Consider the following 72,089-nt stretch of genomic DNA (forward strand, 5'->3'; position numbering starts at 1 on the left):
CCTTAAACGCCTACCACGAGTTTTCGTTTCCGAAGGGGAGCGGAAGTTAGTCTATATCAGCAGCGAAGTCAGATGCACTACCGATTCACAGCTGCCAGAGGAATATTTCCATCTGAGAATACAGCACCCTAATGAGGAAGGTCAAGTGAAATGTCGTTTCCGTAGCCTGGACGAAAAGTTGTACGTCAGGTACGCAGGGTACCCCACCATTATATGCCAAGTAGATTATCCTAACTGGTAGTATCGTTTTAAGCTACTAGGTATTACCAAATTGTTAAGGCTTTCGTGGCCACTTGTTGACAAACTGCCTATTGGCTTCTGTCTCGGGTTCTTCGGCCGACGTTCATCTAATGATTTTTCTGACGTTTCGCCAGCACGAGTGGCTGGCATTGTCAAAGCTTCACCCTCCATTGCCGGTGGTGAACTGGAGGCGAGCTCGCGGCCGCAGACTATATGTACCTGGCGCGCCAACGTCCGAGGGCTTCTCCGCGGTCATTTCCGGTGCGGTTCTCCTCTTGCTACCTGCGACGGTCGTTCGCTGCAGTACGGGAAGCCAGGATCCGTTTACCTTAAGGCTTTCCTCTTTCTTGTTGAAACTGTTCGCGTGTTTTTGGATTTCTACAGCTTCTCTGAACAAGCGCGTGTGATAGTGCTTCTCTACAGCCAGAACTTCCGTGTCGGCGAATTTTATTACGTGGTCGGTCTCATTCAGTGCGTGCTCCGCCACGGCCGATTTCTCCACCTGCCCCAACCTGCAATGTCGCTTATGCTCTTTGATCCTGGTGTTAATGGATCGTCCAGTCATTCCGACATAAACTTTTCCGCATGTGCAAGGTATACGGTATATTCCCGACATTGCAAGTGGGTCTCTTTTCTCCTTCGCCGATCCAAGACACTCTTTGATCTTCCTTGTCGGTTTGAAAATCGTCTTTACGCCGTGATTGCGCAATATACGGCCGATTCTGTCCGTCACTCTGGAAATGTATGGCAGAAAGGCCGTACCCGACATTTCTTTTTCTGGTTCCTTACTTCGCCGAGTGTTTGGCTCTGTTATACTTCTAATGTAATTTGTGGAGTACCCATTGCTCCTCAGAACAGTTTCCAGGTGTTGCATTTCTCGTTTGAGGTGTTGAGGCTCACATATTCGTCCTGCTCTCGTTACGAGCGTACTAATCATGCCTCTTTTCTGGCTCGGGTGGTGGTTTGACAGTTTGTGCAGGTATCGGTCCGTGTGTGTCGGTTTTCGATACACGCTGTGTCCCAGGTTTTCGCCGTCCCTTGTGACCAGCACATCTAGAAATGGCAGTTCCTTATCCTTTTCTACTTCCATGGTAAATGTTATGTTGGCATGGAGGCTGTTCAAGTGTCTCAGGAATTCACCGAGCTGTTCTTCACCATGGCTCCACACCACGAAAGTATCATCGACGTACCTGTACCACACCTTAGGTTTGCAAGTCGCCGAGTCCAGTGCCTGTGCTTCGAATTGTTCCATGAAGAAGTTGGCCACCACTGGACTGAGAGGACTACCCATGGCGACGCCTTCCAGCTGTTCGTAGAAATCGCCATTCCACGTGAAATAGCTCGTGGTGAGACATGCATGGAAGAGCTTTTTGATGTCTTGCGGGAACATGGAACCGATGTGTTCCAGAGCGTCGCTGAGTGGCACTTTCGTAAATAACGAAACAACATCAAAACTGACCAGGATGTCGTTTGGCGCAAGTTTCAGTTTCTTCAGCTTCTCAATGAAATGTCCTGAGTCCTTAATGTATGTGTCGGTCTTTCCCACGTGTGGCTGGAGCAGAGAGGCCAAGTGTTTCGCCAGGGGAATGCGACCGTCGTAAGGAAGACCGAAGATTATGAGCAAAAGATCCGAGACCTATTAGATCCGACGACGTACCGAAAACTAAGCGCAGATCCGACGCAGCGTATCACTCGGAATACGAATCGATTAATCAAGGCGTCTTCTCTGCCGGCGGACATACAGAGAAACCTGCGCAACACAGAAGCCCTACCACCTCGGCTGTATGGATTACCCAAGATCCATAAGAACAACGTTCCACTGAGACCGATCGTTAGCGCTCCTGGCTCACCAACGTATAAACTGGCGAAACACTTGGCCTCTCTGCTCCAGCCACACGTGGGAAAGACCGACACATACATTAAGGACTCAGGACATTTCATTGAGAAGCTGAAGAAACTGAAACTTGCGCCAAACGACATCCTGGTCAGTTTTGATGTTGTTTCGTTATTTACGAAACTGCCACTCAACGACGCTCTGGAACACATCGGTTCCATGTTCCCGTAAGACATCAAAAAGCTCTTCCATGCATGTCTCACCACGAGCTATTTCACGTGGAATGGCGATTTCTACGAACAGCTGGAAGGCGTCGCCATGGGTAGTCCTCTCAGTCCAGTGGTGGCCAACTTCTTCATGGAACAATTCGAAGCACAGGCACTGGACTCGGCGACTTGCAAACCTAAGGTGTGGTACAGGTACGTCGATGATACTTTCGTGGTGTGGAGCCATGGTGAAGAACAGCTCGGTGAATTCCTGAGACACTTGAACAGCCTCCATGCCAACATAACATTTACCATGGAAGTAGAAAAGGATAAGAAACTGCCATTTCTAGATGTGCTGGTCACAAGGGACGGCGAAAACCTGGGACACAGCGTGTATCGAAAACCGACACACACGGACCGATACCTGCACAAACTGTCAAACCACCACCCGAGCCAGAAAAGAGGCATGATTAGTACGCTCGTAACGAGAGCAGGACGAATATGTGAGCCTCAACACCTCAAACGAGAAATGCAACACCTGGAAACTGTTCTGAGGAGCAATGGGTACTCCACAAATTACATTAGAAGTGTAACAGAGCCAAACACTCGGCGAAGTAAGGAACCAGAAAAAGAAATGTCGGGTACGGCCTTTCTGCCATACATTTCCAGAGTGACGGACAGAATCGGCCGTATATTGCGCAAACACGGCGTAAAGACGATTTTCAAACCGACAAGGAAGATCAAAGAGTGTCTTGGATCGGCAAAGGAGAAAAGAGACCCACTTGCAATGTCGGGAATATACCGTATACCTTGCACATGCGAAAAAGTTTATGTCGGAATGACTGGACGATCCATTAACACCAGGATCAAAGAGCATAAGCGACATTGCAGGTTGGGGCAGGTGGAGAAATCGGCCGTGGCGGAGCACGCACTGAATGAGACCGACCACGTAATAAAATTCGCCGACACGGAAGTTCTGGCTGTAGAGAAGCACTATCACACGCGCTTGTTCAGAGAAGCTGTAGAAATCCAAAAAAACACGCGAACAGTTTCAACAAGAAAGAGGAAAGCCTTAAGGTAAACGGATCCTGGCTTCCCGTACTGCAGCGAACGACCGTCGCAGGTAGCAAGAGGAGAACCGCACCGGAAATGACCGCGGAGAAGCCCTCGGACGTTGGCGCGCCAGGTACATATAGTCTGCGGCCGCGAGCTCGCCTCCAGTTCACCACCGGCAATGGAGGGTGAAGCTTTGACAATGCCAGCCACTCGTGCTGGCGAAACGTCAGAAAAATCATTAGATGAACGTCGGCCGAAGAACCCGAGACAGGAGCCAATAGGCAGTTTGTCTACTAGGTATTGTTGGTGACTGGCTGGAATGCGCATTCCAGGTGTAATCAGACCTGGAAACAAATGACAAGCACTCAGAGAAACTGCTCCATCATTCCTTGGTCAGCGGTCTCCCTACTCGTGCAGATGGCAGACTTTCAAATGTCGTATGCTCGCGCCATTCGTATGGAACCGGCCAGTTTCAAGTAAGACTGCCGGGAGCACAATTTACGACTGCAGTTTCTCAAACAGTACGAGCCACTCCTGATTATCTGGTAAGTGTAACTCTCTGTGTTTTTGAGTAAGTTTCATTATTTCGCAATTATTGTAAGATGTGTCACATCTGTGGAATACTTCTCATAGCTGTGTGTACTTTAAAAAACTATTTATTGCCCCTGTTACCTTGCATGTCTATTCTCCAGAGGCCAACAACATGCAGCATAAAAAATTTTATCCTCATATAGTAGGTGAATAATAGAAGATACACCAGATGTAAAAAACGTAGAACTAAATACAAGATAAAATCCTACAGCCTACAGTTACGCCAAAATATAACGTCCGTATAACGAACTTATACGCCATTGCTGTGCGACTATGAGATAATTTCAGTAAAACTCTACTCACTTTTTCTCTGTATTTCTTTTTCTACACAGAGTCGTCGAATCAAATGTATTGTTTTATAAAAAATAGTATGAACGAAATAAGTTAAGGAATTAAAAGTTATTGCGCAGCAAGAGAGTCTCTGTATACTAACTACGAACAGAATATTAAATCCCGTTACAGCAATAATACTAAAAATAAAAGGAATTTCAAAACAATGTTAAATACACAGGATGTTCATATAATGTGGTTCTCTCTCCAACTTACAAAATAATAAGTGTAAGGAATATTTAATTATAAAGTTGAACATGAGAAATTTTACTCGTTTTATCGGCGTTACGGGCATTAGTTATTACCTAAACAGCTATAGCAATCAATTTTAATTTTTCAAATAGAGCATTATCTTTTACAGAATGAAATTTTCACTCTGCAGCGGAGTATGCGCTGGTATGAAACTTCCTGGCGGATTAAAACTGTGGGCCGGACCGAGACTCCAACTCAGGACTTTCGCTTTTCGCGGGCAAGTGCTCTACCAAGTGAGCTACCCAAGCACGACTCACGATCTCTCCTCACAACATTACTTCTGCCAGTAACTCGTCTCCTACCTTACAAACTTTACAGAAGCTCTCCTGCAAACCTTGCAGAACTAGCACTTCTAGAAGAAAGGATATTGCGGAGACAGGGCTTTGCCACAGCCTAGGGGATGTTTCCTGACTGAAATTTTCACTCCGCAACGGAGTGCGCGCTGATATGAAACTTCCTGACTGATTAAAACTGTTTACCGGTCCGAGACTGGAACTCGGGGCCTGTGCCTTTTGCGGACAAGTGCTCTACCAGCTGTGCTACCCAATCACGACTCAAGACCCCTCCTCACACCTCTAATTCCTTCAGTACCTTGTCTCCTATCTTCCGCTGCACAGTGAAAATATCATTCTGGAAGCATCCCCCGGCTGTCAAAGCCATGTCTCAGCAACATCTTTTCTTCCAGTAGAGCTAGTTCTGAAGGTCAGTAAAACTTTGAAACACATATCTATGCCAGCCGGAGTGGCCGAGCGGTTCTGGGCGCTACAGTGTGGAACCGCGCGACTGCTACGGTCGCAGATTCGAATCCTGCCTCGGGCATGGATGTGTGTGATGTCCTTAGGTTAGTTAGGTTTAAGTAGTTCTAAGTTCTAGGGAACTGATGACCTAAGAAGTTAAGTCCCATAGTGCTCAAAGCCATTTGAACCACGTATCTATTTTGTACGAGCTGTAAATAAACAGATGCCACTATTAAAGTTCCAACACTCACATTTGCGCCAAGTTGTTTTGAATTCAGTTACCATTTCACCTTGAAGTAGGTTGTAATTATATCAACCCAAATATCGAAAGAAAAAATAATTTCGTCCTAGTTGCACTCCTGAAGGATTATAGAATATTTTATATACCAATAAAACTCCAGGAAATGGTTTGGTTTCCATTTCTCGAGGTGAATTTAGAAATTCAGAAAGAACGTTACCTACTGTGAAGGTCCAGTTCCAGACCGTAAAGTCGTCAAGATATAGCGAGGTGGGATTCAGTAGTGAGGACCTAGCTACGCTCGAGAGGACCAAGAGAAATTCATTGACAAATTTATTGGGCATTAACACAGGACTATTTTCCAAAGCGCCGCGCCACAGTCGGGCCGGCGGAACAGCGCCTCTTCAGCAGAGGAAAGCCGGCGTGCGCTCGGCTCACAGTACGACCAGCACAGCGAAGTAAGTGTAGGGGGGCGGGCGGCCGTCGACCCACGGGATCCGGGCAAAGTGCTTTCGCTGACGAAAATCTACACTCAGCCGCCGCGAGCCAGGTCCACTTGAAATATTCACAAGCTAACAGGGGGCACCTCTCAGCCCCCATATCGGAGACAGATGCTGGTAGCGTCAGTGTCAGCCACAGGGATGGGATGAGCAGTAGCAGTGCCCTCTCTCTAGAAGGGAGATGGCGGACAGCGATCAGATCATGCAGGTGAAGTCCCCAACAGGCCTGCAGGGTGATGGCTGCCTCTGCGTCCCATCAGTGTTGCTTCAGAGACTGGCAGTGCAGCTGGCAGAACAACTGGACCCCTGGTTCCACAGACGATCGAAGACAGCAAGTGTGCTGACGATCGACCTCTATAGCCTCCCATCTCACTGCATAGCTGTAACTGACCAAGTGCTGAGACTATTCACTGGGCAGTCGGCAATCACTACTCAGCTATCAGCAATGAAACTTTTGTTAATAAGAGTGGGATATTTATGTCGGCGATTCCTAGGCACTGAGCGGCCGTGAGGATGGCTATGACATCACGTATCCTGTTTTCTTCCTCGCTATCTGCTCTCCTAGTGACTTCAGACATCGGTAGTTTCACCTTTCAGAGACTCTTTTCTGCTGGCTCGACACCTGAATACTTATTGTTACATTGTACCTAGCTTTCCTTACCAAACTCTTCTTTGTCACTAGTAAGACGGCATCCCTCACTTGCAGACATGGGTGCTCAGTCGTTCCCTTGTGCTGTGATAATGTGATAACTTCGGTGTTTGCCACAACTCGCTCAGCATTTCCCACTATCTGGCAGACTACTTGTCACTGGCACAGGTAGTCCAGCTTCCGCGAGCTGCCAAGGTAGAGCTTGGACAAATTTTTAGTGAACTCTCTCGATTTCTTTCTTTTTTCATCATATTAAATTACCTAAAATGTATTTTGACTTTTCTGTGTAATGAATCTGTTCCTCTGTCGATCACATTCTTCTTGATTTCTTCCCATTTTATCTGCAGCTATTTCACTGTAGCTTGTTTGCACTTCTTGCTGAATACATTTTCGTATTGATTTTTCTTTTGGAACATTTATTTCATTACCTTCTATCGTCAGTCGTATGAAGTAAGGATTTTGCTTTTACACAATGTTTTTGCAATTACCTTTATTATACTCACATATAAGTAGGGTGTCCAGCGAAGGAGTCTCTGATTTCAAGCTTAAATATCTCGAAAATTAAAATCGGTAGACGAATGCAACAAAGGGTGTATATATTGCGAAATTTGTAAGAATTTTATACAGATGTTATACAGAAGTCTCGAAATAGTTCAAAAAATTGCTAACAGGTGGCGCAGTAATCGAAATGCCTAGTGTCCATAATTAGTGTGACACAGCTTAAATCGATCATTTCACCGCCGAAACGTGAAACGGGATTAGCGTACCGAAGGAAGAGGTAGAAATCATGTTATCCATTAAACAATGTGTTTCTGTTGGTGGAATGGTACAGGTCAGAATACAGTCCTACGGCAACCGGCCGCAGTTTGCAAACATGATTTAGTGGAGCAATAGGACCCGATGCGGAAAACGTTTGCAATCTCTTCGCCAAATTCCAATGCAAAGGCAGCGAAACTGGATTACTCTTGAAAATATCGCCATATTTTCTGGATTTATTCAGAAAAACCGAAGGAAATTCGTCGACAGAATTGCATCAGAGACTGGTTTTAAGCGTACCAACACCCTGAAAATATTGGGACAGAGCCTACACACATTTACAATCAAAATCCAAAGCCACCAGGCAGCACCTGTACGACCTGTGCGACAGAGGACTAACTTAGCGAACTAGATTCTCATAGTGATTGATAATGAAGGATTTGATGTTGCCATCATCTGGTTGACAGATGAAAGACGCTTTCACCTGGAGGTGTGAATAAACGTAATAGGAGATTATGAGGTTCCGAAGATATCCATTTGTGTGAAGTGAGACCACTGCATTCTCCCAAAGGGATAAAATATGCAGCAGAGGCTTTATTGTCCATTTTTTCACGTGAGAAACGTTCTCTTGTGAACGTTACATTGCAATTTCAGAAAACGTTTCCGCCATACAGCTGGCGTTGTAAGTTTAAACACACACCGTGTGCTTCGTGCAAGGTGGGTCCAGTCAACATCGCGCCGAACAAATGTTTCGCTTTCTTGTTGATTACTTCGCGAACAGAGTCACTGCGTTGCATTGTTTCAAATTTACTGGAGCGGTGATGGATTGACCTTCATATTCGCCCAATAAGAATCCTTCTGGCTACTTTTTGTATGACACATTGAAAGATATTTTTTTATCGGAACATCGCACTACACTGCACGAGTTGAATCGGCGATCCGTGTGGCTTCCGAATCATTTTCCGCTGAAATACTTCACGGTGTGATGCAAATTCCATTGTTCCTTTGGAGCGACGGCGTACTGCGAGTGGTGGACATTTCAAAAAGGTTGTGATGTAATTGCAAAGATTGCTCCCAGAGGAAGATTTCAATTATGCAAGCTGGTACCATACGAGTTCCACAGCTTACAGCGGCATCTGTTACAAGCTTTTCTGTTTTGATACTTCTGCATAACTTCTGTATAAAATTCTTACAGTTTTCACAATAAACATACGTTTTGTTGCACAAGTCTATCGCTCTTAATTTTATGTAAATATAGCCTTTGACTGCGAGTTTAACAACTAAGAGACGGTTGTCTTTGGTCATGCGGGAAGGAGGTCAATCTTTGGAAGAGGGGGTTGATGGGCTTGTGATCGGAAGCGGGGGTTGGAGGAGGTGGTGATACAGACGTGGTGTAAAACAATGTCTTATTTCATATTATTGTAGAAGTGTTAAATGTGAATAAATGAATTAAACAATGATGTGCAAAACTAATGTAACGTTTGCTCTCTAAAAATCAAAATACCACGTCGCCCTACAAACCAGTTAGTCTCATCCAAACACAAAGAAAACCGCGGGAACATCGCAGTGGAATCACCTCTAGACTTCACGAAGACAACAACGCAGCCATCGATATAAGTACCATCTGTTCGTACTTGTTAACGACCTCGGACCACAAATTTGAATCTCCTGTAGTGCCTGAAGTCATCATGTGGACAAAGGAGTAGGACAACTTATAGACTGTGGAAATCTTAGGAAGAGGTCTGTTAAACTGTATAGTAATTCTCGTCAAGAAAAATTTCACATATGATGTACAACAAAGAATTCTAATTTAAAAATTTTAATAGCTCTGTTTATGATAAATTTCATTATTTATTTATATATGCTTTTTGTATTTTTAAATGACAATTTATACCAAATTTCGATGGAAATTACTTTTCCGTTTCACGATCGCATACATCTGCTAGTTATCAAACCACAATCTTCCTGTTGTAATATTTATCTGTTCAGTGTGGCATAATTGTGTTTAAGTGCTCGAGAAATTTGTCTTGATTTTGATATATGCTCTCATAACTTGGTGGTGGTGTGGAGCTGTGTCATATTTATCTTCATTATAGAATGCTTTAAGTAGTGTTCGAAAATTTTGAAAAATTTGCCAGGCAATGCGGCTATTTCGTTATTAATATGGAATGATTTTGGACTAAATTTTATATGATTTGTGAGCTGCGCCAGAAACCACGTTAGTGAACTACTCTAGCGAGCATACACAGTTGAGCAAAAAATGTTCAAATGTGTGTGAATTCCTAAGGGACCAAACTGTTGAGGTCATCAGTCCCTAGAGTTACGCACTACTTTAACTAACTTAAGCTAATGTATACTAAGAACAACACACATACCCTGGCCTGAGGGAGGACTCGAACCTCTGGCGGGAGGGGCCACAGAGTCTGTGGCATGGCGCTCAAACTGCACATAGCTGAGTACACCATACAGTCGACGAATGTTTCGGCATTACCAACAGGGATGTCCAGTTGTGCTGCAAGGAGTTATCACATCAAATGAAAATGACTGCACGCTTCAACATTCCAAGGGTCACAGTTGTACAGTTGTGTTTTGCCAGCCAGCACGTGGGAGGTCGAACAGCTTTGCGCGACCTTATTGTGATGATGACAGATGCCCCACCCAATGACTCATTGTGCTTTTGTTCAATGCCAGGTCTCCATAGACATTCTGCAAGGGCCTACGAATATCTATGATGCTCTGGTTTACTGCCAAAACAAATTCCGGTATGGACGCCATTTTGAAGGCTACGTATAGCGCCGCCACCCACCGGAACTTCATGAAACTATAGGGGCTGAAGCGGGAATATTCCACGATGTTCCACAATAACCCCGCATTTTGTCAACCGCAATTGTCTGAGAAAAAAAATTATTGCATTCCTTGTTGAATGGCCCATGTATGATTTTATATTTGCACCAAAATGTCGGCAGTGTGCCTCGATAAAACCGAGACAAATAATACAAATAAAAAAATGTGCAAAACTGTTCTGCTGGACACGAATTGTAGATCTTTTTGTATACCTTCTGTCTTCACAAGACATGCTGCTTAGCCAACAATATGAGCCATATTTTAGGCAGCATCGTTAATAACTATTTAAATATGTGAAGTAAGAGCGGAAAGACGATACATATGTGTCAAGAAAAGTCTAGTGAACAACGTAGCTTTCATTTTTCGAATGGAACAGATGTTTTCGCAGAGAAGTAAGTGCTCTTGAAACGGCAAATGTATGCTCCAACCAGAGGCAGAACTTACATTGCCAGTTTAATTTTACAATCTGTACCTACACCCGTACACTGCAAATCACTGTGAACAGCACAGCAGAGTATATGTCCCATTGTAACAGTTATTGGGGGTTTTTCCCGTTTCATTCACATATGGAGTGTGGGAAGAGTGATTGTTTAAGTGGCTCTTTGTGTGCTGTAATTAATCTTGTCAATGTGATCACTATGGGGTTGAAATACATTCCTAGAATCATCAATTAAAGTCAGGTCTTCAAACTTTGTTAAGTTGGCTTTCTCAGAATAGTTTACATCTATCTTCGTCTGACATCAGTTTTTTCAGCACCTCTGTGACACACTCCCATGAGTCAAACAAACCTGTGACTATTTGTGCTGCCCTTCTCTGTACACATTCAATATCCCCTATTAGTCCTATCTGGTGTGGGTTCCACACATTTGAGCAATATTCTAAACTGGGTCGCATGGTTGATTTGTAAGCAATTTCCTGATTGCACTTTCCCAGTAGTATACCAATAAACAGAAGCCTGCCATCTACTTTATCTACGACTGAGTCTAAATGGTCCTCCTATTCCATGTTCCTACAAAGTTTTATGTCCAGGTATTTATACAAGTTAGCTGATTCTTAAAGTGATCCATTGATATTATAGCTACAGAATAGTATATTTTTTCTTCATTTCAAGTGCAAAATTTTACATTTTTGAACATTTAAATCAAGTAGCCAGTCTTTGAACTACCGTGACATCTTATCAAGATGTGTCAGTTTCTTATGCACCTTGTTCCATACAGCACTTTAGTGTAAATAACTACATCATCTGTCAAATGTCTGAGGTTACTATTAACATCATCTGTGAGATCATTTATTTACAAAACAAATAGACTTCACCCATCACACTTTCCTGGCTCACACTCGAAGTTACTTGTGCATCTAATGATGACTCTCCATTTAAGCAAGATGCTGCATCCTCTCTGCTAAAACTTCTCAATCCAGTCACAAATTTGAAACTTCCTGGCAGATTAAAACTGTGTGCCTGACCGAGACTCGAATTCGGGACCTTTGCCTTTTGCGGGCAAGTGCTCTACCATCTGATCTACCAAAGCACGACTCACGCGCGGTCCTCACAGCTTTACTTCTGCCAGTATCTCGTCTCCTACCTTCCAAATTTTACAGAAGCTCTCCTGCGAACCTTGCAGAACTAGCACTACTGAAAGAAAGGATACTGCGGAGACATGGCTTAGCCACAGCCTGGGGGATGTTTCCAGAATGAGATTTTCAATCTGCAGCGGAGTGTGCGCTGATATGAAACTTCCTGGCAGATTAAAACTGTGTGCCCGACCGAGACTCGAAATCGGGACCTTTGCCTTTCGCGGGCAAGTGCTGTAACATCTGAGCTACTAAAGCACGACTCACGCCCAGTCCTCACAGCTTTACTTCTGCCAGTATCTCGTCTCCTACCTTCCAAACTTTACAGAAGCTCTCCTGCAAACCTTGCAGAACTAGCACTCCTGAAAGAAAGAAGCAGTGATAAACCAATATGTAGAAACATGAAGCAGCTTCCCATCCAGTGCGGTATGGGTTCCTCATCTCCAATATCAACAAAATTGGTTTTAAAACTCTTCTTAAAATAAAAGGAAAAAAATCAGGGGAAGTGGATGAAGAAATACGAAATTTAAAAAACTGGACCACTGTAGGGTATATGTAAAACAAAATTTGAACAATATTTTGAAAAATAAAAATCATTAAAAAGAATCATGAACTAAGTGCAACAGGACACTGATATGTGTATAAAACCAAATAATCTTTTAATATTACACTCGACATGTTCTTATCAATATTTTTGGGTAAACTAGTGACACTGCTTTGTAACGCCTGGAGTTTCTCTGACAGAATGCAAGAGGACACAATTCCCGTGTGTCCCACCTTTGACGACCATGCACAAGTGTCGTATGAGGGGAGGGGGTGTAAGCAGTAAATTATACACACAGTGTTGACCCAAGAGTTCATGAAGGTTGGCAGGGCAGTGGCGATTGCTACCTTGGAAATATAGGAGGTCTTCCTGACTGGAGATCACTGTGTGATGGGTGGCCACATATTCAGTTGTTGTGTTATTCTTGGGATTTTCACTGCTGATCTGGAGCATTTACATGTGGAATCCAGGCTCTAATTCCACCACAAACGTACCTCACTGAGATATACCTGCTGCGAGATCATTTAGCAGTTATTACCATCATAAACAGGAGTTAATAGTGAGCTGCTGCGTGTTGTGCTTCTTAGTTGGTTCGAAGGAAGTGAGCACTGGTATAGAACTTTTAAGTGTTACAGGGTTTAGGTTAGCATCTCACTTTTGAAGATCAGGAATGGAGAAAGGAGGAGTTGCCACATTCATTAGGAACTGTCATAAATTTAAGAACATTGACATTCATAAATTTTGCCTAGAATAGCATATGGAAGCATGTGCAACAGAATTAGAATTTCACAAAAAATCCTTCATAATATTAAGTGTATATCGAGCACCTGCAGGTAACTTTAATCTGTTTGTAAACGGCCTTGAAGCTGTACTGCCCCATTTAACAACCAAAAACAAAGAAATAGTGGTTGCTGGTGATTTCAATGTAGATTTCCTTAAATACTCTCCCAATAAGAACTTATTTGAGTTAGTAACACTATCATTCAACTTAATTCCCACTGTAAAGTTCCCCACTAGGGTATCCACTTGCTCACAAACAGCCATTGATAATATCTTTATAGAAAAGTCCAATGAAAAAATTATATTACAAAACCAATAGTCAATGGCCTCTCAGACCATGACATGCAGTTCCTTCTGTTAAATATTAATACTGAACAGGATATAAAATCTGTTAAATCTGAGCTCAAGAGGGTAATCAATAAGCCAAAAATTGATTATTTTAGGACACTCCTCAGAGACATTCACTGGACTGATGTTTACAGTGCTCATGGCATGAATGAAAAATATAACACTTTTGCTAATAAAGTGCTTACCTTATTCGAACACTGTTTTCCCTCAAAACTTACCAAGGTTAGAGCAAAGCCTACAAAAAAGCCATGGATTACTCGAGGAATAGGGATATCTTGTAAAACAAAAAGAAAACTATGTCAATCCGAAACAGTTCTGATGTTGATGCTATAGCACATTACAAGAAATACTGCAAAATATTAAAGACTGTAATACGGATGTCAAAGCAAATATATTACAAGGAAAAGATAGTCATATCAGATAACAAAATAAAGACACTATGGGATATAGTGAAGGAGGAGACCGGTAGAACCAGACATGAAGAGGAACAAATAGCATTAAGAGTAAATGATAAATTGGTGACAGATGTGTATAGTGCTGCAGAACTTTTTAATAAACATTTTATAACTGTTACCGAAAAGATGGTGTTGTCAGGTTCGGTAGATGCAGCTATGGAATACCTCAGACCAGAAATTTCAAGCAACTTCCATAATATGAATTTGACCCTCACTACCCCAACAGAAATAATGTCCATCATAAAATCTTTAAAATCAAAAACATCTAGTGGGTATGATGAAATATCAAAAAAGTTAATTAAAGAATGTGATTCTGAGCTAAGTAACATATTAAGCTATCTGTGTAACCAGTCATTTGTCAGTGGAATATTTCCTGAATGGCTGAAATATGCTGAAGTTAAGCCACTGTTTAAGAAGGGAGATAAAGAAATAGCATCAAATTTCCCGCCAATTTCACTGTTGCCAGCATTCTCAAAAATTTTCAAAAAAGTAATGTACAGTCTGCTTTATAACCATCTTATCTCAAATAACATACTGTCAAAGTCACAGTTTGGATTTCTAAAAGGTTCTGATATTGAGAAGGCTATCTACACTTACAGTGAAAATGTGCTTAATTCATTAGACAAAAAATTGCAGGCAACTGGTATATTTTGTGATCTGTCAAAGGCATTTGACTGTGTAAATCACAATATCCTTTTAAGTAAATTAGAGTATTATAGTGTAACAGGAAATGGTGCAAAATGGTTCAAATCTTATATCTCTGGCAGGAAACAAAGGGTGTTATTAGGAAAGAGACATGTATCAAGCTATCAGGCATCATCCAACTGGGAACTAATTACATTTGGGGTCCCACAAGGTTCCATTTTGGGGCCCTTACTTTTTCATGTGTATATCAATGACCTTTCATCAGTAACATTACCAGATGCCAAGTTCGTTTTGTTTGCCGATGATACAGACATTGCAATAAATAGCAAATCAAGCATATTCTTAGAAAGATCAGCTAATAAAATATTTGTGGACATTCATCACTGGTTCCTAGCCAATTCTTTGTCACTACTCTTTGAAAAAACACACTACATGCAGTTCAGAACTTGTAAGGGGTGTCCCACGAGTATATATCTAACATACGATGACAAGAAGATAGAAGAAGTGGACAGTGTTAAATTCTTGAGATTACACGTTGATAATAAATTCAACTGGGAGGAGCACACCACAGAACTGCTGAAGCGTCTTAACAAATCTCTGTTTGCAATGCGAAATTTGTCAGACATAGGGGATATAAAAATGAAAAAGCTGGCATACTATGCTTACTTTCATTCCATAATGTCATATGGGATTATTTTTTGGGGTAATTCATCAAGCCAAGCTAAAGTTTTCTGGGCACAAAAACGTGCATTAAGTGTTATATGTGGTGTGAATTCAAGAACATCCTGCAGAAGCCTGTTTAGGGAACTAGGGATTCTAACTACTGCTTCCCAATATATTTATTCCTTAATGAAATTTGTCGTTAAAAATATATCACTTTTTCAAACCAACAGCTCAATTCATGGAATCAATACTAGAAATAAGAATAATCTTCACAAGGATTTAAAGCCACTTAGTCTTGGAAAAAGGTGTGCATTATTCAGGAACACACATTTTCAATAACATGCCAGAAGCCATAAAAAGTTTAACAACCAATGAAATTCAGTTTAAGAGAAGCCTAAAGGATTTATTGGTGGCCAACTCCTTCTACTCCATTGATGAATTTCTCAGTAAAACCAACTGATTTGTGTATATATATATAAACAAAGATGATGTGACTTACCAAATGAAAGTGCTGGCAGGTCGACAGACACACAAACAAACACAAACATACACACAAAATTCAAGCTTTCGCAACAAACTGTTGCCTCATCAGGAAAGAGGGAAGGAGAGGGAGAGACGAAAGGATGTGGGTTTTAAGGGAGAGGGTAAGGAGTCATTCCAATCCCGGGAGCGGAAAGACTTACCTTAGGGGGAAAAAAGGACGGGTATACACTCGCACACACACACACATATCCATCCACACATATACAGACACAAGCAGACATATTTAAAGACAAAGAGTTTGGGCAGAGATGTCAGTCGAGGCAGAAGTGCAGAGGCAAAGATGTTGTTGAATGACAAGTGAGGTATGAGTGGCTGCAACTTGAAATTAGCGGAGATTGAGACCTGGTGGATAACGGGAAGAGAGGATATATTGAAGAGCAAGTTCCCATCTCCGGAGTTCAGATAGGTTGGTGTTAGTGGGAAGTATCCAGATAACCCGGATGGTGTAACACTGTACCAAGATGTGCTGGCCGTGCACCAAGGCATGTTTAGCCACAGGGTGATCCTCATTACCAACAAACACTGTCTGCCTGTGTCCATTCATGCAAATGGACAGTTTGTTGCTGGTCATTCCCACATAGAATGTATCACAGTGTAGGCAGGTCAGTTGGTAGATCACGTGGGTGCTTTTACACGTGGCTCTGCCTTTGATCGTGTACACCTTCCGGGTTACAGGACTGGAGTAGGTGGTGGTGGGAGGGTGCATGGGACAGGTTTTACACCGGGGGCGGTTACAAGGGTAGGAGCCAGAGGGTAGGGAAGGTGGTTTGGGGATTTCATAGGGATGAACTAAGAGGTTACGAAGGTTAGGTGGACGGCGGAAAGACACTCTTGGTGGAGTGGGAAGGATTTCATGAAGGATGGATCTCATTTCAGGGCAGGATTTGAGGAAGTCGTATCCCTGCTGGAGACCCACATTCAGAATCTGATCCAGTCCCAGTCTCCAGATTCTGAATGTGGCTCTCCAGCAGGGATACGACTTCCTCAAATCCTGCCCTGAAATGAGATCCATCCTTCATGAAATCCTTCCCACTCCACCAAGAGTGTCTTTCCGCCATCCACCTAACCTTCGTAACCTCTTAGTTCATCCCTATGAAATCCCCAAACCACCTTCCCTACCCTCTGGCTCCTACCCTTGTAACCGCCCCCGGTGTAAAACCTGTCCCATGCACCATCCCACCACCACCTACTCCAGTCCTGTAACCCGGAAGGTGTACACGATCAAAGGCAGAGCCACGTGTGAAAGCACCCACGTGATCTACCAACTGACCTGCCTACACTGTGACGCATTCTATGTGGGAATGACCAGCAACAAACTGTCCATTCGCATGAATGGACACAGGCAGACAGTGTTTGTTGGTAATGAGGATCACCCTGTGGCTAAACATGCCTTGGTGCACGGCCAGCACATCTTGGTACAGTGTTACACCATCCGGGTTATCTGGATACTTCCCACTAACACCAACCTATCTGAACTCCGGAGATGGGAACTTGCTCTTCAATATATCCTCTCTTCCCGTTATCCACCAGGTCTCAATCTCCGCTAATTTCAAGTTGCAGCCACTCATACCTCACTTGTCATTCAACAACATCTTTGCCTCTGCACTTCTACCTCGACTGACATCTCTGCCCAAACTCTTTGTCTTTAAATATGTCTGCTTGTGTCTGTATATGTGTGGATGGATATGTGTTTGTGTGTGCGAGTGTATACCCGTCCTTTTTTCCCCCTAAGGTAAGTCTTTCCGCTCCCGGGATTGGAATGACTCGTTACCCTTTCCCTTAAAACCCACATCCTTTCATCTCTCCCTCTCCTTCCCTCTTTCCTGATGAGGCAACAGTTTGTTGCGAAAGCTTGAATTTTGTGTGTATTTTTGTGTGTCTGTCGACCTGCCAGCACTTTCATTTGGTAAGTCACATCATCTTTGTTTTTAGATATATTTTTCCTACGTGGAATGTTTCCCTCTATTTTATATATACATATATATATATATATATATATATATATATATATATATATATATATATATATATATATATATATGATAGAGGGAAACATTCCACGTGGGAAAAATATATCTAAAAACAAAGATGATGTGACTTACCAAACGAAAGCGCTGGCAGGTCAATAGACACACAAACAAACACAAACATACACACACAATTCAAGCTTTCGCAACCAATGGTTGCTTCATCAGGAAAGAGGGAACGTAAGTCTTTCCGCTCCCAGGATTGGAATGACTCCTTACCCTCTCCCTTAAAACCCACTTCCTTTCGTCTTTCCCTCTCCTTCCCTCTTTCCTGATGAAGCAACCGTTGGTTGCGAAAGCTTGAATTTTGTGTGTATGTTTGTGTTTGTTTGTGCGTCTATCGACCTGCCAGTGCTTTCGTTTGGTAAGTCACATCATCTTTGTTTTTAGATATATATATAAGTACAATATAACTTCTGCGCAATTTCAGTGCAGTAATGTGTTCATTGTAAATAAGTATTATAGTAGTTGTATTACATGTTTATTACCTTATAAATAAATAAAAAACTTTTTTATTTTAAATTCAGTGCATTAGTATTTGTAAAATGACTTTCATATAGTGTTCATTAAAAAATGACGATCATTCCACTTGGGACCTGTGGAATGGTACATTAGCTTATTTGTTTTAGTTGTAAATATTTGTCATGTATTGTTGGTTTTCTGACATGTTCCACATCCTGGAGGACCTCCTCACTATGGATCAATTGGAATGAAAGTAAATCTAATGTAATCTAATAGTCCTCGTCCAGTGCAATAATCTTGATAGTAAATTGATGTAGGTTAATTCTTACAAGGAAGAAGAGAGCAACCAGTCACTATTAATACTGCTATTTATTTAGGTAAATAGCAGTATTAATAGTGGTTGGTTGCTGTCTTCTTCCTTGTAAGAATTAACCTACATTAATTGTACACAGCCACGGTCTCACCATGTCAGTTTTAGACAACAACAAAAAATGGCTCTGAGCACTATGGGACTTAACATCTTAGGTCATCAGTCCCCTAGAACTTAGAACTACTTAAACCTAACTAACCTAAGGACATCACACATCCATGCCCGAGACAGGATTCGAACCTGCGACCGTAGCAGTCCCGCGGTTCCGGACTGTAGCGCCTAGAACCACACGGCCACCGCGGCCGGAAGTTTTAAACAAAACAGAATCTTGATAGTGCTCATGGAAACTCGGCTGCCCCATCATTTTTGTGTATTTCTTTTAATTGTTTGTCTAAATTCCAAAGAGACTACCAGCAGTAAATTGTGTGTGTGGCAGTGATTTAAATTTATCTGTAAGTACTGCACTGTCTGGGCAGTATCTTGCCACAAACAGCTTTTGTGTTGAGCGTCCAGACCTGATAGTTCACTACACAGCCCCTTTGCTTGAGGTGCATTCATTTAAACTAGGTACCAAGGCATTGATTTTGATTAATGCATTTATGTTGTCAAAGTGTCGTAGAGATGCAAAATTCATGTCTAACATTTAAAAATAATCATATAAAATTTAAAAGTATGGTGGTTATGTTATTGTTTTCTGTTTTAGAGATCTAAAACTTAATTATCCTATTGTACCTTTATTTTTGGTGGAACAACCTGTTGGGACCAGTGCCAAATATAAACATATTTTCCTATTGGAGTTTTGAGCTCAGTTTCTGTGCTTGCAGAAAAATAATAATGAATTAAAGATGGGTTCAACTTCTTGCAAATAAACAAATTATTGTTTTATTTTAACACTGAAACATGTTTCAACACAGTTGTGTCATGCTCGGTGGGTTTTTTTCTTTTATTTTCCTGAAATACCTACAGGCAGGTTATGTTTAGGTAAGGGAACATGATACATCAGATTTTGTTGTTATTTAAGTTATGTATGCACTTTGCCTGTTATAGGGTGAGCAAATAAAAGTGGCCTGGATGAGTGGATATGATTGGACGTGAATTTGTGGCAGAATTAACGGAGGAGGAAAAGACCTAAAGTTCCTTACAACAAGATGGAGCAACTGCTCATACAGCTGGCCAAAACTTGGAACACATTTACACAATCTTCAAGTGTGACAGAATTCTTAGTGTAAGTCAGTTTTGCCATGACCCTAGGTGGCCACCCAGGTCACCTGATCTGTCTGTGTGTGATTACTTTGTGTGGGGAGCCCTCAAGTTCAAGGCGTATCGCAGCAACTTTCATAGTCTTCAAGAACTGCAGCAAAACATTTCAGATGAGAGCAATTCTAGTAGTCCAGCTTCGATCTGCCTTCAGCAGCTTGCTGACCATGGCCCAAATGTGCCAAGAGATGAATGTTGGTCACTTTCAACGTCTGCTACAGTCAGGTTAGTAATGTATTTCCTTTCCACTGCTGTGTTTCTTTGTACCCTGGCACTCTGTTCTCTGGGCGATTTTTCTTTGCCCCACCCTGTATTTTACATTTTGTGTGTCCTACGGCTGCCAACCAAAACCAGCCACAGGTCCTATTTAGTACACCATATCATCTGCAAACATAAGGGATCTTTGGATCATAAACAAAAATTCAATGCAAACGATTTTAGATCTTCAAAATGTATGTTCTGCTAAAATTTGTTGAGTATGGCTATTTTTGGCATTACCACTGTAATAACTGGCTAGTCCTCAGCTGTGACAAGTTTGTTTTTATTTACTAAAGGTCTTTTGGTGTAGTTGAGTTGAACATGTGGACACCAGTAAAAGTTTTGTGAGCTATTTCATGTAGTTTGTCAAAATACAAAACATAATACATGAATAACAAAATACATGAAACAGCTCACAAAACTTTTACTAATGTCCATGGGTTCAGCTCAACTACAACAAAAGACCTTTGCCAGATAAAAACAAACTTGTCACAGCTGAGGACTAGCCAGTTATTACAATGGTAAGGCCAAAAATGGCCATATGTCACGAATTTTACAGAAAATACATTTTAAGATTGGATTATAGACAAAAATTCAGTGCAGCCACAAGAAACATACAATTTAAAACAAAAGGTAAAATGCATATATAATTTAAATAACAACAAAATCTGATTAATCATATTCCCTAACCCAAACATAATGTGTATGTATTTCAGGAAAATAAAAGAAAATAACCCACTGAGGATATCTCAACTGCAGTGAAACATGTTTGGCTGTTAAAACAAAACTTATCACACTGGACTTGCATTCAGGAGGATGACGGTTCGAACCTGCGTCCAGCCATCAAGATTTAGATTTTCTGTGATTTCCCTAAATCGCTCCAAGCAAATGTTAGGATGGTTCCTTTGAAAGGGACACCTGATTTCCTTCCCCAGCCTTGACACTATCTGAGCTTGTGCTTTGTCTCTAATGACCTTGATGCTGAAGGGACTTTAAACCCAATCTTCCTTCCTTCTTTCCTTCCTTAAAACTATACAATAATTTGTGTACTTGCAGAAGGGTGGACTCATCCTTAATTCATTGCTAAATATGTTTATGACGAGACCGTGATATCCTTCATCAGACTGGCCAGTGGTTTTGGAATAAATTAAAGCTTGTGATACAGACCATGTGACTGCACTTCTGCCTGTATTTAGTGTTTATTCTGCTTTCTGGCACATTTCAACTAATTTGTTAACAGCAATTTCTGATCTAGTTTGTGGTACATTTAAATATTTGTTTGTGTGTTACACTATCAGATCTTTTTGTGGCGCCCTTTATATATTTTTCATATTTGTAGTATTTTATGCACAGTAGACAGTTTAATAATCATTTTACAGGTACTTAACTGAATAATTAGTTGTGCTCAGATTACCAGCTTGTCCCTTATGTAAACTATCTGTATTCAATATATTGGTGAAATTTTCTTCTAAGATTGGGCTCACTCGATTATCAGTCTTGGATCCCTGCATCCTTAAAGCTTTTCAACACTTAATACTTATGAAAGATTACAATTTGTGCACATAAAATCATACCACTGTCACTCACTTCAAGATCCATCATTAACAACTGTCTAACTGCTGCAAGTTAATTCTTAATATTCCTATTAAACAGATTTTTTTAGCTTGGATATCTAGGAATATTACCTTAACTTTGTGAATGAAGACAGTGCTTAACTTCTACAGACTATCGTATCGGTGCCCTTGTGTTGCAGCACCCACACTTTTAGAACAGGGCCCTAGACCTTGGGGTATGGAGCATTTTTACTATTTCGCAAGATGACTAACAACTTGTAAGCAGCCATTAAAATATTCCACTTCTGATCCTGTTAAAAGTTTGCATAAAACCTACTTTTAACTGATATTCTTGAAAGTAAAACACCTTATTAAACTAGAGTTTTCCCTTTTCCTGAGAGCTAGGGAGAGGTCCAGAGGTGCCCCCCCCCCCCCACAAAAAAAATAAAACCACAATATTTAATATAAGAACAAGTGCTACATCTGGCCCCGTAACTGTGCCACTTTGCTCCTAGTTCTGCTTGATACATATCGGTAGTCTTCATTACTATGATGTCACGTTTTCAACTGCTGCAAGACACAGCATTCAAACAGTTGCATTGTAGCTAAAGTTGGGACATCAGAAGACAAATGTCGATACAATCGAATATCTGTGTACCAATTATTAATATCAACTATTAATTGAATGGATAACATTGATATTTTGATGTATCTGTGCCATAAATGTAGCGTTAAAATTCAGATTACAGGTTGAGACTCCGAGAGTTATTTAAAACTATGAATTAATAACAAGTCAGGGAAAGATAACAAAATTTAATTATATATTACATTAAGTAAAAACACAGAAAACTTACAAAAAAAATATTTAAAAACTGTTATGCTATAGCATATGAAAACACAGAAGAAAGTAAATACACAGAATCACTAAAAATATCTATAATTTAAATGCTTTTGCCGAGATAACGTAGACATTGGTGCCTCGACCGTATTTGGTCAACTTACTGTAACTACAGATATGACCCTAACATGAGGTATTTCAAACTGCTCATAAATATTTTTCAGAATATGAAAAATATAGTCCGACATCTGTCATTCTGTAACTTCTTAATCTGTACATTAGGGGTTAATGTCAGTGTTGTTGCCTTACTTAATTCTTGCTGAGTCTCCAGACGAAAGATTTCATGTCTTTTGTTCATTAATTTTGCAAAAATTTTTGTGGTTGGTATTCTATACAAAGCAGTCACAACTTTTATAAGGTTAGTGAAGCCTCCTTTCTTCACAGCATAAAATGCACACAATCGTAGCAAAAAACAAATGAAGCAGTTTTTCATTTTAGCAGTCATTCTCTTCCTTCTGCAAATGAAGCAACATTTTTCAAAGCAATGCAAGTACAATAAGCAGCTGACAAAGTCAAGGCAACTGCTGGACTAGAAGTGGAACTGAGGGGACCGCTTTTTATATTTACATTATCAGGATTTGATTGTGATGCCAGTTTCGTCGATAAGCCTGTAGCCATCCATTTATGATGAAAAATTTTCAGATTCTGGGACTTTGACATTTTCTGAATGATTTAATTACTTAAACATTCAGATGCCAATGGTGTGCAGCGACACTCAGCTGGAAAATGTACGCTCCTGAAAATTCATTCATTATAGGAACAAGTCACTTCTGCATCATACTGATACATTACTCCAGTAACCATAATGTGGTAGAAAGAAAGGGTCCAGAAACCACTATCAACAATACAGTGGTAAACACATTGACTTTGGGCTGTTCGCTTGACACTGAGTGTTAAATGTGGAGTTTGTAGCTCCCTTACCCAAGTGTAAGGCCCGTTGACTTTCCCATGTATCAGAAATGTAACTTCACACTAAAAGTTACAGGAGGCAGAATCAATTCATCTTCTTTCACGTTTCAGAGCATACACGCACAAAATTCTACACACTTTACTGTACCATTTGCCCGATGACCCTGTACCCATTTTAGATGGTATGATTTGTAAACTATCTGGCATCTCAACACATGGCAGACAGTTGTTTGAGCTAGTCCAAGTTCCAACTTGCTCTGCAGGTTTATTTCATCACTTTAATACATTGCACATACTCTTTCGATACACACAGTCTGCGTGGGATTTTACCTTTACACAAAGCCAGTTTTGTCAAATTGTTAACCCCATCCTCACTGGAGGTTCAACATTAAACTTACACCAAAATGCACACTGAACCACAGTTGTAAGTACATTCACTTTTACTGAACTCACGAATGCACAAAATCTTGTATAGTAGCCATCTCGCCTCAATTGACATAGTATACGCTATGGGCAGTGCTATGCTGCAGTGTTCTAGTGGTAGTATTCAGTTCACAATATCCTCTTTCAAGCATACCTGACAGAATTTAAGACAAATGTAGAGTAGGAAATATAGCCAACCGAAATTGTGTCCCTCTCTTTGAATCATCCTGTATTATGGAATGGAACAGGTGTTGAGTCACCAACAGACACAATGAAAAAGACTAAATAATTTTCTGCTTACGGACATAGTCCATGTCCTGAAATAGAAATTGCACACATGTTCACACAAGCACAACTCACACACTTGGTCCTATCTCCTGGTGCCAGCACCGGACTGCAAATGTGTCTGATCTGAGCTGCAAACTGTTAGGGTGGGTGGCGATGGTGAAGAGGTGACATGGGCAGGGAGGGGGAAGGATAGCAGGGTAGCGGTGGGGGAGGACATTGTGCTACATGTAGAAGTGTGCAAGAACATGGTGAGGACAGGATGGGGCTGCTATGCTAGGTGTAGTGTTAGGAGGGGGGAGTGGAGGAAAGGGGGGGGGGGGTAGGAAAGAAGAAAAGGGCATAGTGGGTGTGTCAGCAGGATATAGGGCATGTGTAGTGCTGAAACTGGAGTGGGAGCAGTGAAGGGGATAGGTAATTTCATTCCAGAATTACTATTTTTCCTCATTGAGCCTGCTCAATTTTATACTCCTAAGTTTTAAGGGAAATCATGTGTCAAACTGCTGAAGAAATGTGTTTAATGTACTCCATGTGCTGTACACATTTTGTGGATGGCTAGCTGGATTTAATTTTGGGCGCTAAGCCCTGTGGTCGTTAGCATCTGGAACGTACTTCCCATGGAAACATTCTGAATAAGTCATTACTTATGATGCTGTTGTTTATCATTATTATTATTATTGCAAACTGAGCTACATGTTTCACTGTTAACAACTGGGTATCATATTCATATAAATAATTTACTTTTGTCTTTACAAATAAATTCTGTACCACAGTTGTATCTTAGAACACACTTTACAATGCTGTTGCACACCTCTCGACCTCGTTTTGACAAATAGATCCTCTCATGCCAAAACCACAAATATCCAAAAACGGATATTTTTGACTTAGGTAAATTGCTGAATTTAATTTATTTGTGCTCTTCTGCAGTGAAATTTGATTCTGTGAGTCTAGGAGAAATTGCACGGCTCATTGTAACAAAAATTTAAAAATATTTCATTCGTAATGCCTCAGTAACAAACATGCCAGATTGATGACTTTTGGTAGGTTGTTGACTTACTAAGTTGAGCCACACAGTAAAAATGTCACATACACACTTTTAGTGCTCCACTGAAGGCTCACCAGTTGTCGTGCAAGGGTGGCCAAGTTACATTCATTATGTATCCCGATTGTTTTGTTAAGATTGTGGTACAGAACTGTTGGCCAATACCTACCCTCTGGAGATGAAAAAATCAGTACTGCCAACATTAACACGTAAAAATACACAAATTATTCTAGCTTTCAGAACTAATAGTTTTTTCTTTGGGGAGGAGAGTGAGTGATATGTTTGGGATGCTTAAAAAGGAAGGGCAGGTACTCTGACTCCATGATGAGAGGAATCCACACGAACGAGGGGAGTGTTTTGAACAGTGAATCATTTGTCGTTACATACATCACTACATACTTCAATTGTTCATCTATGTGCTCAGTTCATTGCAGACTGAATTACTGTTACAGAATAATTATCTTCGAAAGTATATTGAGCAATACAACTGCCTCTGTATGTGGCAAATGGTTGAAGAAATAGTAAATAAAATATTAAAAGGCATTTCACTTTGGTTCCCTAAAGCCGAAGGAGGAAAAAATATGTACTTGCCATGACTTTTTCTCGTCTGCCTCAAACATAATATTTTGAAAGAGCGCTTCTCATGATAGTTCATCATGAGTGAATTTTTGATTAAGATAAAGCGACAAAAACAAGCCACTTTAACAGGCTGTCTGGAAATGGTGAAGATAATTTAAGACAGCAAGTCTTGAGTCATCCTACCATTGAATCACAGTACTGTTGACAGAAGTCATTAATAAAGTGTCTTTGCCTTTCACAGGCACGTGCTCTACCAACAGAGCTACCCAAGCACGACTCACAAACCATCCCCATACAGCACACAGTTTTAATCTGCCAGGAAGTTTCATATCAACGCACACTCCACTGTAGAGTGAAAATCTCATTCTGGAAGGTATCTTGTTTCAATCATAAATATTACACCAATATACAATGACTAGTAAAAAAAGTGAGAAGCTTTAAAATACAGACTAGTATTCTTTTGGTCTGTAAGCAAATGGGTATCACAAATGATGCATTTAATTTGCTGAGAAAGAGAGAGAGAGAGAGAGAGTGCAGAGATGAGATTTGGCTTAAAATAAATGTGATGAGGACAAAATGCAAGTACACAGTGACTGTTTTTGAGTTACAAGCTCAATTGGAACACCCCTAAAGGACACTGTGGCCAAATGTTATAGCTATGATGGATGACAGCATGAAAGTTTTTAAAAAACCTAATCAGAACAGTGAAAACAAGATTTCATTATTAAAGTCACCAGCAATGTCTATGCCTACACGATGGTGCTACCAGACATTACACAAGTAACAATAATGCCAGCACAATAATTCTAAATCAATTTGTGCAACAACCCTGTACAAACTAAGTGTTTTACCATGCATTTTTCAGTCAGACAGCACACCAACTGAAAAATGTCTCTATTCCAAGACAGAGGAAAAGAACGTATGTCCCACTGTACTTCATGAAGGATGCTTACAAATTATTAAAAACTGGAGGAATCCTCATCCTTTTACTATCTGCACAATGATCTATCTTAAGTTTTAAATTGACCAGGATGACATACGCAACATTTAATTCAATGATACACATGTACTCCAGTGTTAAAAAACTACCCAGTTTTTTGCAAGACAATCTGATGGGACCTGTACCTACTGAAGAAGCTGTGAAACAGCCTTTTGGCATGTTTGTTTATTCCCAAGGCACTAAACAAAACCTTCAATTGCAACAGCAAAATTTGAAGAATTGCTCACAATACGAGTTACAGAAAGTTCTTAAGGAACATCTTGAATATTACTGCAGTTTGTTGAGTGGTGGAACTAAGCATAAAACATTGTCTGTATTACACACTGAAGATAGCTTAACACAGAATAAGATTGACTGTTTACAGTTTAATTGATGACAGAATCTTGACTGTCTTTCAATAAAAGTTATTTTCAAGCCACAAAACTGAAACTTATAACCAGTATGTTTGAATTTCTTGTAGTACCATTGTGAAAATCCAATAAATCTTTCTAATGGCAGTACAATGAATGTTAAATGGTTATCAACCCCAAATCCTAACATTCGTATGGTAAGAATAAATGAAATGCAATACAATTTTCTTTAAGTACCATAGTTGACTTGTTACAATAAAACATTAAAATGCCTGTATCTCAAAACAAATGAAATACACATTCATGGTCTGGAATACGTCAGATGGTGTAATCCATGCAGTTGTGATTTGATTCACTGTTGTACATTTACTAACAGGGAGAGGACTGTGAAGACAGCATCAACGCTCTAAGGATAAACCCTAACATTCCTCCCTGTTTAACAACATTAAATCCTAGCAGTCAATTATGCAATACTTGATGTAGGCTATGGGTGACTCATGTTCCTAATAGCAACATAGTTCCACAGACTGGAAGTAGTAATGTGCTCAAGCTTCAGAAATAGGATGCTCCATTTATATGGCAGAGAATCACATCCAAGATAAATGTGATAATTAACATAGCCTAAATATGAGCATCTTTTTAATCACTGTACCACACCACAGCTTCTGTACTGTATGAGACTGGGTCAAACTGCTGCTCTCAAGTCATAATCATATTAAAACAACGAGAAACTTCTTACAAAGTTTTTCCCCTTTTGGTTTCAGGTATAAATCAAGTTCTCGTCACCAGTAGCTGCCTGTGATAACTGATATTGTTGTGGTCTTTTATATTTAATAACTACAAACAAAACACCTTCACAGGATTAGTTAGGACATTCAGTCCCTGACACACACTACATATTAACTTCCTGAAAGCTGAAGTTCTCTCTCTGTTTTGACATGACAAAACAGAAAATTTTATTCTAGGATTTCTTCTATTCTAGAAGACATTTTTCATGCTACGAAGTTCTGTTCCGATATAGGATTGTGTATTTCATAATAGCATGTATGACACACAGTTGTCTCCTACCTGTTACAGACAAAAATATTGCAATTGGTGGTTATAAATCTTGAGGTTGCATCATGACTAACATCACACTAACAAAAACTGCCAGTGTTACCATGTGAGATGTAGGGACCGGCATTAAAACAGCTGTGTATGTCAAATAGCATTTTATTTTATTCCATTCCAAATTATGGTATAGCTACTTGCATCATCATTGGATAACATTGCGAGCACCCATTGGGATGCGTATTTCGAACAGACAGTACAGATGCAAAGTGCGTTTAATAAGTATATACAATCAATGATTTGTTTGTTAGACCTCTAGTAACAAAACAATGTGAACAAGTACAAACAGAGCAATACATAATTATAACAATGAAAACAAAATATTGTAAACCAGGAGATGGTAACTTCAGATAAAGTAACTACAATGAAATTGCAACACTATTGAACAACAACAAATGCTAATATTTTAAAAATAATAAATACATACATCCTATGAAGTCCTTAAAAGTAATGGTTTTGAGAGATGAATTAGGAAAAAGTGTTAGGCAAAGCTTTCTAAAAGTACAAGATAAAATTGTTCAACTACAGGAACAAATACTAAAACCAGGCATTAATAATACATTAGTGTACTTAACATCCAAACCAACAAACAGTTCTATCAAATGGACAATTACCTTATGTAATTTAATTTTATTCATTTACTGTAACATGAAATACGGTTGCAGCAGCAAGTGTGTATGCCAAATATTAACTTCTAAATAAAATATTCTTTTTCATTCAAACTTGACTCAAATGGTACGGATGGCACTACAGATACACTGTATAACAATTAACTTATCTGATGGGGTGAAAAGTTATAAATTTACTATTCTGTGACCAGATGATTATTACTGGTTTATTGCACTTAGCATTATTCACACAATGTAATTACACATTACATAACTGGGTGACAGCACTACAATTTTCCTACAGAAAAAGAGACAAAATAAATAAATATGTAGGACAACTGAGCAAACACACTTAAAAAATACGTAACATTTTGTGGACATCACAGAAAGTATGAACCTTTACATAACACTTTTAAAATGGAATAGCAACTCCTTGTAGAAGACTGTTTCCCTAAAAAGGTGATAGCAACTACAGTTCTTTTAAGATTTGTCGACACTTTGGGGTTGTGGTCAGGACCCATATGTGTGCCAATAATTTCCTCTTGGCAAGGACGCTTAGTCAAATATCCACTGACTTCCACTGAGAAGTATGGTGGTTGGGGTATGACCCAGCAACATCACAATGAAAAGCATCCATGCAAGAATCCAAGTTATCGGGAATAGGCTGTAAACTTAGGAACACAGTGTCACCCTGGAGGCTGCATACTAAACAGAAGAAATGCTGATAGAGGCCACACAGGTGGCTTGCACCTTAGCAATGCTCATCCATGGAAGACTTTTCATCACTGCACCAGCCCCATCATAAAACAAGTTTCACATCCAGCAGCATCATGGAAAACAACAAAAAAATGATACTCTGGGTTTCAATCAGCACAGAACCTTGATGACCCAGGAAGTTGTGAAGTGATGCTGAGGGCTATCATGTATATCCATTCTGTTCCCACTGTAATTAGTGCTCAGCTATCAGAGGCCAGTTCAGTGGTATGTAGCATTTAACAGTGGTCTTGCAGTAATAACAGCACAAAATGTTTTCCACCAGCTCCACCATATCTTTTGCTGCTGATATTCCCACAGAACTGTGGCAGCACAGGTCCTGACAATCACATTATCTCCCTAAAGAGCAAGGCTCTATAGACCCACTTCAGATTTGATGCACACTGTTCCTTATGATACTTCTGTACTGAACTCCAGTGTTACTGCCATGTACACTCATTCATAGACTCTTGGCATAGATAATACTTTCAGTAGCGACTGTAGAAGGGCACATTGAAGGTAGTCAGGACGAAATATTGGTGGTGTACACCATTGTACACATGGGCTGATGTGACTACGCTTGCTGCTACGAAAGATAACTGTAACTGTTCATCTTCCTTTACCATTCCATTGACTTCTCTTCACATAACACTTACTGCATGCATGCAGTCAGAATTGCTTTACTATTTGTGAAGTGAATACAAGCATTTTTCAGCATCTAAAAGTAAGAATCCATTGGTATATAGTAACAGTAAACACAAGCTACACATATGATGTTTTGAATGTTTTTACAATAAAGTAAGATTGTTTCTTAAAAATTAGGACTCTTATGTGGTAAACTAATAACCTTTGCAATACAAATGTTTGTAAAGATTGTACTGCATTTTTGAACGTGTAACTGATAACCGCAATATAAACATGACTATATGAAAAAATGGTTCAAATGGCTCTGAGCACTATGGGACTCAACATCTGAGGTCATCAGTCCCCTAGAACTTAGAACTACTTAAATCTAACTAATCTACGGACATCAAACACATCCATGCCCGAGGCAGAATTCGAAACTGCGACCATAGCAGTCACATAGTTCCAAACTGGAGCGCCTAGAACCGCTCGGCCACACCGGCCAGCACTATATCAAAACTCGTCATATTCATGACTCAATGGAAAAAAAATTAGGTAAGTTTATATCACATGGGAAACAAATATCTACTGCCAATACTCACAAAATATCATTAGCAACTGAGCATAGCTTAATTACAATCTCTATTGTCATGAATGATGCTACGATGAAGATTACCTTCGAATCAACAGAAATGCCACAGGACCATCTGGGGAATGTGAATTTGGCATTATTGAGAGTTATGTAATAAAGTAGAATTACACGTTTCCATTGACAAATAACATTTTACAGTAATGTTCTGATTACAACTTGTAAGCATATCCATGATTGATACTATTGTTGATCTATGTATACAGAGTAGATTACATTTACATAAAAAAGAAATATTATTTTGATTTGTCCAATTATATAGATGCATAAGACAGTACCTAACAAAGATAACAGTCACAGCATCAAGTACCATTAAGGCACTTTTACATTTAAAAGGGCCTATAAAAGAAATATCTATCTGCATTGTCAATACACAGTTAGAAGGGCAGAACATTTTTAAATATTAATTGTATTATTATAAATTTCTTTTGTAATTTTTGATAATTCTTTTTGTAAAAAGTGCAAAAACTACTTAAAATATTGTCAAACAAGTGTCTACATAGCAAAATGTATAAACGGGTTATGATATAAAAATAAGACACTATTTACTTCACCAAATAACTCAACATAAAAAAACAATGGTTTGCCACAAAACAAGCTACTTTATAATAGTTATACTTTTTTATAATTAATGTAACTGTAGATTTGGAAAATGATGGCTACTATATACATATAGAATCTTCACACATAATTTACACTTCACAATAAATTATCAGTTTTCAAGTACATGTAAGAAATTTAAGTTACGCACATCATCTGACAACATTTGAGCAGTGAACCATGTCATTAAATTATACAGTTTGAAAGACATGGTTTTTGACAAAAAGACATGCACTGAACAGTTGTAGTTTATCCACCTATTGTACAGCTGAAATTATCATGAACACAAGTTCACTTACAGTTAAGCAGTCTGAATAGATCTACACATTACATAGACTTTACATCATCTCCTGCAAGACATTCATCTTCAACTACCATTTGGATCACAAGTGTATTTGCATACAGCAGCTCCCTTTTCTAATAATCCTGTCAAGAACCACAGTTTGGGTAGTCATGTGATTTCAGGTTCAATTTCAATGTTTTTGCCATGCATAAAACATTAGCAATTACCTCACAAACAGCAGGATTCATGATAGTGAAATATGAGCAAGACTAAACTTACATTTACTTAGAGAAAACAAAAAACACAGGACAACATTTTCTGTATGGGAATGTATAGTATAATTAACTGCTCAAGAGACAAAGGACAACTAAATTGAAATGTTTAAGAAGTTATTTAAAGCTTACCTACCAAATAATTCATACTACAAATGAAAGCATTATTTACACAAATAGGTAATCATGAAAATTTAACATTACTTCACAACAAACAACTGCCATTTTACAGTAAACCGTCATAGTTTTAGTGAATCTTGGTTGCTCATGATCTGTTACATGGTGGATAATTTCATTCCAATTCATTTTGCTGGAATTCACTCAATCATTCATTCATTGTGGTGAAGTTGTGGCTCAACTCTTTCAGACCCACAAAAAAGACAACACAAATAATTCAAAAGAATGGCAGAAGTATCATGAAAGTGCTGCTGATAGCTGAGAGTGAGCAGACCAGCTACATGATATGAATGAAGATTGTAAAAGTCTTTTTCAAATCAATTATAAACTTGTTTGATATGTATCTTAAAAAAAAAAAAAAAAAACAATAAACAACATATGAAAATCGGCAGCAGCACTTGTTACTCTACACTGCTTGAAATACTATTCCTGTGGTCAATGAAAGTGTCTGATTCCACATGCCTGCTTTGACCCATGACGTAATGCCACTGTGACATGTGATGTCACTACAGTGTGGAGTTTGAGTCATTTGTGTACATAAATGCCATGTTATTGTGTTTGATGGTCCTCTCTGGTGGGGTATGTGTATGTGCTGAGTAACATGTCATATCGGGTTTATTTGATGGTTAGTTGTGATAGTGGTAATGTTGCTTTGGGTTTATGTAGTTGGTGTGGTAATGTGGGGTATGGAAGTGTTTTCAGTGAGTTAGTAAGGGTCTTTTTGTTTGTGTTCGGCTTTTTGTTAGGTCATATTGGCTTGCTGTGCAAAAACAAATTTGTCTGGTGTTTTTTTTTTTTGTTATGTATGGCTATGACAGTTAAGTACACTAGTGTATCACTGTCTGTGGAAATGGATGAAGATATGATGGTCTATCATAAAATTTCTGCAGTTGGTCTCATTCCAGAATATGCCAGGTGCCACATTTGTGGCAATAATATGAGGCTTGCTAGAGTTTTGGTAGCTCGGACCAGTGATGTGTATATGTGGTGATGCCAGCGGGATAATAACTGATGATTGATTAGACGCAGTATCTTGTTTGAGAATTCTAGGTTCATCATGAGTGAGACTGTTTCGCTCACTTATAATTCTTATTATAGGTCCTCTATCAGTTTTTGTGCGCATGAGACTGCACAAAAAAAAGCCAATCTAGCACCGTTCTCTCCCTTACCAGAGGTTGGTTCAGAATACGTCAAGTAAAGTATGGGGGAAGGGGGAGGGGGAGTTGGGTGGGCCAGGGTTGTTTGTTTAGATTGATGAGTCAAGGAAGTATGGGAGGGGTAGTTCTCATGTTGGTTGGTGGGTGTTGGGGGGGGGGGCTGTTATTTCAGGGGGTGGGTATCCCAATTGTGTTTTAGGGTTTTCCAAGATCGTAGTAGGAGGAAATTTGTGTGTTTGATTGAGGAATATGTTGATGAAGGCAGCAATAGTTTAGGATGCACTTTTGTTTTATAGGGGTTTGTGGAAGACAGGTTATAATCATTTAGCAGTTAATCACAGCACTAAGTTTAAGGATTATGAAACTAAGGCTTGTACTAATACAATAGATGGGTTTTGGGAGGCAATTAAATCAGTTATAGGGAGGGGAAGGTGTGCTCTTCCCACCTGCAATCTCATTTAGATGATTCTTGCTGGCAGAAGAGCGTCCATGGGAATTTTTGTACTTTGGCGTTTTTTTGAGGTGTGTTGTGAGGATGTGTAGGCCAAGGGTGGTGAGTTAACTTTATTGGTTTGTGTGCTTGCTGAGGGGGTTGTGGGTAATGGTTGTACAGTTAATGGGCCAGGTTGTGGATGGGGTGTTCAGATTATTTTGGAGAGGACCAGTTTGGTTAGAGTTTGTTCTTCTGTAGGTGCAATTAATTTTGGTTTATTTTTATGTTTTTCTATTTGCTGGTGGTTTTCTTTGGGTGATTCAGGTGGTAGGTTGTGAGTGTTTTAGGAGGTTTGTGTGTGTGTGTGTGTGTGTGTGTGTGTGTGTGTGTGTGTGTGTGTGTGTGTCCAACCTGGATGATGTTTTTGGTAAGTAAATTTTGTTTCGGGTTTATTCTCTAGTAACTGTGGAGTTTTGCATTTTGTGTGTTTATAGCAGGTTGTAGGTGTTGGTTTTCAGGTATCGACAGTTGCATTTGAGCTATATATGTCAAGGGAAATGTCTAATTCTGGCAATTTTATTACAATAGTCCACTACACCAACAAAAACTAATAAAAAGTGTGAACTGTAGTGACAGTTTCCTGATTGGAAATGGAGAAAACAGTTTACGTACATCTGTCCGGAAGCACTGACGAATGACAGGTTCTGTGACGATGCACCATATGTTCCTCATGTGTTGCACGCTGTGCAATTGATGTGGATGTGATGAAACTATGTACTGTGTTCCCAGAAGATTTGTTGCCATTGCATGCACAATGTCCATTTCTAGACACACTGTTCATAGGCCATTCTTTCGTCCAGTGAGGAATCCATCCCTCCAATTTGACAGTTTTATTCATGTTCACCCTGTGTAGAAACTGGTTGACTGCATGAATGGCCACTGCCAAACTGTGGTCAAGAGACAGTTGGACCATTCAGTTGCCAAGCATGCCACCCAACTTCGACTTCACTGACTGCTTCACAGCCCACCACATCCTTGCTCACTCCCACAAGCAGCACTATAACATCTTTCCCCACCCCTATCCTACTACCCCTTGTCATCCCCTCCTCACAATCCTTCACCCCCAATACCCAACAAAGCCGGGATTACCGCCCACTGCAGTCAGTGGTTTGTTTAGAAAGTGTGTTCTGTTACATTAACACTTTTTGCATTCTCTTGAAAAGGCATAAGGATCAGAACAAGATGAAACATCAACCAATAGACTAAAGTAAATGTGTACAGCTCATTCATTTTGTAGGCTATCAAATTAAGGCACACTAGCACAGTTTTGCTATTCACACAATATACAGGGTGATTCAAAAAGAATACCACAACTTTAGGAATTTAAAACTCTGCAACGACAAAAGGCAGAGCTAAGCACTATCTGTCGGCGAATTAAGGGAGCTATAAAGTTTCATTTAGTTGTACATTTGTTCGCTTGAGGCGCTGTTGACTAGGTGTCAGCGTCAGTTGATGCTAAGATGGCGACCGCTCAACAGAAAGCTTTTTGTGTTATTGAGTACGGCAGAAGTGAATCGACGACAGTTGTTCAGCGTGCATTTCGAACGAAGTATGGTGTTAAACCTCCTGATAGGTGGTGTATTAAATGTTGGTATAAACAGTTTACAGAGAATGGGTGTTTGTGCAAAGGGAAAAGTTCTGGACGGCTGAGAATGAGTGATGAAAATGTAGCACGCATCCAGCAAGCATTTGTTCGCAGCCCAGGAAAATCGACTCGCAGAGCTAGCAGAGAGCTGCAAATTCCACAATCAACTGTATGGAGAGTCCTACGAAAAAGGTTAGCTATGAAACCTTATCGTCTGAAATTGGTTCAAGCACTGTCTGCAGCTGATAAGATTAAAAGAATTGATTTCTGTGATTTTATCCTTGCTCAAATGGAAACAGATGAATCTTTCGTTTCAAAGATTGTGTTTAGTGATGAAGCAACTTTCCACACTAATGGGAAAGTCAACCATCACAATGTCTGTATATGGGGCACTGAGAATCCGCGGGAAACAACTCAGTATGAACGTGACTCGCCTAAGGTGAACGTTTTCTGTGCCATTTCAGCCAATAAAGTTTTTGGTCCCTTTTTCTTCGAAGGTGCTACTGTAACTGGACTACAGTATCTGGAGATGTTAGAGAATTGGCTGTTCCCTCAGCTCAAACAAGAAGCACAACAATTCATATTTCAGCAGGATGGAGCGCCACCACATTGGCACTTATCTGTCCGTAACTACCTGAACGTCAACTACCCGAGGCGATGGATCGGCCGCCAGGCAGCCCGTGACAGAACACTTCATCACTGGCCTCCAAGAAGCCCTGATCTTACCCCCTGCGATTCTTTCTTATGGGGGTATGTTAAGGATATGGTGTTTCGGCCACCTCTCCCAGCCACCATTGATGATTTGAAACGAGAAATAACAGCAGCTATCCAAACTGTTACGCCTGATATGCTACAGAGAGTGTGGAACGAGTTGGAGTATCGGGTTGATATTGCTCGAGTGTCTGGAGGGGGCCATATTGAACATCTCTGAACTTGGTTTTGAGTGAAAAAAAAAACCTTTTTAAATACTCTTTGTAATGATGTATAACAGAAGGTTATATTATGTTTCTTTCATTAAATACACATTTTTAAAGTTGTGGTATTCTTTTTGAATCACCCTTTATAAAGTGGCATGAAATACTCAAATATTCTTATGTTGTGCGGGAGAAGAATGCATGGCGCTGACAAATAGATCACTATAATTAAAAATGGTAGTCATTGACGTCGAGCATGATAGCCCAAAGATGGTGAAGGCATTACAATAAAGCTTTGGAAAAGGAGTCCACAGCTGCTATGGATCACCACCAGCCACAAATACAACTAATCAACACTAACTCAAGATTCATAGGACAAGTCATCACATGTCCCACACCTATCTAAACACTGTATATACTAATGATTTAAGGCGACTGCCACATACTGTAACTGGTTTCTTTATATCTGTGTCACCTTGCTTCTTATTTATCTACTTGAAGTCTTGAAAATGACTGTGTGCTGAAACTGGCTGGTTATATACACTGAGTAACATGTTAAACTACTGAACAAAAGATTGATTAATTAATTGCCTTAAAAACACTTAGGGGCTAACATAACACTCAAACAATAGTATGTGCTTACTACATAAGTATGCATATCCTGTTATGGTATGGAGAGCTGGTCTGGGGAAGCAGAACTAAAATTCAGGAACTATAAATAAATATAGTGAAAATGATTACCAACAGAAAATCCTGCAGGAACATTTTTAAAGAATTTGTAGTTATGACCATCTATCCTAATCTACGTGTCACCTGATACTGGACAATTTTCAGCAACCAACAATGAAGTGCATGAGCATGAAACTGGACGTACGAATGATTTTCACAAGAAAGTGCAAAGCAGTTAAAACCACTGAGGCTAAGCTTTTGTTTGAATTCACCAGGAAGGGCATCATAAACTTCCGGAAAGTTGGATATGAGGTCACCTGGCATTGTTTTTTATAATAAAATCATCAGCAGAAGAGCCAGTCAAATTTTAGTCATCATACTGAGAAAAATATTAAGATTGAACACCCAAAACGAAATCAGTAGTGGTTGTCAGTAGTACTACTTTGTTGGCAAGTGTCCCTATTTTAAATTGTGAACGTAACTACTCAATGAACTGGATTGAGCAAGTTACCCAGCTCACATCACTTGGCCCTGAAGTAGCTGGGTGCACTGCGGCTACACATATCACGAGCAACTGCAAAAAATTCTTCCTATATTTTTAGTCTTATGCAAACTTTTCAGAGTGGTTAAGCAAGTGGGCTCAGAAAAGGCCAATACATCAAGTGTGCAAAGAGAGATATTATATCTTCAAGCACACAACTGATATCACTGAATTGGCTTTATACAAAGGGGAAGAGCTACTTTCTGCCTGGTAAAGTTCAGATTGATTAGTTACAAAACATGTTTGGAAAACATTGCCATGTGTGTGGTGGCAACTATCTTGTTTTTTTGCCACATATTTGAAACAGAAACTAAATTAAGAACCCAAAGCAACCTTTCATTAGTTTTTACGTTGGATCATGGTGTAAACATTCTGATTACAGAAGAGTATTTTGTTTTGATAAATCAACTACATAGATGACATAGTTGTTAACTTATTTTATCAGTTTCGGTTGATGTTAATATACAGTGTAAACTGTTAACTATTTGCAAAATGTAAATGTATAACTTGAGTGACATTCTGAATGGAAACATGTCGTCTCTTGTTCATTACACTAGTGGTTACTGCACATACACTTGAACTAAAGAAGTAAACCTGAGTCCTGTGAAGGTTCCCCATGACAGGAAGTAACCTGACACAGAGAAACAGTATGCTACTTGCAACTGACAATGACTGCCTTACTGCTTACATTCATTACAGATGCAATACCAACTGTCAGAAATAACAAGAAAAGGAAAACTACACATGGCTATGGTGTGTGTGTGTGTGTGTGTGTGTGTGTGTGTGTGTGTGTGTGTGTGTGTAGGTGGGCGCTAACTGGCAATGGTACAGAATGTAAAACATCTTGGCCTTACCACACTGTCCAGGAACACTCGCTTACAGGACCATACAAATATTTTTCAGCTGAATCATTTTAAAAAGAATATGTTAGTGTGGAAGACACACTAAACATCAAATACATTAATGATACACAGAAAAACCTCACAACATTATGTGCTCGTTCCAATGGCAGCAACATAGATCTCCTGGAACAGATATAAGTCCACACTAATGTTAAAAATGCAACCATAATTATATTACATTTTCACAACTAAACCACTGAACCAATTTTGAATGAAATTTAGTATGGAGCGCCCCCCCGCCCCCCAAAAAACACACACACACACACACACACACACACACACACACACACACACACACGCGTGACTGCCAATGATTAGTTTCTTTACAGTCACTCCCACCAACCATCATGCAGAACGTCAACTTAGTTTGTGTGTACAGTAGTGCTGGAGAGGATTGACTCCCTCAGTAGTGAGGGGTAGAGAGGAAAAGTAGCATGGTCGCTGCAACATGTGAGGATGTGAGAGGGGAGAAAGTGTTCTTTTTTTGTCTTTCAGTGCTGACAACTTAGGGGGTGCGCCTCATACTGATCTGGTGCACTGACCAAAATTGCATTCACAAATAAAGTGGGTTCATGACTGTACATTACAGAGACAATGATCTTGAAATGTGGCATTTATTTGGAGCTGTTTACACAAAGCAGTTAGTAGATACAATGTGCAGGTGACACAAAAAGTATACACAATATTAGCCTTTAACTACATGGGTGGGGTCTTAGCAGACCCCACACTTCATTTTTGGTTTATAATTTCAATTGTTGGCACACTACAGACTCATCATTGTCGGTATTATCACTGTGCCGCAGAAGCTTGCAATAGGTGGACGTGCGCCACGCTCCCGCAACAGTAAGTGCCTGTTTTTCATTGTTGGGGTATCTGTAGACCCCACGCGTGCTTTTACGTAGTATTTATTTACAATATGCTAATACAGTAATTCCCTCTCATTGCAGTACATTTACGACGACTCGTTTTCTGCGTGATGTGGATATTGCATGACTGTTGGAAGAAGGCACTGACTCAGAAGGTGAAGACACAGAACTAAATGACCCAGACAAAAGATGTTGATATCATCACTGTGTATCGAATCATGATCACTGAACACCTTTCTGGTTCAGAGATGGAGCTAAGTGAAGGCTCTTCTTCTAGTGAAGAAGAAGAAGAAGAAGAAGAAGAAGAAGAAAGCTTGGGGAACTATTTTTACGGTAAGAACAGATTCAAATGGAGTAAATCTGCCCCACATTCATCTCGTGTACGACAGCACAATATTGTACAAGAACGAGCGGGTCTGAAAGGACCTGCTGCTTCTAAACGTGAAATGTTGCCTGTAGAGTGTTGGGAACTATTATTTACCAATGGTGTGATTAAGACTATCATGCACAGTACCAAAAAAACTTGAGGACAAATATTCACCTCCATTCTTACAGCCGTATTTTGCCGACAACATTGATTGCTGTGAGTTACGAGCTTACCTTGGATTAATTCTGTTTACGCCGATATTCAAGTCAAATCATGAAAATGTTAGATCACTATGGGCGACTGATTTTACTGGAAGAGACATATTTCGAGGTGTAATAGGGATAAACAGATTTTTATTCATTTCAATGTAACCTTTGATGATATCAGCACACGAGAACACATAATGTGGAGTCATTTTTTTGTCTTGTTAGTTTTTTCTGTTTCAAAATTTTCATTTAATTTTATGCTCCACTTCTGCACAAAATCAAAAAGTTTAGCTAGAAGTTAGTATTTGTTGATTTTGATGTCATTTTAACTGAGTTATACAAACAGAAAACCAAAATGACATGTTTTTTGTAAATGGCTTAAAGTTTCTGATAAGACTGATTAATATAAGCACACTAAGTGACAGACAATAAATGCATTGTCTTTTATACATAAATATAAAAATATCCACGTCATTTCCAGTAATTACTTGTAAGCACACCTAAACACTGTTGGGGTACTTCTACACCCCACAAGTGACTGTACATTACCAGAAACAGCGCATGTACTTAAAGGTTAATGTCCCAGTGTGATTTCTGCTTTTATAAAACAATAAATCTCATACACAGATTTTTTTGCCTGTGCTGTATATGATGGGCAGATCTTGTTCCCTTGAGGCCGCACCAGTTCCCACGAAATTATGAGGAAGAATACGATTCAGCTACGTGCCAAGCATCAATTATTTTTGTAATTGTGGACAGAGGTTCAGAATAATTATTACAAAATGCAGCTGTATTAACATTTATGAGTACTAATGCACATGAAACCTGAATCTTTCAATAAATTCAAGCCAAAACTAATCTCTTCAAGCGAGGAGTTGACAGTTACTATAATGCTCCATTGGTTAGGTCACTGATGTTTGCAGCAATGGGACAAAGAGCATATTTGACACGAAGTGGTTTGAATGGTGGCAGCATTTAACAATCAGCACCTGGTGGGCGTCAACTAATTATCTGCGTATTACCGCTCGAGGGCAATCGCTTCTGCCAGAATTGAACTTTAAACCCCCACCGTATTGGTCACTATTGCAGCTTTGAGAGAATTTCTATTACACCTCTAACATTCAGCCACATCTGTACAACTGCAAAATACACGTGTGTAAATGCTGCTGCTCATTCGTTTCCATCCAGTCTCACAAGGAGACCACACGACAATCTCATTTTTTAATTACGGTACATGAAATTCAGAATTTAATATTAATTTTAAGAAGCGGTTCAGTATAACACGAAAAAATTCTGAACAAAATCGATTTTGAAGCTTTCGGTGTACATTTAATACCACAGGGTAAGCGCTTTTTCGATGGGCAGCGTGGCTCTGTGGTATAGTGCTTGGCTGCTACATAGGTAGTCCAGGGGTTATCAATGAAATATTCTGCACTTATGGAAGGGACAATAACCCATCATCTGCAAAAAGAAAGGTGTCCGTCGCACTGAGCCCCGATTGATCACACTGCTCTGCACCACTTACAAACTGATGGCGAAATGTGTCTCAAACAATATAAAAACGGCAATGAAGAAACCAATAAGCTGGCGGCAGACACGTGCAGTACCAGACAGAAGCAGTTTCGACGCCACCTGCACATACAGAGCTGCCACAGCACTTGCAGCCGCCACCAGAACTGCAGCTGCCATAATATCAATGGATTTCGATAAGGCTTTCGACAGGGTCGACCACTGTTATTTGACAAAAATGCTCAACAGACCCGGCATCACAGAAAAATTGATTGGGATCGTACATGAACTACTTAAGAACGCTTGATCCAAAATAGCAGTGAACAATAGGACCTCGAAACTGATCAGTGGGGCGAGGCTGTCCACTATCGATGGCCCTATTTGCTTTGGCACTTCATATGCTCTTGCAAAGGCTTTCAGGCAGTATCAACGTACTAGAGACATAACTGTTGCACATGATCCTTAGAGTGACAACATGGGAATTTTCACTGAAGATGAAGAAGATGTAGATAAAATACAGCCTCTAATGGAAGCTTTCGAAAATAGATCAGGTGCAAAAATAACTGTTCAATAATGAAATTTATACATTAAGGCCAAGTTGTCATCCAATAAGCAAAAAATAGGGAAAGTTTGTAAAATTTTTTTGAGAATGAAAAGACATACAAAGGATCTGTTTGGGGATTATGACTGACAATACTTTGAAGTTCATTTCAGATTTTCAATACAAAAGAAATGGCACCAGCAATTACGGTTTGATGAAGGACACGTGCGTTTGAAGTACGCAGACCATGTGCAGTGTAGCCCCTTAAGATACCATCAGTCAATACTACATTAAATTTCTGGGACCTTATACCCAACAACAATGAAATAACCTTAAATTTAACAATAAGGTGCTAACCCGAACTTTTGAGTTCAATTTTCGGGGGTTTGTTTCACTCTTCATGGCTTTACAACTATATGAAATTTGTTAGCATGAACTACTTTTTGTAAGTCCCCAAGAAAAGTATTTACTTTTTGGTAGTTAAAGAAATAGGTTAATACATTGAAACGTTTTTATTTTATGCTGCACGCAGTTTTGAAAAATCGTTCCCCAAGAAAAAACCTGTTTAAGCTCAAGGAAAACATTTATATAAATTTTTAGCTCAAGTTTCATAAAAACTAAAGGATGATATCATCCCATGGTGGCATCGATAAAGTGCTGAGCGAAATTTTCTGCTACGAAGTCCAGATTGGTACGGACAACTGCACAGAAATTCCTGCAACACTGGTAGGAGGATGGTGGTCAAAAATTCGCCCAAGTTTCGCCCAGACTTGTGAAGAGGGTGTGTGAGGTCCTATGGCAGCTACGGAACGTTCCCACAGGGTGTATACGCGGACAAGGAAGAAGGCAAAAAAAAAAAAAAAAAACAGATTTCCCGGTTCAAAATACACTTTTTCCCACGTGAAATAATTGACAGTATATTTTCTCTCGGAACTGTATAACTTATCAATCCTTTGAATGGTTATGGTTTTATACATGGGCATAGAATTTCCTGGCACTTTAGAAAACGAAACTCAGGGGAAAAAACGCCTTTTGGAAAGATGTTTGATGTGCAGTGACATGTACGCTGCATATTTTCGTATTACGACAGTATAAATTCGAATTCCACCAAACACCGCATGTTACTTTCCGAAGCATTGAAATCGAGATTGTGATGCGTAGTTGTAAGCCAGTCATAGCTCATGTCACATGATCTCACCAGCCGATGACAGCGGATATTCAGAGCTTCGGACATGTGGTGTAGTCAGCCAATAGCAACATCACTTAAGTAGTGCGAACACACGAACAGGAAAAGTTAATGGTTTAAATTAATATATATAATGTTGCTACAAGAAAAACAAAGTTTTCACATATAATATTGGTCTCTAAGGCCAATACGCTGCAAGACAAGCTAAGCTTTCACATATAATGTTGGCCTTTTATGCACGTATTACATTTTAAGATATATCACACAAATGTGCCAGTAAATTTTTTAATAACGGCATAAAAGTGTGATCTTCCGGGCTATAAATTCTTTACATGGCTCGTCATCAAAGAGCTGATTTTTAAATGAGTCCCAGATTCACAGTGAAGTAGGCATCAACCTGATATTAAGGTTTTCAATGTGGTTTCGGGATGTACATTTCCTTGGGTAGCAGTAATTTGTTATCTCATGTCTGGTTCTTTGTTATGGCAATATGCCATACGTGCTAGAAGATGAAAATGTACACTTGAAATGCACCGAACAGTTGAAACTAGCCAATAGTTTGAAATTAAACCCTTTGTTTCAAATGTATTGACTGTCTCAGCAGAAAAGATTAATGAAAGATAATTTCTTCAGCAAACCGATAAAAATAACTTCATTGTACTGCATGGCAATTAATGCTTGACTGTCAGAAAGATGGAAATAAAATAAAATCTGAAACTAATAACATATTTTAGCCTTCCGTGATTATGTGAATGTATTTTAATTCACATGATAGCTCCCGGCCAAAGAAATCAATTTTGTTCTTATTTGACGTGAGTGCTGTAGACAAAGAGGAAACAGCAAAATCACTAAATGTAAACACGTGACACGTGGAGACTACCCATAACTCAGACTGCTCTGAGCATCAGACCCGTACCTACGATATTTCCGAACCGGGGCAATAGTAGATAGTGGCGTCCCTCGCGCGTTTGAGATAGGACATCAAAAATTTAAAAAAATCGAATTTTCAAAAATATGTTCATTTTGTAGCGCACATCTTTCTGAAGAGAGTGATACATAAAACATGTGTGTCCGAGGAATTGTAGGGCATGTAATTTTCTCTTAAGTGTGCCAAAGTGCAGCGCCACACCTCTTAACACAGCATTCTTCTATCGCACGTCACTGTATTTTGGTCTGTGGAATTGAAACGTGTATATTTTGTACTGGATGCCATCAAACTATATTCAGGACACTGAAAGCAGGCACCATAGGACATTTTAATTTCCAGTCGGCCGGTTTGACATCCTGCCCCTCTTTCTTTAAAAAAAAAAACTGTTCAGAAAATTTGTACTCTATTTCCTGTCAGCAAACAACTTGCTGCTTTGTGTGACATAAAATTAAGTCTAGGATACATAAAACCAGTAAAGAGGAGAGACAAGCAAGACAGTACACATTTCTTCTATCCTTAGCTCCTTGAATTTTTTCTCTCTCTAATCCTGCTACAGAGTTACATGGCGTGCTTTCCTTTCTTCGGAGGGATCTGTTACCTCAAAGTTCGTCAAACGTTTTGCTACAAGAAAAATCGAAATGTCACTGTCTAATAGTGAAAAAGCTGTAATTACAAATAGGACCCAGTTTCTCGACCTGATTACCTGTATTTTGTCACTGTCTGCAAGATAAAATAAAACAGGCCCTTATAATACTGCAGCAACTGTAACACACGCCAAATAAACGAGACTGTTTTGGCAGAAATGGTCATTTTTATAACACGGCAGAATATAATTCACAAAGTACCAATATCAAATGCTTATTAGGCCTACTACAAGCAAAAAGCTTTATGTTAGGAAATAGTTTTACACTTCATTCATACGCTCCAGTTTCTCAAGCATGAGATCGAAAAGTAGTAGTGCGAAATTTTTATATAAATTTGGAATCATCATATTCTTCCATAATTTAAGTGATGTCACCGTTTCTTCTCCTTCCTCGTTCTAACAAACAATGTTATCATCACTAATTCTGTATCTATTCTTGCCAGTGTCAAAGCTTATTCGCCAGTTTACTTACTATCTCTGCCAGAATCACCAGTTCAGTTATCCCGCGATTATTCTCAGGTTAGGCGTTATTACGTGTTCGCACAACGCGTTTTCCGTGCTACTTCCAGAATAGACCTTAAAGCGGCTGCTAGCCGGAGACTGTACGGCTGGCCCTTGCTAGTATATCGATCTGGCCAAAACTTTTCTGTCAAAATTTCATTTTCTTGGACACACCGAGAAGATAATACGTAATCTTTCTTACCTGTTATTCCTGTTAGTCATTTATTTGCACTCTGGTAGTCTGAATATATGGATTTCGCTGGTAATCATATCAAAGCTCATCATTCGCAAACCCAATCAACCACATAATCAGACAGTGGTTAGCTTTCTTTCGTTCGGCTATACTCTGCTCATCTCGTATAGCCCCTTTGTCTGCAGGGAAGTTTATTTCTAGATGTGACGAGGATTCCACTGACAGAGACATCACGTACACTATGCACGCATTCACAAATCAACTTACGATTCATTCAGAAATAAACTTAGCATGTGTTCAACAATGTTCAAAAACAAACAGGGACACGTTTCAAAGCCATACGAATAATAGATAGATCAACGTGCTGGATGCTACGTGCTTTGTGAAACAAGGTTTTTCCCCTCAAGAATATGAACTCCCCCCCCCCCCCCACACACACACACGATCCCACTCGTAAATGCTAAAATAAATCTAATGTTAACAGTTGTGACGTCATGCTCGTCGGAGGCAATTTGTTGTTACAAAGCATTGCATAGTCCTCCTAAAGCCTTTGTTCATACAAGCGTCTGCCAACAGCAAAATGTGTCACTGTTTAGTTGCTGTATATGGCGCATTTCCCTTGCAATTTAAATCTTATTTCAGCTTTTTCTCTCGTTCATGTTTTATTGCTGCAGTATTATTCTGCAGAAGCAGGATACTGTAATATCCTTTGTTAGAGTATTGGTTCTTACCAGTAAAAATTACAAAAATTTAACTGAGAACAAAAAAAATGAAAAATCCCTGGGTTTTTCCCGGATGAAAAAATTCCCAGATTTTTCCCGGATCTCCCCTGAGGAAGAAGGGATGGCTGAAACAGCTGCTGAAAGGATGGCGGCAGTCAAAGTCTGAGTAGATTCATCAACACTGTCATGTGGCTATACAGGGGGGGGGGGGGGGGGAGCAGAGGAGAAGGCATCCCAATTAGCCCTAGATATGGCCCACCTGGGAGGGTGATGGAGCGAGACACACTGAAGGAAGGTCAAAACAATTGGATAATGGTCGCTGCCACATAAGTCGTCATGGAGGGAAGAAGGCCAGGACTGCAGATGGAGAGGTCAATGGCAGAGAAAGTGCCGTGTGCCACACTAAAGTGTGTGGGAGTGCCTGTATTTAGTAAACAGAGGTCAAACGCTGCCAGAACAGCTTCAGCTGTCCTGCCCACGGCAATAGTCGTATGACAACCCCAAAGAGGGTTGTGGGCATTAAAGTCCCCTAATAGCAGGAAGGGAGAAGGGAGTTATTGAAGAAGGGTTGTTAGAGCATGGGATGTGGGTGGCCTGTCAGGTGGGAGGTAGAGATTACAGATGGTGATTACGGTGACCAGATGGACCCTGACAGCAATGGCTTCCGGAGTGGTATGGAGGGGAACCCATTTACTAACAATGCCCTTGCGGACCAAGGTGCAAACACCACCAGAAGCCCGCAAGGGGCCAATTTAGTTCTGACAAAGGGCAGGTAACTAAGAACTGACAAAATGGGTTTCCTGAAGCTCAATACAAGCAGCAGAGTAGAAGGAAAGGAGGGGCTGCAACTCTGGAAGGTGACGCAAACATCCATTACAATTCCACTGGAGCATTCTCAAGCCAGAGTCCAAAGGGGAAGCGATACTGGAGTCAGTCACACAGCCGAGTCCCCATCCGTCACTGATAAGGATGGGGTAAAATCCATATAGGTGGGGTCAGACTCTGCTGGTACATTGACTGCAGGAGGAGAAGGCTGCACCTCAGGGGGGGGGGGAGGGGGGTACCAGAAGGGTCTTTTGTTTCTGCTTATTCTCTTGGGAAGGAAGAGAAGGACAGACTTCAGCGAGGGCGGGCACGGAATTAGACCGGGCAATCTTGGCACCCACTGGCCACGGATCACGCTGCCGATGTGGAGCGATGGATCACCTTTCAAGGGGGGTGCCAGGAAGAGGAGTCCCGGGAGGGAGCTCCAGTACTGGTGGCCGCTGAAGGAGGGAAGCACTTCTCCAGCAGGGGAGGGGGAGCAGCAACCGAAGGGGTGGGTATGGGTACTGAGGGGGAGGGGGAGTGGGAGGAGGAGGCAGCTGAAGGCATGGGGCAAATGGGGTGGGGCTGGGAAGAGGAGTGGGAATGGACATAACTGAAGCAAAAGTAGAAGCCATAGACACGGGATGGAGCCGGTCATATGTTCGGCTCACCTGCACTGAGGCTTGTCAATATGCGGTTTTGTACTCTTGAATCTTTCTTTCTTTCACAAACACCTGGCATGCAGGCGAGTGTGGAGAATGTTGTCCATGACAATTTACGCACACTGGCGGCGGCGGAGGGGGGGGGGGGGGGGGAGCACAGGCACTCCTCATGGAAGGGGCTCCCAGTCACCACTGAGGGGATCACTGGTGCAGCGGGAAGACATGTCCAAACCGTAAGCATTTAAAGCAACTCATCGGTGGTGGGATATAAGGTTTTACATCACACCAATACACCATTACCTTGACTTTCTCTGGGAGGACAGCCCCCTCGAAGGCCAGGATAAAGGTGCCCATAGCAGTGCGACTGTTTGGAGGGCCTCGCTGCACACGGCAGATAAAACGAACCTCTCCATGCTAATGGAGCTCTTAGTCAGTTTGGAGAAGATCTCTGTGGAAAATAATGCCCTGTACCAAGTTCAAAGATTGGTGGGGCGTGACGGAGACTGGGAAGTCACACACGGCGTCAGATTGGGTGGCAGAAGATGTCTTTATGAACAAAGCACCGGACCACATTTCACGCATCGATTCCACTTTGCCACACTTATCTTCTACCAACTCCATGAAAAACGAAGGCCTGGTCGTGTCAAAACTTCAGCCATCCGTCCTGGTACAAACCAGGAAACCAGGTACTGAGGGAAAGGTTTCAACCCAAGTCGGCGAGCTTGACCCTCCTCCCAGGGGGTGGCCAGGGAGGGGAAGGACGAAGGAGCAGTAGAAGTAGTGTCACGTCTCCTACCATTCTTAGAGATGACTGCAAAATGGCCAGGATGGTGAAGCTTTTGTTGCTTCATGTGCAAGGCGTCCACCCTAGTACCACCCACTCCGATCAGGGGCTCACCCCGTGGGCGCCACCCAGCCACAGAAAGTGCCGTCTGGCACAGCGGCCATTGCTGGGAGTTCTGGTACCCAGAGTGATGAGCATGAACTCCTGGGCATACACGTGGTGCTAAGAGCTCAGATACTAGCAGTGTGATCCCTGTGGTTTCAGGTGAAGGGGAGAGGAACTTGCACCATGAAAGCTAGATACAGAGTTCATCCCCACACTGAATGGAAAATTTTGTAAATGGAGGTCAAACCCAAAGGGGACCAAAGAAAGGCCAGAAAGGAGATGGAAACAGCAAACTAAACAATAGCCCAGACTGAAACAAAACCAGGAAGATGGCCAGGTCAACATAGAGAAGTCCACTAAGAGGGAAAATAGGGGCCAGGGACAAAGGAGCAAGAATAGGGAGGGAAAGTAACAGGGATGGTAATGCAGCCTGGAAAGGAAGGGACACTGCAATAGCTCGGGGCCCTGTGCGCGCCACACACGTACCCACAAAAAGACTGTGGTCCCCTGGTGGCCAGACGTGTTTATATCGAGTTAAAAAATTTGTTTTTGTTCGTAACTTGTGGGCAACATTCTTCGTTCTTGGCGACCCTGCATACACTAGCGACGAATGTTTCTACATTGGTATTCACATCGTTTGCTATGCTGAACTGACAGCAGACATTTAACATTGTGTATTCGCATCAAGAGCTATGCTATGACAAACAGAGTTGCCAACTTTTTACTAGGAAAGTAAGGGATTTAGAAATATGCCTACAGAATAAGCATTTCAAGTAAGACTTTTTTTTTTTTTTACAAAGAACTGAAGTTGGACACTTGAGCAGTGCATGGTGCGCAATGTCAACTGCTCTGCAGCTGATATGGCTGACATTCATTAATTGTGCGTGCATTTTATCAAGTTTTTGGAGGTAAAATATTATGTCATCTGCAGTAGTTGTTTCCACAACGTGATTAGAGAGAGATTACAGTCAGTATGGTGCAAGGTAAAGATGTCTCCTATGTGGAAGCTTGCGAAATTAGTGTTGAAAACCATAACTTTTGCAAACAGTGTTCAAAGTCTGTTAAAAGTGGTACAGTTTGTGTACAGTGTGATGATAGATTTCATTTTCATTGTGGAAAAGTTGACTCTTCTGTGACAAATGATGCAAACTTCGTGATGGTGTGGACATGTGAAGATGTGAACAAAATGCAGTCAGTAGCCGTTATGGAACATTCAGTGTGCACAGCACAGCACAGCACAGTGACGCAGCAAGAACAATTGACAGCATCAGAAATGAAAACAAGTCTCTCATAACAGTAATTGAAGTCTTGCAGGAAGAAATAAAAAAGTTGTACGCGAAATACGACACGAATTCGGATCAGTCTGTTCACTGTGTTTCACAAACTTCCCAAGAAAACTTAGTAACTTTCAACAATTCTGAACAATCTACGCAGCAGAATCCACATAAAATAATGTGCACATATGTCGTAAATAGCGTTTTCTCTTTAGTACCAGCTCATAAGAACCAATTTGACACCTTACTACAAAAAGGTGTTCACAATTACAACCCAGCTCCAACTGAAAATGTGCTGTGCAATAGTCAGAGAAGGAAGGCAAACAAACCCTTCATTTATCAGTAACAAAGGTAACACGAAAGGAAGAAAGTCCTTTAATATTTCTACGCGATCGGGTGTCACCTCCACAAGATGCAGTGTCAAGTGGGAAGTTCAAATATTCAGCGACAGCCATGGGAAAGGTGTCTCAAACATTCTACATAATAGCACGGACTTCAAGGTTATTGCCACTGTAAAAGGCAGTGCGAAACTCAAAAATGTTTTAGAAGATGTAGATAAATGTAACAATGAACTCTCTAAAAACGATGGTGGTGTTATTATTGCTGGTTCAAATGACATTTACTGCAATGAATCATGTAACATGCTAACTCAGCTAGGTATAAAACTGCAACAGTTAAGAAACTCCAAAGTAAAAGTTGCAAACTTCCCAAAAAGATATGATCTCCTGGACTCGTCATGTGTAAATGTGGAGATCAGGAAAGTTAATTCCAAATTGCTTAGTATTTGTAAGAAGTACAATAATGTCAGTGTACTAGATATTAGACAGACTTCTTCACAACTCACGGTTTGCATAGGAACAGAAATTTATGAATGAGCTTAAAAACTTGCTAAGCTCTAAGTCAGAAGCAAACTCTGTAGGCACAACAGAACTCAGCTAGCCAAATAAGGGAAACTTGTAAAGGGCCCATCCAAATTTTACACGGGCATCCACCTAACTTACAAAATGCAGAGCTTGTACCTTGAGATGTGAAGCAAAATATCCCAAACCTGACCAAGATAATTGTGTAAGTGAACATCTTGAGCACTTGCTAAATAATCCAGAATCTGACTTAGGTTTACCAGAGATGAGTACTGAACACCTCTGTTTCTTTGATATAAATATACAATCAATACAAAACTAATTGCATGAACTAGAACTTATTTTAGAAGAGTTACATTGTGATGTTTCGTGTCTTAACGAGCACTGGGTCACAAGAAATGAAAGCCAGTTGTAGATTCCTGATGGTTACAAAATAGCATCTGTTTATTTTAGATCCATTATGAGGAAAGGAGGTGTAGGTATACTTGTAAGAGATTGTGTAAAACTTAAATTCAGTTTAATAGATCTCAAGCATTTAACTCAAGGAGGAGAATTTAAGCTGCTGCTGTTAAGTTCCCGGACTGCCTAGTTATTTTGATTTCCATATATTGCACTGCCAGTACTGACTCAACAGTTACAGTGGACCATATAGAAAAATTGTTAGTGTTTCTACTCAGGTATAAGACATATAAAATTCTTATCTTTGAGAGTTATGCACATTCACATCTATATTGATATCTCTAAACTATCCTCCTGTTAGATACATTGAGATACATTGATATCATATAATTTCTTGTCTCAACAGTAAACCCACAAGACAAAATGCATGTCTAGATAATGTTATTTCAAATGTCTCCAGAAATAATGTTGTCTTGAATGTTGTGAAGCTCATGCTGTCTGACCATGATGGCATATTTCTAAAATTAACTGGGCTTGGTAAAGGTCAAGAGCAAACAAAAGAACCTAGGGCAGTGAGACAGCTAAATCATACAAACGTAATAAATATGACACACAGTGGAATTCCAGTCTACATTCATAATTCTGTGATTCAAACTGACTAATTTGATTGCTTCCTACGTACAGTTGTAAATATCTTTAACCCTTTAACTGCTCTGGATGTATTAATGCATGCACCTTTGTACACACAGGGACAGGTACAAAGGTGTACGCGTTAACACGTCCAGAGCAGTTAAAAGGGTTAATGAGTGCTGCCCACTCAAAACAAAATTAAATTGGTTACATACCAAGAAGCAGAACAGAAGTTCCAGCAACTGGTATACACCTTATCATAAATTAAGGATCTTACTAAGTGTGTATTATGAAAAATCACACAGACGATCGATCTGAGCACGCTTATGATAAACTAAAAAAGATATACAGGAAGGAGATTGTTGAAGCTAAAAAAAATGGCTAATGGTGATTACATTCTTAATCCCAGCAACAAATGCAAAGCAGTGTGGAATGTAACTAAAACAGAAACTAGGACTACCGCAGAAAAATTACCCAGTCCCTTAAGTGCAGAAGAGCTTAATAATTACTTCATAAATGTTGAACAATTTTCGATGACAGATGAAGTCAAGGCTAGTAATAATCACAGAAATGCAAATAGACTGCCTTTTTTATGGTAAGCTGGGTCTAATACTAGTTTAGAAACTTTTCAGTGGAAAACTGTTGACCCTAAGGAAATAATAGATGTCTCTAAGATGAGCAGCTCTAGAACAGAGGATAGACGGTCTGTCCAATACTATCCTTAAAATAAATTGTAAATACAATCTGTCACCCTACGAGTTGCCTTATAAATGTTATGTTCACAAAAGGAGTATTTCCAGACAGCCTGTGTATAAAAATGGAGACAGAAATACACCCAAAAGCTATAGGTCTATTGCAGTAGTCCCAATAATATCAAAAATTATTTAAACTGAGAAAAATCATTCAGTTAGTTTTTACTATAACGTAATAACGTTTTAAGGAAGGCACAGTACTGATTTCAGAATGGTCTGTCTACAATTAAGGCCATTCAAAATGTTGTGTTATCTGCTCTACACGGCTTTGAAGATACACAACATACCTATGCCACTCTGTTGGATCTTAGCACGGCTTTTGACACTGTTTCACATAATATTTTAATAAACCAAATTGAACATTGTGGAATAAAAGGCAATGAACTGGCATTTTTGAGATCATATTTACCTAACAGAAAACAAAGGCTGATCATAAATCCAAATAAAAAATCTGATTTTCAGAATGTTACGTATGGGATCGCACAAGGTTCTGTGCTGGGACCCTCCCTGTTTGTTACATGTGTAAATGACTTGCCAAGTATTGCGCCATGTAAAGTAGTGATATATGCAGATGACACTACTTTCCATCACATCTCATACAGATGAAAAGGCTGTTGAACTAATAGAGGGGCTAGTGAGTGGTTCAGGGAGAACAGAGCAAAGCTAAATGATGATAAAACAGAACACATGCTTTTCTCCCTCAGGAACCTTGATACTGACCTGTGCAAAGCAACGAAAAGTCAGTGAAATTGTTAGGCACCCATCTTGACAGTAAGTTATGTTGGCATACAGAAAAAGTTTGTAATAAATTATCAAGAGCAGTGTACCTGATACGAAAATAAAAAATGCATAATAGGCCATAAGGAGGTGGTCTTGATTGAGACAGATTTTTACACACACATTTGAACTATGGGATAACACTCTGCTGAGGCTAAGAATGTCTTCCTGTGGCAGAAGAAGGTAATAAGGTGCATTTTTTGTCTACAAAACAACTTCCTGCGAAGAATACTTCACCAAATACAAAATACTTACTATTCCCAGCTTGTATATACTGCGAGTTTTTGTCTATGCCAAAGAGAACGCTCTTATATATGAAACTAAGGCTAATGTCAATACTTACGAAACCAGGAACAGAAACGTCGTGAATATCCCCAGGATTAGACCATCCAAGCCCAAAAACAATTTTATACACATTGGCAAGGTGTTTCTGAACAAAATTCCACGAAGTACTAAGGAATTGCCACATAATAAATTTAAGGGGATACGGAATCACCTATCCCCGCAATGTTAATATATGCCTACTATAGGGAACATTTTCTCACAAACTACTGGAGACAGAGAGGTAAAAATTTTACTGTATGTGCATTCATATGTTACAACAATACTGAAACAACAGTTTATTGTCAAAGTATTTTCTTACAGAGATATTGTACATTTATTTTTAAGTAAATTTTTTCCATCGCTTTTTACTAGACTATCACCCCTAAGTCTTTTGTAAATCAAGTAATTAAAAAATCGTTGTTTCAGTATGTAATAGGGACCTATGTCACTACGTCATAAAAATTTCAGACTTCTAGGTTGACCAGTACCTGAGATAATGTTCCTAGATGAAGTAAAAAGTAAACTTACGGGAAACAGAGAAATAAGATTAAAACATTCCTGATCCGTAGCTAATACCCCCTTCACAGTCTTCATAATCATCTTCAAGTCTTCTTTTGGCACCCCTCTGCACCTGTCTTGCTTTTTTCACTAATGTCTTGATTATATTATCAGCATGCCTTAGTCTGTGCTGATCTAAAAAGAACATAGCACGTACCGTACGGGAACCAACACACATACCCAACTTTTGAAGGACCTGGCATTTAGTTATATTTCCAAGATTGAAGGTTGCCACAGCATCATACACACCAAAATGTAGTGTATTAATTCCGACAAACACTGTTTTTGGGAGACGATGCCATATCACACTATTCAAGCACTCGTTGGGGTTCTGCGTTTTTCCGTGAAGACATTTCATCAGAAGACTTCTGTCAGCCAGATCTCTGAAAATGGGCTTTATTTCTGCCATGATGGCTGATGGTAGACTGTGGTGGTGAATGTATTTCTCTCCTGTTGTTAGTCCCCTATTGTATTTACACCAGCTGTTTTCACCTTTGGGGCACAAACCATGTTGTGGATGCTCATCCGTGGATGCGGTGTGGAAATATAAAGCCCATATAGCTCTCCTCATTTCTTCAAGATTGCCTGTATTTTGCCTGATTGCAAGGCCATAGCAGTTCTGAATGTGGTCTATTATGGAATCAGTCAATCTTTCTCTGCCATCCAAGGTTTTCCCATCATCTAGTTTTTTCCCTTTCATAACTGATTTTAACCTTCTCAGCCTGGCACCCATTCTCTTCTGCACATGTCCTATACATTCAAGTTTGCTTATATTTACACTGTTCCCATATGGTTTGCTTTCCAAAACTTCTTTGAATGCTTTAGAGTCACCATCTCCCAGATATTTGACATAGCGAACATTATACCACTGTGAAGAGCGATGAAAAATTTTCTTCACCCCAGCAACCTCCATGCCACCACTACTACCATAATAATTAGCAATACAGTCATCACTGTGTTCATTTTTCAGCCTGCCTGTGCACCTACAGTATTTAGACATTATTGCAACATCAATAACCTTGCCAGTATCAACACTAGTTGCTGTTACAACACCATTGTTGGAGGTGTGGCCCTTTTCTGCCACGTGCCATCAAACGCCACTGTGAGGTCACGACTGCCGTCATTTTCTTCCACTGCTTCTTCCACAGCAACCTGCATTGACTTCTGTGCTACATCTTCAACTGCAGATCCTAGTACATAATTGTAAGCTTCAAACTTTGAAGGTGCACTTGGAAGATTTAGAACACCACATAGCATATCACCAGCTGCTTTGCCCTTACCAATTGCTCGCAATCCATAAACTAACCTAATATTTACACTATAAAGTTCAGTTTTCTTGTATCCATTATTTACAGTTACTGAAACCGAACTTGGAAACTTACAGCTGTATTTACAAACACTGCATATTAAATTAAACTGGGCAGCCAGGCCAACATGGGATTCTACTTTCAGAGAAACGTTTCCATGACACTTTTTGCAGCACAAACTGTTTTCAAGAGCTTCACACAATATATTCGTATCAATGAGTTCAAAAACTTCATTCCCTCTATCAAGTAAATTATATTTCTCTTCCAAATCTCTTAGTTTTTTATGAGAAGCACTGTTTTCATTTGGTGTAAGTTCGTTCGGCAAATCAGTAATAAGTGGATTCACATTTTCCAACAGTGATGATGATGAACTGCTTTGCTTTGCTAATGAATCATTATTTCTTTTCTTTTGCCAGTTCACACGCTTTTTAAATACTTTTGCTTTAGCTCTAGGCATTTTCACTGCGAAAAATGAAGCACTAAATACGAAATAACTCAACAACAACTACTTTCTTATATCACACTGTTTACAAAACAGTCCCGCCACAAAGTCAAAGAGTAACTTGAGGAAACCAGAGAGAAACATTTTCGGGCAACTAGTGTATAAATAGTCGCTGGAAACCGGGATATTTGAATTCATGTCACTTTAAAGGTACTGCCAAAAAGTTCATGGTCAGCCACGAGAGACGTGTATAACTAAAGTGCAATACCCGATCTCACAAATATATAAAAATAAAATAGTTATAATTGTAGTAGAGCTATGTATGATACGTCATTTTAAAGAGGAAACATGGCAGAATATAATACGCCAATAAAAAAAAATTCGATTTTTTAACCCAAAATCCGATTCCGTATCCCCTTAAAATGGTGATGGAATCATGGCTAAAAAGAAAGGATTTCTATAATGTTCAGGAACTTTAATGTAATACTAAAAATTATAACTGTAATGTGAACTAAATTATGTATATTATAAACTGGGTAACATAAAGTGTAAATAGAAATTGATGTAAGTTTAATATGTAACACTGTATTCCGTTGCGCACAAAGAAGTAACTTATACTAGTATAAATTAAAATGTTATATGTAAATTATATGTAACACTATATTCTGTTATCCACAAAAAAAAAAAAAATAACTTGTACTTGACGACGTTTTATGAAACAGCAATGTTGCCTTCAGACAAATAAATGGGATTGATTGAAGGAGCACATTATAATGTGCATGGATGTTTTATTTAACAATATTGCTTGTATTTATCAAGTCTTTCCTTCTTTTTGCAAAGATTCATTCGATTCCACTTACATAAAACATTATACAAAGCTAAAATTCACTGTTACTTGCAGTTCTGCTTTTACAAGATCGGGAGTATTTGTTGCGCAATTCGGTCTATTTATGGTGCATTAGAGCAAAATTTCTTTTTGCCTCAGCATTTGAACTAGGAATAATTCTTAATACAAACTCAATTATTTTTAGCAAATTTGGAACCCGAACGTTGTTGGCTCTCAAGGTACAGAAAACATTAAGCCACCTTCTGTTTGCATTCCTTTCCACATACAACCCTTGATTCAAAATATCTCCCTCATTACAATATTCATTCTGTAAACGATCTTCAACTACATTATTCAACCAAAATGAGTCAATTACCTCTTGAAAATGCTTATATTTTAGCTTGGACCATAGACAAAGAGGCATCCAAGATTGTACTGCCATTGGCTAATGATCTTCAGATTTGAAATTTTTGACTAAGTATGTTTTCAATTAGACTTCTAAGTCCATAAGATTTTCTTCAAGGCATTTTCTGAAACAGTTAACTTACCAAAAACTTAATTTTTTCCACCACAAAAATATATCGTTCTATGCTCAGTTTTATAGCTGATTACAGCGTCTTGGTGCAATTGTTTTAGAATGTTAGTATAATGGAAACTTGTGATGCAGCCAATATAGGAAAAATGTTGAATAAATGTCTGAGGTTAACAGTCTTTCAGTGTCGTCAGAATCATTTAAAAATAACTTCAGAGCTTTGGGACAATCATCACATCTTCTCGTGTGACTTTTAATGGGTTCCCAATTTGTAATGATTCTGACAGCTGCTCGTTTTAAAGGAGCCTTCTAGTTGGTAAATGTAGGAGAATTTGACTTCATTCGTCTACAAATTCAGAAAAGGACTTTAAAGCTTCCCTTCGCTTTGCATAAACGGATAAGTGAACATACAGTTTTAGGAACGGTTTACTTGTTCACCACATGGGTAGAGACAGTAGGGAAAGCCCGGCGTGTCAGGCGAAATAGATTGTTTGAAATACCATTGCTAAAGTTAGAGAAATACGGGATGAATTCGAAATGATACAAGACATGAGATCTGACCAAAAAATAGCCAAAATACGGGATTTCCCAGGAAATACGGGATAGTTGGCAACCCTAATGATAAATGAAGAGGAATTAATGATGTGTGGTGCTCCGTCAATAATACTCGTCGAAATAAGCAAACGAAGGGAACCAGTAGTCATCACTGATACACAAAATCGAAGGAGGTAAGAAAGAGAAGGGAATTGTCATTACGTAACAAAACTGAAGCGGACGTCTATCTTACATAGCCCAAAACGTCAGGTTCACCGCATTCACACTTCCATGGTTCACCGCGGTGATACTTCCCCATGTGATGTCACTCTGACGAGCCTGTGCCCAGTTACGATCGTTAGGAATATCTATCGACTTCTGTGGTCGTATCCGAAATGGCTTCTGGTGCTTTGTGTGGAGACATAGTTGTTTGATCAAAATGCTAGCTTGTCTCATCTACGGGTGTACTCATGGATCCGATCGTAATCTATAAAGTTTAAGGGAATCACATTTCCTTCGTAAGTGAAGCAGTTCAAGCAGTATTTTCTTTCGTATACATGAATTATGGCTGCACTGTTTAGTTTTATTCTTACTTGTGTTGTGATTCTTGAGTTTCTCCCGGCGTATTTGATAATCAAAATATCCACGGGTGTACTGCTGGTCTACAGTGTCCAACGGGCAAATACCAATATTTTGCAGGCAGTCATGTTTCTGTTTAATATTTTTATACCTATGACTTCGAAAATTGCAGAGGCACACCCCTGCTTCAGAGAATGTGTGCAGTTCGTACATTTTGCTTCTAGTTCAATTTATTTTGTAAAGGAACACACGCCAAGACAGTACTCAACATTACGTACAGAGCAAAACCAAACACTAGTGCTATGTACCGTCATTTACTGATAGCAGGTCAGAACAACGTTCCTTCGATACCAGCCGACATATACGTATAACACTGATTTTGTGTTGTAAACATCTGTAGTTCAGTACTAGGCCCAAGTCCGCGCCGGCGCGCCGTCGCGAAAGCTTCCGTCGCCGACCGCACAAAGCGCTAGTATCGCGCAGGTATAAAAGACGCGACTTGCGCTGTGGCTGCTCACCATTCGGCCGCTTGACTCCAAGCGGTCCACTTCGGGGTAGCTCCCAGAGGATAGTCGCCTAGCGATGGTCGCGAATAAGCCGCAGCAGGTCTAGAGTGGGTATCTTCCATTCTCACCACCCAGCGTTACAGCAGCCGCGTACGCTGCCGCCATCTCCGAGCAGAAGCTGCTGCATCCGATACCGCCACAGTCACCAAGATTTTCTCCGCTGCACGCCGTGTCATCACAGTAGAAAAGCAGAATCGTCGTGTTGCAGCGGAGAATAACACTGGGACATCCGAGCGGAAGGAGGACAGCAACCGAAGTTGCTGTACACTTCGCCACAGCCGCCAAGTTTCACCGCTGCACGTCGTGTTTTCACAAAAAGCAAAAGTGTCGAGTAGCAGCGGTGAAGAAGTACCTGAGTATCCGAAAGGAACTAGGTTCTCATCTTCTGTTGCTTTCACCTCAACTCCACGGAGTAGAGGATCAACTGCCACCTCTCGGCACTTCTTACTCTTCTGGTTCTCCTATTTATTCTTCAGGAATAATAAATAGGAGCCCTAGGGACCTGTTAGGGAAATAGTGAGCCAGGGCCCCATTCGCATTGGATCAGCCCGCGTTCAGAGTTTAGCCTACCTTCTCTATCATCTTTCTCCCCTTCTTCCTCTTCTTCCCCCCTCTATGAAAGTAGGGCCCCCTCGCCCCCCCCCTCCATCACGATGGATGCTCCGACGACCGCCAGTCAGGCGTCGGCGGAAAACAACTCAGATAAGTTGATGACCACGAACGCCGTGACAGACAGCGGCGAAATACTCACGGTGGTCACCGAAGCCGCAGTCGCATATAAAGCCCCCAACAAAGTCAGATTCATTCAAGGAATGTATCACAACCTAGGTGTCCCCTCACCCCCTGAAAACACCGCACCCCCCGATGTCCGCATCTTCACAGGCAGCGCAGACGCAGCTGGTCCGTCGCGGAATGGGAGGAAGAACGAAGCGCCGCCCACGAGCAGAAAACGGAAGAGCCGCAAAAACACCGCGCCAGACGCAGAGGGCTGGAGGCAGCCCAAGAAGACAGCGAGGGCGCGCCAACTCGACATCGGGGGCGTCCAGACGCAGAGCACCTTCCAGCAGCTGCCCGAGGGCGCAGATCAGCCCGATCCCGGGCCACCACCCCCACAGCCGCCCCCTCCCAAAGCAAAGGCGCCTCCTCCAATCATAATCTGCTTCGAAGAAGCATATAAGACACTTCTCGAAGTAGTTAGGAAAGTAGCCAAGGATCCTTTCCAGTTCAAACCTGCTGGGAAGGATTTGTACGGGTTACACACGAGGTCAATGTCCGACTTTGAGAATGTCACCAAGGAGTTGACAAGCAAAAACTGGGGCTACTACACCTATGCCACAGATCACGAAAAACCCATCAGCTTAGTAATGAGAGGTCTTCCTTATAAGTTCAGTATACAAGACCTGCAGGAGGAGTTGCTTGTGCTGAAGATTGTCCCGAGCTCAGTAACGAAGATAAAGTCACCTAAAACGGGCAAAGATACACCCCTGTTTATGATTATAGCCCCTGACACACCAGACAACCGCCAACTCCGCAATGTCACAAACATCGCCAATATGAGCGTGACTATGGAAAAGCCACGCCGAAAACGCGGACCACGACTCTGCTTCAGATGCCAGGGACTTGATCATGTAGCCCGTCACTGCATGATGCAACCGAAGTGTGTTCGATGTGCCGGGGACCACCCAAGCGACAAATGTCAAAAACCGAGAGAAGATGCCCCAAAATGCGCCCGTTGCTCAGAGGCACACCCTGGCAGCTATGTGATAAAAGACCATGTTGCCAAGCAACGAACTGCATCGGCAGCACGCCCAGGTGCCAGCTAAGCATCGGTAGTCGTCAGAAGAGGAAACGGCCAAGGGACGCGACACAATCAACCGAAGGACAACGCGAGTCTCCCCGCAACAAGTACCTGCAGCACAGCCAAGGCAGACGCCAATACCCAACAGCATACGCCACAGCTAACTGAGGTGATGGCGCCCCTCCTGAAAGCAGTGACCGCCGCCGTCACAACAGCAATGGAAACTGTTGCCAAGGCTATCCCAGAACAAATAGCCGCGGCAATCCAAGCCACCCTAGCGGCAACACCAGCAGCCAACAAAAATATGGCCATTAGACATTACGGCTTGACCATATGTATATGGAAAGCCAATGGCATAAAAAGACAGGAAGGCGAATTTCGCCACTTCTTAAAAGAAGAGGGAGTCGACGTGTGTCTAGTTGTTGAGTCACATCTGAAAGCGGGGGTAAATGTGAAGGTCCCTAATTACAACTGCTTCAGGACAGACAGACCAACAGCTGGGGGTGGTACAGCAGTTTACGTCCGCAAGTCTCTTCGACATCACCCAATACAACTACCACCACTCGCCACAACAGAAGCAACAGGAGTGGCAATAGACACATCGAGGGGGCGCATTCAGTTCGTGGCAGTATACAGGCATCCTTGAGGAAGCAGACTTTGATGCACTGCTTTCAATGAGAGGGAAAACCGTCCTAGGCGGGGACTTTAACGCGAAGAATACTGCCTGGAATAGCAGAATCACGAACAACAGCGGACGACGACTCCTACACACAGCAGACAGACATAATGCCATAGTCATTGGACCACATGATCCTACCAGCATCCCAACCAGAGGACGCCACGACGTGCCACACGCTATTGGCGCCAACACACGAAGTGCTCTGTCCTCGGATCATCTCCCTGTCATCATTGACCTAGACCTAGACGGAGTCCAAGCACCCGCACACAGAGGAATAAACACTCGCGGAATTAACTGGGAAATGTACCATCACAACTTGGAGCATGATCTAGCGGCATTCCCGGATCCCGCTGAAGCAGGGGTGGACGCCACACTACTGCACTTCACTTCAAAAGCACTAGACGCAGCAACAGCAGCAACCCGACACAGACCACAACATCAGAGGGGCAACTCAAGGCAACTGCCACCCACAATCCTCGCCATGATCGCGGAGAAGAACCGCCATAACCGGGAATGGCTGAACACCAGACTGCCAGCCACCAAACGAACGGTCAACAGACTCCAGAGACAAATAAAAGCAGATATACAAGCCCATAGATACCAAGAATGGGAAGAGAAAGTCGCGCAAATAAACACAAGCGACCAATCAGTTTGGAAACTCACGAAGAACATGCTACAAAAAGGAAGCAGAATACCGCCGATAGAAGTGAACAACGAATTCATATGCGAACCGGACGCCAAGGCAAATGCCCTGGCGGACGTATTCGCCGAAAATTTCAAACCAGTCGAAGACCCGGTAGATGACGCCCATATCCAGCTAGTCGAGGAGCGACTACCAATGTTCCTACAGCAACAAGTAGACGATATCATAGAACCCATACCAATCGAAGAAGTGGAGCTAGAAATTAAAGCCCTCAACCCCAGAAAGGCAGGAGGTCCAGACCTAGTAACGAACAAACTGATACAACAAATGCCGCCAATTGCAAGCTCATTACTCGCCGCATCATTTAATAACATCCCAACCACTGCGCAGTAACCACTGGCGTGGAAACATGCAGATATCATAGTATTGCCCAAACCAGGAAAAGACCCCAGGTCACCTAACAGCTACCGCCCTATAAGTCTCCTTCCAGCGGTCTCAAAGATATTCGAACGGTTATACGCTAAACGACTCCTCCGACATATAGAAGTTGAACGAGTGCTGCCAGAGGAACAGTTTGGCTTCCGACGCGGGCATGCTACTACACACCAACTGCTGAGGGTCGTCGAAGAAGCCCTGGACGCCATCGAACGCAAGGAGTACTTTGGAGCAGTACTACTAGATGTCTCCCGCGCGTTCGACTGCGTCTGGCACATGGGCCTCCTGTACAAACTACTCGTGCAGGGGGGTTCCAGTGCCACACGTACGGCTGATCCGGAGCTACCTGGAAGGACGCACTTTTCATGTGAGGGCGCAGGAAGGCACATCCGGGGCAAGAAGAATTCAAGCAGGGGTACCACAGGGTAGTGTACTCGGGCCCCTGCTCTACATCTTGTACACTGCAGACCTACCGACAGTAAACAGAGTGCAGTTCGCCCTATATGCGGACGATACCGCCGTGTACTCGCGGAGCAGAAGTGCAAACCACCTACAAGCAAGACTACAGGGAGCCTGTGACACACTAACGGAATGGGCAAACAAATGGCGACTGTCCTTTAACCCAACCAAGACCAAGGCTATTGCTATCTGCCGTCGAAGGCTTCCAGCCAGGTATCGGCAAATTACAATCGCCGGCACACCAGTACCATGGACGAAAACAGCTAACTACCTAGGACTGACACTCGATAAAAGTCTGACATGGAAACCTCACATCGAGGCAATACGTTCCAAAGCACTAGGAAGACTAAGGCAACTCTACCCAGTCCTGAACCAGAATTCATCTCTACCACCACGCCTGGGCGTCCTCCTCTACCTCACTCTGGTGAGACCAGTCCTCGAGTACGCCGCGGTCGTGTGGGGTAATGCTGCCATCACCCACACAAGAAGACTACAACGGGTGCAAAACCGCACTCTCCGACGAGCTCTACACCTGCAAGCGGACTTCCCGACAGCCGACCTGCACCACCTCGCGCAAGTGCAGCCGCTACAAGAGAGAATCCGCCAGTCAGCACGGATGTTCTACGAGAAAACACAGAACTCACAAAATACACTGATAAGAAACCTAGGCCACAGAATACACAGATTGGCCACTACAAGATGGCCAGATCTACTGAGAAACTGAAAAAGACGACACCCGCAACTTGTCAACTAACCTAAAAATCTGTCTGTAATTAACAAACCGACAATCACATGTATCACACTGAAAATACAAACAATTACAAAATAAGTAAGCATAGTAGAACACCACATAACATATTTAGTTAAGCATCCTAATTAAGGGAAATAAAAAAAATAAATAAATAAATTAAAAAAATATAATAATAATACCAAAATAAAAGTTAACAAAAAAAATACAAAAATAATAGTTCAGCTTTTAGATATAGAGAAGAAATGTAACACTAAGAATAGGCTTAGCACTACTTAATCACTATAGCTAGTCGTAGGACTTTTGGGGATTTAGCACACATAGGTAATATATTTGTAAATGTACCACCAACAAAACATCGGTATTTGTCTCTGTCTCTCTCTCTATCTCCATAATCATCTCAAGCATCTCCACACCCCATCAAACACCAACTCACACTCATGCACATCATCATCACTCTATCTCATCTCCAACTATACTTCCAGAAGAAGAAGAAGAAGAAGAAGAGAAAAAAAAAACCACCCCAACCATTACCGCAGTTAATAGACATGACAACCTTAGCAGATATGTATCACAAAACTTTCTCACAAAAGCCAAGCTCGAAGGCGAAGCCAACAGGCTAATACTTCGAACACAGCAGGAAACCAGGGATTTCCAGCCATCAGACTGCAACGGCTGTGGCTGCTCACAGCCACTGTGTGGGGAGACGCTGACTAGAGCGGAGCGCTTGCTGTGTTACGTGGTAGTGTAGTGTGTTTTCCACGCATTTCTGTTTATTCGGCGTGAGTCGAACGTTCCTTTTCTACGTTGTTCCGCGTCGACTTTTAGTCGGGGCGGTTATTTTCTGCGTTGGTGTTGGTCGTCGCGCGCGTTGATTTCGTCGTTCGCGGCGGAGTCAAAGGCCACGATGGCCATTTCTTCAGCCGGTTCTCGAGGCTTGTTTCCCTCGTCCGGCAAAAATATCATGTCGTGCGCTGAGTTGCTATCGTACTCGTCAGTCATGTCTGCCTTCCTCTCGATCAATTCACCGTCAGCTGTCGCACCCAACAATTCAGTTTTCTCAAGATCATATCAATCAGGCGACCGATCAGACGCAGCTTGACAGCGTTGAGCTGGGTTCTTCCGGCCCAGGGCCCCGAGTAGCGTGGGGCCAGGCTCCGGCGGGATACCTAACGGTGACAACGATGCCGTCCTGGCCGCCCCTACACCCGGCTCCGCTGATGCTGCGGCACCTGTTACGCGTCGAAAGTCGACGAAGTCAACAACGAAGGCGCGGGATGCTCCGTACTCGCATGCTTCTCGTAAGCATGCACATCCCCCTTCGCTTACCGACTCTGAATCAACAGAATCCAGGGCGCCTGACAGGAAGAAACAATCAACTGACCGTCGGGATCCTGCTCCGCCTCAGGACGCCTCCGCTTCCAATGGGGCGACCGACTCCAGTCTGGTCGACATGGCGGACGCTTATGAGGTGACAGTTCCGACATCGAACAGATATGAAGGTTTAGCTGATGTCACACTAGATGACCAAGACTCTCCAGACAATCTACCGGCTCCTACTCCTGTCAAGGCCCCCAAGGTGCCACCTATCATAGTTCACGACACGATCAACTACCTCGATCGAGTCAGGGAACTGAAGGGTTCCTTCTCCTGCCCATACAAAAGAGGAAGCATCCGTTATGAATTCGAAAATCCGACAGATTATCGATACATGATCGATTATCTCAAGACTCGTGCCATTCAATACCACACATACGACCTCGACCCTCTTAAAATTTTGAAGGTCGTCGTCAGGCACCTTGAGCCCACCACCCCTCCCGCCGACGTTAAGGAGGCGCTGGAGGAGCTGGGCTTCACTGTGCAGTCTGTCACTGTTATGCACCAGCACGTGCCAGACGCACAGGGCAAACTAACCGACATTAAGTGGCCTCTATTCGTCGCTGTACTTCATTGTACACCGAATGTTTATGATGTCTATAAAGTTAAATTCCTCCTGCACATGAAAGTTGATGTAGAATCCTACCGTAATGAGTCTGGCTTGACGCAATGTTTCAATTGCCAGCGTTTTGGTCACGGCTCCCGCAACTGCGGCCGTCTGCCGCGTTGCGTAAAGTGTGGCGGTGACCATCTCACCCGACTCTGCCAAAAAAAGCCTAATGAACCGCCCAAATGCTGTAATTGCGGTCAGGCTCACCCAGCCAATTACCGTAAATGCTCTGCATATCAAAAAGCACTGGCGGACTCTCGCAGTTCTTCCACTCCGGCAGCCTCGGCGCCTTCGACGCCAGCTGCTCCACCAGCTGACACTACCAATTTTCCACGCCTGCGAGCACGTCGTGCCCCTCCTTCACCTTCTTCCTCTGCTGCCGGCCCGGGGCCCTTGCCTCCGCGTCGTCCAGCTTCGCGCCCGGAGACAGCTTCCCAATCTGCTTGGGGAACAGCAAACCCATCCCCAGAGCCCTCTGCACCCCCGCCCCCTACCTTCTCCTTCCCCTTTTCAAACCATCTTGCTGATCTTGCTGCCTTGTTGCAGCAGTTCAATATCCAGAAAATCATTTCCACATTCCGTTCCACTATCCAACAACTCAATTCAGCTTCTGATCCATTCAGTAAATTAATGATAATTCTGTCAGCAATCATTTCCTACTTCTCCGATGGACCCTAATCTAAGTCGCCCTTTCCGTATAGTCAGTTGGAACGCCGATGGTGTTCTTCGCCAACGTCATTCTCTTGAGGGCTTTCTCGATGATAGGGGGATCGACATAGCCCTTATTTCCGAAACACACCTAAAGCCACATCAACAGTTTACCGCCCCAACTATTATGTACACCGATCCGACCGCACGGATCGGCCACATGGCGGTACTCTTGTCCTAGTCAAACAGTGCCTTACGCACCGACTTCGACAGATACCGCCCCTAGAACACCTGGAGGCTACAGCCATAGATATACAGATTTACGGACAACCTTTGACTCTTGCCGCAGCTTACAACTCCCCCGCTCACACTATACTCCCGGCTGACTTGGATATCCTCCTCCACCTGGGCCCCAAGGTCCTAGTGGGAGGGGACTTCAACTCCAAGCATGGGACGTGGGGATGCCGTTCTACCAATGCAAATGGACGTCGGCTGTTCCAATATCTGGAACTCAATGCTGCCATCCGTGTCGTTCCTCCAGACTCTCCCACGCACTTTCACAAAACAGGTCTCTACCGTCCAGAGATCCTAGATAACTTCTTGGCTCGGAATATCCCATGGGTCCACCGGATCTCTGTGGTTTCGGAACTTGATTCCGACCACAACCCGGTGATCCTGGAATTCCTAGACGCTCGCCCTCAGGACCAGCTCCGTCCAGCTTATGTGACCAACACAGACTGGGAGCGCTACCAACAACTTGTAGACATACACGTCCTTGAACTGCCTCCCATTACCCGCCGCAGCCACATCGATCCGTCGGCAGACCGATTTTCAAAAATCCTCACCGAATGCTACCGCACTTCCTCTCGACGAGTCCTCCAGCCCCCTCGTCGCCTGGATCTTCCACCAGACGTCCAGGAACTAATTCGCACCAAACGTCGATTTCGTCGCCGGTGGCAACGCGTCCGAGATCCAATCGACAAGCGAATATGGCAGTCATTAGCTCAAGAGCTACGTGTACGTCTACAAGAGGTCCATGATCAGACATGGAACCAACGCCTTCGCGAGGCCGCAGATCGTCCTGACCGACTGTGGCGTATAGTCAAGGAGACCACAACCACTCCCCCTCCTCCTCAGCCACTCCATGGTCCCCAAGGCTTGGTCTACTCGCCTCAGGACAAGGCGGAGGCCCTCGCACACAGCCTTTAGCGGCAATTTCGCCTCAATGAAGTCCATGACGACGAGGCTCACGCCCATGAGACCCGCGTCCATCGTCCGGTCCGTCAGCTCCTCCGCCGTCGTACCGACACCACCTTTCCACCGGTCACTCTGCCAGTGGTGGCTAATTACATCAGCAGCATTCCATCCCGTAAGGCCCCAGGTCCCGACGGTATCCGGCCGGCCCTTCTTCACCACCTCTCTCCAGCTGCGCTTACCTACCTGGTTAATCTCTATAACAGCTGCCTCACCTACAATTACTTTCCTCCGGAATGGAAGCTGGCCCGTGTCATCGCCCTCCCGAAACCCCGCAAGGATCCACTCTTCCCACAGAACTACCGTCCCATTTCTCTCCTCAACTTCCTCGGCAAGATTCTAGAACGTATTATCCTTTCCCACCTTCAATCCTTCCTCGACGCCCACTCCATCCTCATTCCGCAACAGTTTGGGTTTCGGGCTGGTCATGGCACGGTCCACCAGCTGATCCGCCTCCACGATACTATCCGCAGGGCGCAGCTGGAGCGTCAAAGTACTGGCATGATTTTACTTGACATTGAGAAGGCCTTTGACCGAGTATGGCATGAGGGTTTACTATATAAGCTTGCCGATTACGGCTGCCCTCTCCACATCATACAAATTCTCCGATGCTTCTTAACAGGGCGATCATTTTATGTTATACAAGGCCGAAGCCGAAGCTCAACCCGGGCTGTGGAAGCTGGTGTGCCCCAGGGGTCTCTCCTCTCCCCGATTTTGCACGCCGTATACACAAATGACATCCCATCCCGTGTCTCCAACCATCTGGCCCTCTATGCGGATGACACTGCTGTCTTCACCTCACACCGAAACCTCCAGTTTATTGCTCTCAATCTCACACGCCACCTTGAACAGATCACCCAATGGAGCAACAAATGGAAGATAAAAATCAATGCAGACAAGACACAGGCCATCCTTTTCACACACAAACGGACTCCGCCAGCTCGCCTAGTGGAACTGGAGGGACGTCGCATTCCATGGTCCCGAACAGTCACGTATCTTGGCCTGACCTTTGACACCCGCCTCACGTGGAAACCCCACGTTGATGGAGTCTGTCACAAGGCATACGGAATGATACACACTCTTCCAGTTGTTGAAGGGCCCCGGCCTTTCGACCCAATCCAAGCTACTCATCTGGACGTCCTGCGTCCTGTCACTCCTGCTATACGGCTGCAAACTGTGGGGCCTAGCAGCTGACACCCACGTTCTCCAGGCCCAGGTGGTACAAAGTAAATCACTCCGGATTATTTTAAACGCTCCGCGTTATGTCTCCAACCACGACATCCGCCGCCTTCTCCACATTCCGCCGCTTGTACAACAAATTCGCCTTCGCGCCACGAACACCCTTGCCTTTCTACAAAATTCTCCTCATGATCACCTTACAGTTCTCTGTCGTGCTGTTGGAGACGTTCCTTACCCTCATCCGACACTGATACTTCAGCGACGGTATCGTCCCAACTGACGGTATCAACTCAGTTGGATCTCTGCTGACATTTTGATCTATCCATTTTTCTACTTCTATCGTCATAGTCACATAAAAACGCCATTTCGAACCACATATTCATTCTGAAGACAGGCCCAGAGCGATCCTTCAATATTTAAGGACGAAAGTCCCGTCAAGTTTGCGGTGGTGGTGGCTGCTCACAGCTAACGACCACGCAGTACATAGGTAACGTCGCACGATACCTCACGCTAACCACCCCTCACCTTGCATTTTCCTCTGCTCTTAAAACCGCTACCCTTCGTTCGTTTTCGACCACTTCTATCTCCTGATGGACCATGTTAATGAGTAGCCTTACCCAGACGCATGGATAACATCACAGCCCGCATCCTGTGACGCCTGATTCAAAAACTAACATGTTTACGGAGGTGACAGTAGAACTTTTGTGTTGGTCACCACATTGGTGTGGGTGTGGAGGGGCCCCATCCTATTATTTTGTGGCTGCTCACAGTCGTCGCTCCGGCAGCGCGCAGAGATGTCGTGGGCACGCCCGGAGTTCCGAGGATCGCTGGGCAGAGCTATGGGTGTGGCGGATCGCCGTTCGGCCGAGCCCGCTCGGTCGACGGCCCCATCCGGCCCCCCAAATACGACGACTGGAGATGTTGGTGTGGCAGACCGCCGTCCGGAGGAGCGTGCTCCCCCGGCGGCCCCGTCTGACCCGCCGCCTAGGATGACCCGGCCACCGTCCACGGACTACGAGATGGACGACGTATCCGGCAAAGACGATATCGTAGTGCATGGCGCACTACCGGCCGACGAGAGGGCGAGGAGAATAAAGACCAGCGCGCAGCAACGCCCGGCGGGCGAGCGGTCCTACACCACCGCAGCAACCGGCGCCAAAAAGACGCCCAAGAAGAGGAGGCAGCTCGCTGTCTCAACTAACGGGGGCAGACGGCGCGCCCTACCAGACGACAGCGGTGCTGGATCGACATGGACGACCGTCACGTCGAGACGTGCGGCCAGACCACGGACGACGCCCTCACCGCCGCCCACATCGACCGCAAACCGTTTTAAGGCACTTGCGGTCGAAGAGAAGACCGAGCAGCCTACTCCCGGGCAGTCGGCGCCCACGGCCGCTGCCCAAGCAGGCCGCTTGAACGATGAAGACGATGAAGAAGCCGTCCCTACCACCGGACGGCCACACCGGAGGCCGCCGCCCATAGTCTTCGAGGTGGCAGAAGACTATAAAGGGTTCCTGCAGCTCGTGAGGCAGTGGACGACTGCCGACTTCACCTTGCGAGCTGCGGCAGGGAACCTTGTGCGGCTACAAGTCGCCAACACCGAAGACTACATCCGGGTGACGAGCGAGGCGTCAAACCAGGGCCTCCATTGGTACACCCACGCCGCCGTCCCCGGGCGACTACTGAAGATAGTCTTCAAGGGACTACCTATGGCAGCTCAACGTGAGCTGCTACAAGAGGAACTAACGGACCTCGACTTCCGCGTGCGCAACGTGACGCACGTGAAGTCGCACGTTAGCCACAAGGTGTCGCCGTCACTTCTGGTGATCGCCACCGATACACCGGAAAACAGGCGGCTCTATCAGGTGACGAGGGTGGCCAACACAAAGGTCACCGTCGAAAATCTGAAACAGAAGAGGGGCCTGGTGCAATGCTTCTGCTGCCAGGGGATGGGGCACGTGGCTCGCCACTGCTCCTTCCCCGAGAAGTGCGTGAAGTGTGCCGGGGCCCATGCCAGCAGACTGTGTCCGCTACCGAGGTCGCACGCGCCCAAGTGTGCGAACTGCAGCGGCCCACACGTGGCGAGCTACCGTGGCTGCGAAGTCTTCAAAGCCGCAATAGCTCGCCAAAACGGGCAGCAGGCGACGACGACTGCCGACCGCTCCCTCCGCCGTCCGCGCCCAGGCGCAAAACCGACGAGGCGGCCGGCACACGCCAGACAGACGCCGGCAGCAAATGCTGCCAACTCCGTCCCCACTGAAGGGGGCAACAGAAGCTGGCGCACCCGCGCCAGAAAACGTGCACGCGAGCGCACACCAGACGACCAGCGCGCCTACCAAGTCCAAGGGAAGGCGCGCAAAGAAGACCAAGCAACGACGGGAGGCGAAAGGCGCGGCAACGCGCCAGCCGCCTCACGTCACCCTGCAGCAACCAGCCAAGACGCCACAACATCAGCGCTTGAAGGAGGGCTGGCTGCAGCAATTTCAGCTCTCTCTGCGGCAATCGACAAGGTAACACACCTTGCCGACACGCTGCAGAGAGTGGCTGAAACAGTGATGACCGCCTCACCGGCGGCTGTTCAACAGCCGTCGAAATAAGGCGCTCCCAACGCCGTCCGCGCCGGGAGCACTGAAGTCGGCTTGTCATGGGCCTACCCAGTGTCTGCAGCGCAGACACAAAGAAGTCTTCACAACCTGAGAAGGGCCCAAGAAGACACTAAGAAACGAGAAGAACCAACCATTCCAAATGAAAGAAGACTTGGAGGCAAAGTAGAGCAAGCCTACTAGGACTCCGCCAACCAGGGGTCGCGGAGCCCCTGCAGAAGCCCGTGTCGTCGTCGTCGTGGGTGCTCACGTGCCGGTGCCATTCAGCCGCTCGCTGCCGCGGAGGACGGAAGCTCGTGTACGTGCCTCCGCCTTTGTTTGCTCGTTGCGAGATTTCCCGGCCGGCCGGCCGGCCGCGCTGCTTTCGAGCACGTGGTCCGATGCTGGCTTAGCGTTCGCGCTTTGCTAGCAAGCAAAATTGTCGTGCCATCGTAGATACCACCAGTACATCACGCTGCAGAGCTCCCACTCTGCTTCCTCCGAGTCTAGGGACTTATCCAAGTCAGGGCCCGTGGCGCTGCCCGGTGTCCCGCGCTTGTGTAGCTTAGGGTCACCGCTGCCCCAGATACCCTGCGGTGTTAACAAACGGGTGCATCTGACTTCTTTAGCGTGTGGGCTGGTGGACTTTCCAAACTGTCCGACGTCTGAGCAAACTGCCCCTGGGCAGACCTCTAACCCAATCCGCTGTGGGAGCCCACAGGGCGACCACAGCCTAAACATGTCGACACAAAACACCAGACGAA

Source organism: Schistocerca nitens, chromosome 9 (genome assembly GCF_023898315.1).
Source record: "Schistocerca nitens isolate TAMUIC-IGC-003100 chromosome 9, iqSchNite1.1, whole genome shotgun sequence".
Lineage (NCBI taxonomy): Eukaryota > Metazoa > Arthropoda > Insecta > Orthoptera > Acrididae > Schistocerca > Schistocerca nitens.